At 44.7% G+C, this 60,668-nt stretch overlaps 1 protein-coding gene, 1 non-coding gene and 1 pseudogene across 5 annotated transcripts; all 3 read right to left on the bottom strand.

Moving 5' to 3' along the window:
• Positions 1-10,261: 10,261 nt before the first annotated feature.
• On the bottom strand, positions 10,262-24,111 carry Resf1 (retroelement silencing factor 1). 4 transcript variants are annotated; one of them, XM_090319413.1, is made up of 5 exons: positions 23,889-24,111; positions 20,897-21,042; positions 14,606-19,605; positions 12,120-12,197; positions 10,262-11,216 (listed from the first exon to the last, which is right to left on the bottom strand). In XM_090319413.1, exons 2-5 carry the CDS (start codon positions 20,914-20,916, stop codon positions 11,062-11,064), a joined length of 5,253 nt encoding a protein of 1,750 aa, XP_090175539.1. In that variant the 5' UTR covers positions 20,917-21,042; positions 23,889-24,111; the 3' UTR covers positions 10,262-11,061. The 4 variants fall into 4 exon arrangements, with proteins under 4 accessions (XP_090175539.1, XP_090175560.1, XP_090175549.1 ...); XM_090319434.1 differs by lacking the exon at positions 12,120-12,197; XM_090319423.1 differs by lacking the exon at positions 20,897-21,042.
• A 6,293-nt stretch (positions 24,112-30,404) lies between these two features.
• LOC150066245 (COMM domain-containing protein 6 pseudogene) lies at positions 30,405-37,700 on the bottom strand (annotated as a pseudogene).
• On the bottom strand, positions 32,260-32,366 carry LOC150066246 (U6 spliceosomal RNA). Its single transcript, XR_016534670.1, has one exon. It is a non-coding gene; the product is annotated as a U6 spliceosomal RNA (small nuclear RNA).
• Positions 37,701-60,668: the final 22,968 nt, after the last annotated feature.

The following is a 60,668-nucleotide window of genomic DNA, read 5'->3' as shown; positions in this document are numbered from 1 at the left end:
TAAAAAAAAAAAAGATTGCAGTTTAGGGCCGGGAGTTTGGCCTAGTGGTAGAATGCATGAAAACCTGAGGTCAATTCCTTAGTATCACATACATAATAAAAAGCAGGAAGTGGTGATGTGGCTCAAGTGGTAGAGCTCTAGCCTTGAGAAAGCCCAAGGACAGTGCTCAGGCCCTGAGTTCAAGCCCAGGACTGGCAAGGAAAAAAAAAAGACTGCAGTTCAAAAGTTCAAAGCCAGCCTGGGCAGAAAAATCTTTTGAGACTCTGTCTCCATTAATTAGCCAGGCTAGACGCATGGCTAAATATACAACAGAATTCTGGAAGTGGTACTGTAATGTATTACCCAGATTTGAGGTCCCCAAAGACCAACAAGGAGCCAAATTCGATATAAAAGCACAAGTTTTTTATTGTGAGCTGGAGCCTGGACTCACAACCAACACTGACACAATGGGTCTGAGTTGAGAGTCCTGACCTTCCAGTTGGAGGGGTTTTTATAGGTTACAGAATTAGGTCTAGGGGGTTTCCAGCTAAGTCACTACACAATTGGCTAATATTTTGCAAGCTAATCTTATCACAATGGTATGGGCTGGGGGCACAAATTAACCGGTAAAGAATGTTAACAATGCTATCTTTAGACTACATCTGGAGCTCTGGGGCCTGTCACCTATTGATTGGCCATTGCTGAAGCAATTTGGAGGGAAACATTATTGAGACACTCTAGGTTTTCCAGGAACCTAAATCTATATTTTTGGTAACAGGCCTTCCTGTAAAATAGAGTCTGAGTTCAAAATGGCTGCACCTTGGTTTAGGATTCCACAGACCAAAATGTCACAACTCCTTCCATATAGGATCCCCAACTTTTCTCTCATAATCCACCCTCTATCCTCCACCAGTAAGGGGGTCCCTTGATGATCCCCTCCTGTCCGCAGGATCTCAACTCCTACCCATAGAACTTCAACTCTGTCTGTCCAAGGCTTCTACCCTCTTCCATCCCCGACCTCAACAAACTTGTTTTCTTTCACACAAAGCGCAGGCCTTAGCTATTTTCTGTCAAAGGAGATACCTTTCATCCCTTGGCATACCTATTCAAATCCTCTTGCCTACCTCAACCCCCAAAATTTGGATCTCCAGTTCATTCCTGCTCAAAAACCATACATCTTTCTCTAAATCCGTTCTCCCATACCTCAGACCTACCTGGCCCACGAGCCACTGACTGCACTGGTGATGGCAGTTCTGTTAGATGGCCCCTTCATACAACAGGATATGCCATTATTCAAGGAAATCCAGCAGAGCCAGGAATGAAGGAGTTGGAACTTCCACCTCTCAGAAAGTGATGAGTTCCTCAGGGCAACAGGACACCAGCCCCACAATGGAGAAGAGAGGCCCTGGGAACTCCAGCCCTGCAACTGGATAACCTGATGGGAGACCGACCCTTAAAACAATGCCCCGTGTCAGCAGGAAGTAGCCAGAAAAACAATCACCGACGGACCCCTTTCCTTTGTTTCCCCTCTTGGTCTCCCCTCTCAGCCCAACTTTTTTATGTATCCAAAAGACCCTATATGAAGGATCCGCCTCTTTCCTCTAGGCCCAATCTTTATGTATCCAAAGATGGAATATGAAGGATGGAATCCTGTCCCTGAGCTCTTTAGCTCAAGGCTAACTCACTACCCTGGAGCCAATCCCCACTTCCCATTTTCTGGTGGTTAGATGGAGATAAGAGTCTCAGGTCCTTTTGTTCCCTGAGCTGGCTTTGGACCTTGATCTCAGCCTCCAGAGTAGCTAGGATTACAGGCATGAGCCCCTGGGCCTGGCAACCCATTTTTTTACTTTTGCTTCCTTGTTAAGCCCTAAATAAGCCTACCCCCAAATCCAGTCCCCAGCACAACCTCCAGTCCTGCTGGTTTGTGCCCCTGGCTGTTCCTCAATAAAGTCCGTTGAGGATCCAGTTGGGCCTATTCCTTTTCCATTCTCCTCCATTTTCCTTACATGACCTTAACCTTGTCCATTTGTTCAATAGACGAAGCAAAGCACCACTTCTAGTTTTCTGGTGGTTAATCGGAAATAAGAGTCTCAGGGACTTTCCTGCCTCAGCTGGCTTTGAACCTTGATTCTGAGATCTCTGTCTCCTGAGTAGCTAGGATTACAGGCGTGAGCCACTGGAGTCTGGCTTGCATATTTATTTATTTTTTAGAGAGGGTTTGTTTGTTTAGAGAGGGATTTATTTTCCCCAATCTTTGGGCTTGAACTCGGGGCCTGGGCACTGTCCTTGAGCTCTCTCAAGGCTAGAGCTCCTGGTCAGGGCTTCCCCACCCCTGCCTTTTTTTTTTTTTTAATAAATGCATCCAGTGATTACAGACATGGCTTTACATAGCCTCCTAACCTCAGCATGTTTTTCTAGTGTTGACTATTCTTATACATTGAACAAAAATATCTTTTGTCATTTCATATGGAATAATAAAAGACCCTGTGTAGCAAAAACAATTCTTAGCAGAAAGAACAGCACAGGAGGAATTTCAATACCAAACTTTAGACTCTATTACAGAGCTATAATAATCAAAACAGCTTGGTACTAGCACAAGAACAGGCCTGAAGACCAATGGAATAGAACTGAGGACCCAGATATTAAACCACAGACCTATGGCCACCTAATCTTTGATAAGGGTATAATGTCCAGAAACTTGAAGCCTCCGAATGCATCGCCAGAGACCAAAGATCAATGCAAACTGCAATGAGTCGTTTATTGGCGGGCTCGAGCACGGCTCTCTGCGCACTGATAATCAAGTGCAGATCAGAGGCCCCGAGCACAAGATTACAGCACCTTTTATACATTCTTTGGTAGTGGCAAGGCCCCAGCAAGCATTGGCAACAAATCAATACACCATGCGGGAAATTCATATCACAATTCCATTAAATGATTGGCGCAATACAAAGGGGGAAAAGGGTCGTGACTAAACATTGGTCGGTCTAGCGGGCTGTTGTGCTTTGAACTGATTGGATGGAGCCCCTGTGGTGATTCTAGGAGGATGGTTTTAGGTCAGATGTGGGTCTAGGGGGATCTCCATGGTAACGGGCGTGTGATTGGCTGACATTTGCCCTAGTTCGCTGCTCCCCCCATGCAAGTCTGACCTTGTGGGCGCCAGGTGGCCACTATCTCTAGTTCCAGGCCTAAGTGGAGGGTCTGGAATGTGTACTTTGTCATGTACTCCCTGCCGGAGGGTTGTTAACTCATGCTCCAGATCCGGGAGTGTCTGGGGCCCGTGGGCGAGCGGGTGGTTGTAGATTAGCCACCAGAACAGCTGCTACATTCCTCAAGGTTTTAGCAAGCAAGTATACAGGAGCAGAAAGGCAAGTTAAAGAAAATACAAATACGAAAATACAAATGGCTTTTACCTTTCTCAAGGGAGCCAACAAAATAGAATGGAAGAAAGACAGCCTCTTCAACAAGTTGTGCTGGCAGAACTGGTTAAGCACCTGCAGAAAACTAAAGTTGGATCCTTCATTGTCACCCGGCACTAGAATTAACTCCAAATGGATCAAAGACCTGGAGGTAAAAGCCGACACACTGAAAACTTTACAGGAAGGAATAGGAGATACACTAGGCCTCCTTGGCACAGGTCGAAACTTTCTAAATAAGGACCAAGAAACACAACAAATCAGAGAAAGGCTGGATAAGTGGGACTGCATTAAACTGCAGAGCTTCTGTATGACAAAGGACATAGTTAGTAAATTAATTAGGAAGCCTACAGAGTGGGAGAAGATCTTCACCAACCAAACAACGGACAAAGGCCTCATATCTAAAATATATCAACAACTCAAAAAATTGAATCACTCCAAAACTAACCTCCAAAGTAACAACCATCCCATTAAAAAATGGGCCAAAGATTTAAAGACAGTCTTCTCTGAAGAAGAAATAAAAATGGCCTATAGACACATGAAGAAATGCTCCACATCTCTGGTCATAAAAGAAATGCAAATCAAAACAACTCTAAGATTCCACCTCACTCCAGTTAGAATGGCCAAGATCAGGAAAACGAATGACAACAGATGCTGGAGGGGATGTGGCCAGGAGGGATCACTACTACACTGTTGGTGGGAGTGCAAACTCGTTCAACCACTATGGAAAGCAGTGTGGCAGTGCCTCAAAAGGCTAAACATAGAGCTCCCCTATGACCCAGCAATTCCATTACTTGGCATTTACCCAACTGTCCAGAAACAAGGATATACTAAATCCACTAGCACAATGATGTTCATTGCAGCACTATTTACCATAGCAAAGATATGGAACCAACCTAGATGTCCCTCAGTTGATGAGTGGATCAACAAGATGTGGTATTTATACACAATGGAATTCTATGCTGCTGTCAGAAAGAATGACATCGCCCCATTTGTAAGGAAATGGAAAGACTTAGAAAAAATCATATTAAGTGAAGGGGGGGAGGGAAATGGGTACCAAGACATGTGAAAGGGTATCAATGTATGTGAATTAATGCACCTTCTATCTGGCAAATATCATGTAACCCTTTTATTAATTGCAATAAAAAATATTTAAAAAAATCATATTAAGTGAAGTAAGCCAGACTCAAAGGAACACAGGCCCAATAGTCTCCCCCATTTGTCATAATCAGTAGAAACCTTGGACTCTCCTAGCAGATTTACAATAGAGCAAAATCTAGATACATAAGTCCATATAGTATTATGCTAAATGTAAGGACCTCCAGGACATAGAAACAAAAGCCATATAACGAGTGACTGTTGTTTTTAATGTACTATGTTATCTCTCATCTCTTTTGCCATCCCTTAGTTATCTCATATTGTTACAATATTTCACCTTGTTATCTGATATATTTTATATGTGCTTAATTAGTTATCTGAAATTGGATAGGGAAGGGGGGAAATCAAGATAAGCGGGGGAAGGGTGGGAAGGAAATGGGAACCATGTCATAAGAAAGGGTATCAATGTTTGAAGTTATGCACCTTCTATCTGGTGAATATAATGTAACCCTTCTATTAATCACAATAAAAATTATAAAAATAATTTTTTAAATTTTTTTGCTGGTCCTGGGGCTTGAATTCAGGGCTTTGTCTCTGAGCGTATACTCAAGGCTAGCACTCTACCGCTTGAACCATAGTGCCACTTCTGGCCTTTCCTGTGTTTGTGATACTGAGGAATCAAATCCAGGGCTTCATACATACTAGGCAAGCACTCTGCCATTAAACCACACTCCCAGGACTAGAATGCATATTTTGTTCGAAGGGATTCTCAGACAACCATAACTGACCTCAAAATATGCTCAACTGATAACTGTCACAGCTGAAAGGATGACATGTACCAAGAGTAGGACTTGGTCATTTGTGTGGCTTGAACTCTGGGACTGTGTGCTGTCCCCAGGCTCTTTTGCTCAAGGCTAGCATTCTATCACTTTGAGCCATAGCACCATTTCCAGTTTTCTTATGGTTAATTGGAGATAAGAGTTTCACAGCCTGGGCTGGCTTTGAACTGCGATCCTCAGATCTCAGCTAGGATTTGAGGCGTGAGCCACCGTGCCTGGCTCGGCCCAATCTTCTCAGTATCTGAAGACAGAATATTAAGGATTTAACCCCCCATTCACTCCAGTTTCACAAGGGATGTCCAGTATGTATGGACATCAAGTATGAGACGATGTGCTGGACGCAGGCAGGGCAATCCAGCCCCAGCCTGGACACCAGCATTCCATTGTGGGCCTAACCGAAGTCCCACCTCCCCCAGCCCTGCTTTTCCATAACCTCCATCTCCTTGCTCACACCCCACACAAGCCCAACTCCAGCCCCACAACCTTGCCCAGGCTTCATCCAGAGGAAAGGTTGCTGCCCCTCGCTTTGTTCCTCAACCAACAGTCCTCACCGGTTGAGAATCGAGGGTGACCGGTTTCCTTCTCCTCTAATTTCCTAACCCCAAGGGTCAGATCAACATGGGGGAGCCTGAAGGCAAAATGGATTAGTGAAAAGGAGGCTAGGTGAAGGCAACACAGGAACAAGGTATTTAGAAACCCAGAAGCATAGCCGGGCACGATGGCTCATGCTTGTAATCCTAGCTACTCAGGATGCTGATCTGAGGATCCTGGTTCAAAGCCAGCCCAGGCACTAAAGTCCTTGAGACCCTTATCTCCAATTAACCATCAGAAAATGGCAAGTGGTGCTGTGGTTCCAGGGGTAGGATGGTAGCTTTGAGCTGAAGAGCTCAGGGACAAAGCCCAGGCCCAGAGTTCAAGTCCCACATCCGATAGACAAATAAAAAAATAAAAAAAAAAAAAACAACTCAAACCCGGAGAAGCACTATCTGCTCCTAAGAGATGACAAAATGGCCTTCCTTACCTTAAGAATTAGCATGTTTGGTGGCAGGATGCAGCCATCCCATCCTGAGAGAAATGCCCCCTCCCCCTGCAAATTAAAGGGTAAATCCAAATCCTAAACAACCTGAACTGTAAACAAGACCCAGGAACTTAGGAAGTGGAACAACACCAAGAGAGATCGAGAGCAAAAGTAAATTACCCTGGCACTACCGTGTGTCAGGCCTCAGCCTGATAATATAAATACCTAGTCAGAGTTCTATCTCCAGCTTTGACCCACTCTGTTAGCACATGCTTTCTCCTGATTGTCTCTTTGCTTGCCGACTCAGCAGATCTCTGCCAAGTTCCCTTCCATTTATGACTTATACAGAAATTCTTATTCTGTCATGCAAGTCAAGGAAGAGAGAAGAGTACCTACATTTAGAGGAATCATCACCAACCTCCATCCGCTAACCAGGCGAGTTGGAGCCAAATCTCATCCTACTCTTTCACCATAAACACCCCTATAGTCCTTCATGTCTAAATTTTTTGCCACTCAGGAAGCTGAGATCTGAGGACAGTGGTTCAAAGCCAGGCCAGGCAATGAACCACCAAAAGAAAGCTCAAAAGATAGTACGCATTAGGATATGGAATCATAAGTGTTAGGAAAGATCAAGTGGACAAAAGAAGAGGAATGCAGAGACCTCAGCAGAGCAGAGCAAGCTTTCATTATGGCTACATTAAGCATGGTTGGAGAAACAGGATACAGAATAGGGGGGTTAAGGTTTTTATACCTTTTTTTTTTTTTTTTTTCAGTTGGTTCTGAGGCCTGAACTCTGGGCCTGGGTGCTGTTCCTGGGCTCTTTAGCTCAATGCTGGCACTCCACCACTTTGAGCCACAGGGCCACTTCCAGTTTTCTGGTGGTTCATTGACAAGAGTCTCACAGACTTTCGTGCCAAGGCTGGCATTGAACAGTGGTCAGATTTCAGCCTCCGGAGTAGCTAGGATTACAGGAGTGAGCCACCAGTGGCTGGCAGTTTTTATACATTCTACGGTGAGATTTCTTTGGAATTTCTTTGTCCTGTCCTGTCGGGGATTTATTGATCAGGTTGGGATTTATGGTGTAAACTGTCTTGTTTGGGATTTTATGGTAGGGATATTCAGAGGCCAAAGTCCTGAACCTTCAGATAAGGGCAGGGATGAGGTTTTCCTGAGAACTAAGAACAATCCCCAGGGTAGGTTGGTCAGTGGAGCAGGGGAGCAACACAGAGTTGTAAGAACAAAGCAGATTTCCATCAGCACCCAGGCCCTGGGTTCAAGTCCCAGGACTGGCACCTATGCACGTGTGCGTGTGTGTATACACACACACACACACACGAGCAAGCCTAAGTTGGGACACAGACACTATACCTGTAATTATAGCTACTCAGGAAGATGAAACTAGGATAGAAGTTTAAAGCCAATTAAGTGTCAGAAAAGTCAGATATTTCATCTCCAAAATCACCAGCAAAAAGCTAAGCTGGAGAGCCAGGAGCATGGCCCAGTAGTAGAGTGCCTGCCTAGCATGCATGAAGCCCTGGGCTTGATTCTTTAGTACAACATACACAGGAAAAGTCAGAAGTGGTGCTGTGGCTCAAGTAGTAGAGCACTAGACTTGAGAAATCCTAAGGACAGTGCTCAGGTCTTTGAGTGCTAGCCCCCAGGACTGGGGCGGGGAGGGAAAGGCTGGGCTGGATACATGGCTCATGGTTTCATGGTAGAGCACTAGTCTTAAGCAAAAAAGCTCAGTGACATATACCAAGCCACACATACACATGCTGTTAGAGATCTATGAATGGGTAGAGATTCAGAGATGAGAAACATATTTGGACAAATGCTGGTCTAAATCCAAATATGTAAGACACATCTCCCTGTTTTAGAAAACACACATTTTATTTATTGGCAAGTCCTGGGCTTGAACTCAGGGCCAGAGTGCTGTTCTTGGTCTTTCTCAAGGCTAGAGCTCTATCACTTCAGCCACAGCACTTTTTTTTTTTTTTTTTTTGTGAGGGTCATGGGTCTTGACCTTGGCCTGGGTGATAACCCTGTGCTCTTCAGCTCAAGGCTACCACCCTGCCCTTGAGCCAAACCCCACTTCCTGTTCTCTAGAGATTAACTGGAGATAAAGAGTCTCAAGTGCTTTTGTGCACAGGCTGGCTTTGAACCTTGATCCTCAGATATCAGCCTCCTGAGTAGCTAGGATTACAGGAGTGAACCACTGCACCCGGCCACTAGCTTTTGCTATGTATGTGGTACCAAGGAATTGAACCTGGGTCTTCATGCATGTTAGGCTAGGACTCTACCACTAAGTCAAACTCCCAGCCCCACATTTGATTCTTGAACTCTTATTTCTAACAAGGAGAGCAACATTCTCCTGTTGTACTGAAATAATCCTTGACACAACTTTCACCTTGTTACACACCCTGAAATAAGTGAGGCACTGGTTGTGCCTGGCTACCTAGAAGAGGAGCCTGAGGTGCAACCAGCCTAGATAGAAAACGTCCATAAGGTTTTTCTGTGACACAACACCCCTTCCCCTATCACTCCAGAGTTTCAAGTCTAGAGGCAGAATTGGAGCAGGAGAGGTAGGCATCGTGAAGCTTAGTCATGTGGTTATTATCTCAGTTGTAGTCCAGCAGCTTGGCTTCCTGGGGTCCTTACTGCTTTTGTTTTGGGGTTAAATTCAACTCAGCTTGTAGAGGTACTTATCTGCCCTATCTTTCCCAGAATCCAACATGATAGTAGCAAACAGAAGACTTGACAAAGGAGAATATTAAAATTAAAGCAGGAATGCTAGTTTTTAGTTTTATGTCAGTTCTGGGGCTTGAACTCAGGGAGGCCTGGCTGCTCCGAACTTTTGTGCTCAAGACTAGTACTTTACCACTTGAGCCACAGCTCCGCTTCCTACTTTTTGCAGGTTAAGGACAAAAGTGTCATGGGACTTTCCTGACAGAGCTGGCTTTGACCCTCGATTCTCAGATCTCATTCTTATGAGTAGGTATGAGCCACTCCTACCCATTTGCGTTTTCTAACTGGGTTCTATTCCTTGGTATATTTGAGATCTAAGGATCACAGTTCAAAGCCAGCCTTAGCAGGCAAGTAAGTCCGTGAGACTTTCTTTCGGTGGTGTTATCTGTTGTAGCATTGAACTCACAGCCTGGGAGATGTCCCTGAGCTCTTTTGTCAAGCCTAGTGACCTTCCACTTGAGCCACAGAGCCACTGGTTTTCTGGACATTAATTAGAGATGAGTCCCACAGAAGGCTGGGAGTGTGGCATAGTGGTAGAGTGCTTGCCTAGCATGTATGAAACCCTGAATTCAATTCCTTGGTGCCACATAAATAGAAAAAGCCAGTAGTGGTGCTGTGGCTCAAGGGTAGAGTGCTAGCCTTGAGAATGTTCAAGGACAGTGCCCAGGCATTGAGTTCAAAGTCCAGGGTTGTCCCCCCCCCCACAAAAGTCTCACAGCCTTTCCTGTCTGGGCTGGCTTTGAACCAGGCCCTTAAGATCTCAGCACCCTGAGAAGCTAGGATTACAGCTGTGAGCTATGGGCACTAGGCTTCTCAGAGACTCATCTCCAATTAACAGAAAGCTAGAAGAGGTCAAACACTGGCCTGAACAAGAAAGCTCAGGGCTAATGCCCAGGCTAAGTTAAAGACCCAGGACTGCATATACACACAAAGCAACTCCTCACCCACAAAAGCAACAAAACAAAACAAACCCAACAAAACCTGGAAGTTGTTAATGGGCTCTATCTTGTCTTCTGTGAGTTCTAGTATTTTCCTGCATCTAGTAAATTGCCTCACTTGAATATGAAATGCCTACAACAGCTCAAGTAGAATTTCCATTCTCAGAACTTTTCAAAAGTGTATTCTTTTACAAGAAATCAGAAAGAAATGGTACCACAAAACTCCAAGAATAATTTGTCTAAAAAATAAATGTTTATTTTTCAAGTATGAAAAGTAATGTTAAGGGATCATCCAAAAAATTGGGTTGACCAAATATAAAAACAAGATTTCTGGGACCAAAAATAAACAAAACAATAAACAAAAAACTCCTCTACAAGTTGGCATAAAATACTTTATATACATACTCTGACATTTACAGTGGGTACTGCAGAAAAATAAATTTTGCTAGTGTAGCTTATTAACAAAAATACATTTACAGTCCTAGTTAAATAAACAAGTCTTCAATGTCCCAGGGGTGTTCTTAGGCCTGACAGCATTTGGAAACAACACTGTATGAGCCATCTTCATAAAGAAACAAAGGCTGAGCACAGCTCAGATGTGTGCAAGGTCAAGTACCTTATGGCTTGCCTTGATAAATATCTTCATGTTTGACAGTTGTGCCATTTTACTGCAGCAGTTTGTTGTTGTTTTTTTTTGCCAGTCTTGGGGCTTGAAATCAGGGTCTGAGCACTGTCCTTTGGTTTTCTGAAGGCTAGTGCTCTACCACTTGAGCGGCAGCACCACTTCTGGCTTTTTCTATGTATGTGGTACTGAGGAATTAAACCCTGGTCTTCATGCATGCTAGGCAAGCACTCCACCACTAGGCCAAACTCCTAGCCTACTGCAGCAGTTCTCAATGAAGCACATGTCCTAAGCGTTCACTGAACTCTCTGCTTAGTTTTTTTTCATTGTGAATATCCTAAGAGCTATTGTCCAGCCACAAGATTCCAAAGGGAAAATGTCAGCCAAATCCAGATGTGTCCAGATCATTTCACCGACTGTCCCCCAGGCTCTTGCTTCTCTTTTCCAGGTACATCTGCTTGTAGGTTTGAAACACAGCCTTGGATGAACTTTTCGCTGGGTTTTCCCCTGTCTCACATCCATCTGTACTGCAGCTTCTCTTGCACGTTTTGGGCTTAGCATTGTCTAAGAAGACAGAGGTTCACATTACATGCTATGAAGACATAACCAATCAGAATTAAATGGCAGCACTGGTGGCTTATGCCTGTAATCCAAGCTAGCAACTGGAAGTGGAATTGTGGGTGAAGTGGTAGATTGCTAGCTGAGTGAAAAAGCCAAGAGAGCACCAGGCCTTGAGTTCAAGTACCGGGACACACACATACACACAAAACTCTGTGAGGTCAGAAGACTTGAAAATATCTATGAAGGAGGAAACGTAAGGCAAACCTGCAAGACCTCTAGCTATGATGGGGATCACATTCTTGATTTTGTGTATGCGTTGGTATTGGGGCTTGAACTACAGGTCTAGGGACTGTGGTTAGCATTTTACCACTTGAGCCACAGCTCTACATCTGGCTTTTTGCTGAATAGGGAGTTAAAAGACTCATGGGCTTTCTTGCCAAGGCTGGCTATGAACTACAATTCGCACATCTCAGCCTCCTGAGTAGCCAGGATTACAGGTGTAAATCATAAGCACTGAGCTAATGTTCTCATCTTTAAAGGAAAATAACATGATCCACCATGGTCCATGATACGGCAGAGAAAATAAAATAATCCCTTAACAAGCATACATACAAACACCAAAGGATTGAAAACATGCATAAAATCATACACTACAATATCATATCCAAGTCACCTGAAGACAAACTGGTTAAAAAAATTAGGACTGGGAGAGAGGGAAGGGGTGACATTACCCAAAATGAAATGTACTCATTACCTAACATATAACTGTACCCTTGTAAAACACCTTTATAATAAATTTAAAAAAAAATAGGACTGGAGATATGGTTTCAGTGGTAGGCCCTGAGTGTGAACCTTAGTACTACCATAAAGAAAAAAAAAAAATTAAGCACAAATGGTTAACTTTACCTATCTCTTGATTGCTTTCCTCCACGCTTTTCTTTATTCCTCCACATTGTAACCAGTCTTCTTTTGTACTTTTTATCCCTGAAATTGTTTAAATATTAATTTTTAGATCCCTAGATATTGCCCTTAATTTCTTTTAGCATTACAATGGTTACAAGCCTAAAATATATTTTAGAAGACACTAACATACAATGCATCAGTGTATATAGTGTAATATGTATTTTTTTTTTTTTTTTAGCCAGGCTTGGGGCTTGAACTCAGGGACTGAGCAGTTCTTGGGCTTTCTCCAGGCTAGAACTCTACCACTTGAGCCACAGAAACGGCTTCCAGCTTTTCCTAAGAATGTGGTATGGAGGAATCGAACCTAAGTCCTTGTGTATGCTACGCAAGCACACTACCAACTAGACCAAACTCCTGGCCCAAGAAATGGCATTTTTAAAAAGGGCCTGGAAATAATAAAGTGGATATGTGGCCTAAGAGGTACAGGGTCACCCTTGCTCAGAAAGAAGAGGCTGTACCCACTACCTGATGTAACTGTAATCCCTCTATAGATCACTGACGATAAAACACAATTAAAAAGAGAAAGAGAGGAGGCTGTGGGTTCAAGTCTCAGCACTAGCACAAAAACTAAAAGAGAACTGTTTTACAGGTTTATCTTCTCATTATGTAATACTGCTTCTCTTTAGGGCTGTAACGCTAGACCATCTCAGCAAGTGAGACAAAGCTCCTCCCACTGCTTCTGCAATACAGCCGCACCATGTACAACAGGAGCTCAGACTCTGAGGACCCAATGCAAGTCTACTAAAACCAACCACTTTTAAAACCAATACATCTTCCTGGCTACGATAGTTTCCTGTATCCTAGAAAATACAAGAAAATCACATTTTCCTGTAAACCCTTCCAGTTTCCCAGTTGAGTATTTCACCACAAACATGTGTGCATACAAATATATACAGCACGTATAACTGTGCACACACACACACACACCTACATATGGACACTTGTATATTCAGTATACATTATAGTTATATGCATATTCTTATAGGTAAAATACATATGCATATATTGTTTACCTGGCGGTGCTACTGTATCCTGAACTTTAGGCCTTGAGAACTATTCCTTAGTCTTCTTACTCAGGACTATCACTGCAATTAAGTCACTGCTTCATACATGGGCTTTTGGCCTCAAACCATTATTCTTAGAACTTAGCCTTCTGAGAGGCTCTACAATTATAGGTTTCAGTCATCAGCACCCAGCCACAATATATTCTATATAACACAACCCTCAAGTGTTACCTTAATACTACCATAATGACAACCATGCGGATTCCATGAGAAGTCTATAAATAAGCGATATAGTACTTTGTCATTCTGGCTTGTTCACTTTATTGTCAGTTCTGGGCATGTGTGGTTGTTTCTGGTGCCAGTCAAAGGGCTTAAACTCAGGGAACAGGCACTGTCCCTGAGCTTTTACCGAAGGCTAGTGCTCATTCACTGAAGCCACAGTTCCACGTCCAGCTTTCTGGAAGCTAACTGGAGAGTAGTCTTGTGGACTTTCCTAATGAAACACCTTCTACAAAGGCTGGCGCTCCACACTACTTCTGGTTTTTAGCTGGTGAGCTGGGAGATGAGAAGACTCTAGAATGCCTGGGCTGAGTTCCCGGTCCTGTAATCCTCAGATCTCAGCCTTCTAAGCACCTAGGATTACAGGTATGACTCATGGTGGCTGGCTTGTGGTTCTGGCTTTAAAGATGCATTTACTATTTACAGTGGTCTACAGCCTTCCTGCTGCTATGCCTCTGCCAATATTTGAAACCCAATTTCAAACTTACAGGGCTGCTTTGAATTTACAAGCCTAAAGGAAAATGAATAAAACCAAGAATTTCAGTAAAATGTTTATACTAAATGCTTCTCCGGTTTCTCACAGGAAATGTTTTTTTGAGGTAGCCTTCCAGGTACCAGAGAAGTATTAAGTCTTAGAAGTTTTGATTTTCTTTTGTTTTCCTTTCCTTTGTGTCAGTCCTGAGGTCTCAAGGCCTTTTTTACTTTTGTTTTCCTCTCCTGTGTCAGCACTAGGACTGACCTCAGGGCACGGGCACTACTGCTTAGAATTTTCAATCAAGGGTGGTGTTGAGCCACAGGTCCACTTCTCGATTTTAGCTAATTAATGGGAGATAAAATCCCTTAGATTTACGTTGCTGCCTGGATGATTCGGCACCATGATCCTCAGATCTCAGCCTCCTGATTAGCTAGGATCACAGGTGTGCGCCACCAGCACCCAATTTCAAAACTGAAAATTTCCTCTTCTAATCTATATAAAACAGTACCGGATGTGACCAATGCAGAAGATAACACTGTTCAAGCAAAGTGTGTACTAAGTAACAGATTCAGGATGTTCTAGGCCACCCAGGCAACAGCAGATGCCAGTGCACCTCTCTAATACCACCCAGCACTGGGAACAACACTGCCACAAAGAAAATCATACCGGACCTTGGACCGGGGCCTGCGCATTCCTAGGGCAGGCCTGTAAGTCTCTGAGCTCCTCAGCAGAGGTTGGATTCTTTAACAGCACATCTGGGCCTAATTTAAACTCCAGCATATTAGGCGTTTCATTAAAGGTCTTTGGTTTGGATTCCTGATTCTGTGTGTCTTTATGGTGCTTCGGTGGTACACTGCCCAACTTTGCGAGACAAATACTTTCTCCCTCTGTGCTGAAGGCCAGGCGGTTCAAATAGGTTTTCGTTTCCTTTCCTTGGCTGGGCCCTAAGGCTTTACCTCCATTGCTCGAGGTCTTTTCCAATCTGTTTTTAACCAGGCATACTTTGTCAGGCTCCTTCCCAGGAAGTTTTCCCGTCGCATTTCTTGAGATGTGTGTTTTCAAGTCTTTACGGGGATGATGGACCTTGACGTTTTCATCCTGGCTTGTGGAAACGTTGAGTGGATCACTGGAGAGACTGCCACCATGAGACTTATCTGGTCTCTTGTTGCCCTGTTCTTGCTCAGGGCACTTACTGGGCCTTGAAGAGTGAGGATCAGATGGCACATTTTCCTCACAGGCTTTCTTGGAAGCTTTATCCTCCATCTGTTTCTGCTTCCTCCTTTTCAGATACTCCTGTATCGTGATAACTCTACTTTTCGATGAGGACATGGCATTGGAGTCTGACTTTCCTTTCACCCTGGCTCTTTCATTCTGGTTTGACAAAGCATTATCTAATTTCGGTATATTTTCTACCTTTTGGGGTTGCTGTTGGTGATCCATTTTCCTCTTCTTTATTTCTGAATCCAGTGTGGTTCCCAGGTCTAATTTCCTTTTTTCCAGATAGATTAGTTTAGAGCCACCAGCACGGAACTTCAGTTTTTTCGACGAGGCTTTGGATTGCACCAAAGAACCATTTGTCCTCCCTGGGGGCTCGACAGTTGGAGCTATCTGTGGTGATTGTGGCTGTGAGGCTTGTGACATGGCCTTCTTTAGCTGTTTCTTTTGCAAAGTTGGCTCTTTACACGTCATTGTTTTACTAAGAGCACTCACAGTGGTCTCGTGGAACTTCCACTTTCTCTTTTTATGACTTTGCAAGGGATCTAACTTGTCGCCTTTAGATGAAGACTGATCAGAGCAACCTTGTCTCATCTTTGTCGACTTTCCCTGTCCTCTCTTGGAGGCATGTTTTTTGTTATCACTGTCACACCTGGAGGAAGCCTGATGAGGTAATTCTTTTTCTACCCTCTGTGGGCTCTTCTCTTTTATTTGGGATGTACTCTTTTTCCCACTGTCCAGTATTTTAGGAAGATGATTTTTCTGGGCCATCTGAGTCAGAGGGGTTTTTGACTTGCTTGAGATACTAATACACTCAACAATAGTGACATCGTCATCAGGGGTCCTTTGCCCTTCTTTATAGGTGCTTGTTTTCAAAGGTGAACACTGCCCTTTCCCCTCATTGTTCTGTTCACTGGAATTTTCAGTGGGTTTGCATTGACAATGGGGCACTCCTTCATAAAGTTTGGAGAGCCAGCCCAGGGCACAGCAATGTACTTGGTCACCTTCAAACTCGTCACCCACGGGTGTGGGGGAGGCATGCTGGTTCTCTGCTTGGGCTACAAGCTTTTCCTTCGGTTCTACTAACTTGCCAATGTCACCAGATTGATCCTCTTCTTCAGGAAATATCTCTTTCATCTGTTCTGAGCTTAATATGGTAATTTGTATTTGGTCTGCGGAGTCTTTAGGGTCAAAAGTCACTTCCCTGCCATTTTGATCGTCCGAGACTTGAGCTGTCATTTGTCGGATCACAGAACCTTTGGGTGTGCTCATGGCTTCAATGCCATAGGGAAACTCTCTTAAAAGTTCAGATAATTGGTCTTGCAGGTATAAGACGGAGGTATTATCTGTACTCTCATGCATGGTGAGATCTTCATCAGCAGAGGCTTCCTGAGGGCAAGGATTTGGCTGAATAGCAGATGAATGACACATACTCTGAGCTGGGCCTACTCTTTCAGTGTTACAGTCATTTTTCCCTTTAACGTTGTCTGTTTCACCACACTTAGAGGATAGCTCCTGAGACTGTGGTGGCTTTGATTGGCTGGTTATTTCATGAGGCTTATCTGCACTATGAATAAACTGTTCTTTCTTTTCACAGGCATGATGCACTTTTTGCTGCTCACCGCTGAATATTTGTGGATTGGGTAGAGAAGGTTCATGAGTCTCAATCTTTTTCACAGGGGAGGACTTGAACATGTTTGCTATTTGAGAATCATAAGCTATATCACCTTCAACAAGAGAACAAATACTTCCAATCTGTAATGTATCACTAGTCACAGAAGTACTATCCTTTGATTTACACAAAGTTTCCTGATCACCCACTGGAGATTGCTTTCTTGGATCAGCCTTAGGTGAATCTTCTGAATTCCCAATACATGGTTCATTCTCCTTTTCCTCCTGAACTAGTGAGAGTAGTTTTCGCAGATAAGCACCAGGTGGGTCTTCTGAATGTCCATTACCTGGTTCATTCTGCTTTTCCTTTGGAACTAGTGAAGGAAGCTTGCTCCGATCAGCATTGAGTGGGTCTTCTGAATTCCCATTACCTGGATCATACCCCATTTCCTTCTGAACTAGTGAGGGACGTCTGCTCATTGCACTTGCTCCTGAGCCACTCTCATCAACATGCAAAGCAGGAGGTACTCTTGTATTTTGCACTAGTTCTTCTTGTAAGCTACAGATACTACCTTCTTTAATAATCGGATACAGTGGCTCTGTATTTGATTCCAGTGCCACTACTTTGACAGACAAGGCTTTGTCCTGTGAAAGAATTAAGGGGGACACCACTGCAACCTGTGGTTCTGTTCCCTTTGTGGTGTTTATAGTTAGGGACTCAAAGCTCTGGGTTGTGACCAATGACGAAACGGTCTCTGAAGAAGGACCACTAATATTGCTCTGAGATTTTCCATCAGCTGAACAAAGGCTCTTCCCAGGACCTTCCTTCAGTGGCTCTGAGACTCTAGTTGTTTTGTTTGTTGTGGGCACAACATTCTGATTTTCCATAGAAAGCTTTGAAATGCTTTCTTCTGTCACTTGTGCTGGGGACTTCTGCCAAAGAGAAAGACATGTAGCTAGTACTTCCATGGAACAGTGGCTGTCACTTTTAGCAGGCACAGCTTGGGCAGACAATTCAGAAGGCTGAGCTGGTCCAGTGTACATGGTATTTGCAGTTTTGCTACAACCTGCTGTCTTCAAAATATTATGATTAATTTTAATTTTCCTTGCAAGTTCTGAAAACTTCTTTTTCATTTCTACGAGTGATTTAATATCCCGCACAAGTTTTTCCTTTGTGACAACAGTGGATTCCAGTACTGGACCTGACGTTAGGATGGAAGAATTCATTTGCTCTGAAGTTGGGATGGAAGAATTCATTTGCTCTTGATTCCTTGCAGCAAGAGTCTGCAAACTAACCACTGATTCAACTGGCTTATTTTGAAAAGGCTTGACATTGGTATTTACTGGCCAGGTATTCAGTTTCTCATGCATTGATCTATTTTCATCAATGTTTTGCCACTGCTGAGAAAAGCCTTTCCCTATTTCATAGAAACCCACATCTGGTTTCGGGGGAACATCCACTGGGGACAGCTGTTTAACAGGCTGACCACTTGGAAAAGGCTGGATTCTGTAATGACAATTGTAGGAAGGAGGTGGGCCTGGGGATCTTTTCTCCACAGCATACTGACAGGTGGCTACAGCAACAGTCTGCACTGGCTGTAGAGTCTGTGTAGGAGTGGGAAGCAGGCTGTTTTGAACTTGTAATGATGTAGATGGCATAAGGATTGGTTTCTGAATTCCAGGCTCTTGTGCCAGGCTGTGTGGTGTTGAATAGGAGTACTGCTTTGGAAGTGGCCTGTTGTCTGGGTACATCAACTCAGGAGATAGGTACTGCTGTGAGGAATTCAGTTTCTCGTTCCCTTGGACAAGTATAGAACCTAAGAGTGAATTCAGTCTCCCATTCCCTTGCATAGATACAGAACCCAACAGTGAGGAGTTCAGTCTCTCATTCCCTTGAGCAGATACAGAACCCAACAGTGAGGAGTTCAGTCTCTCATTCCCTTGAGCAGATACAGAACCCAACAGTGAGGAGTTCAGTCTCTCATTCCCTTGAACAGATACAGAACCCAACAGTGAGGAGTTCAGTCTCTCATTCCCTTGAGCAGATACAGAACCCAACAGTGAGGAGTTCAGTCTCTCATTCTCTTGAGCAGATACAGAACCCAACAGTGAGGAGTTCAGTCTCTCATTCCCTTGAGCAGATACAGAACCCAACAGTGAGGAGTTCAGTCTCTCATTCCCTTGAGCAGATACAGAACCCAACAGTGAGGAGTTCAGTCTCTCATTCTCTTGAGCAGATACAGAACCCAACAGTGAGGAGTTCAGTCTCTCATTCCCTTGAGCAGATACAGAATTTCTTACAGAACTTGAAGGAGCCATTTGCAGGTGTGCTGGATAGCTTTCTATGGGGACAAGGTGACCCTGAAGGGTGTGGACATTGGGCATATTTGTCCCCCTGTCAGTTTGATGAGCCACAGCTACCTCCGTGTAAGGCAGAGGATTTGTTATGGGTGAGTTCAACCACACACTGTTCATAATGCCCGAAGACATTTGCAAATTAAGATTTGGGGGCTGGGGGCCTGAAACATTGGTATATGTTCTTTGATCAACTGAAGTTTGTGGGGGCACAGTGGTCCTGTTCTTCAGATTAGCTGGGAGGAGTTGACGATTTCTATACTTCTGAGTGTTTGGCAGCAGTTGTGAGGCTGCATGTGAGTTACTGGAATACATGCATGAATCCTGTGTGCTTCTTGGAGAGTTCAAAGAACTGGGAGACTCTGGGACTTGGCTCTTTAGCCACTGATGCAACAAAGATGACTGGGTTTTTGAGTATGATGGAGGTTTCGTATTCCAATTCATAGCTGGTAGGATAGAGGAGCACTGTGGTGCTCTGAATGTCATAAATCTGCAAGAAATAGTAAAATTAAATATTAAATCTATTTAAAATGTTTTGGCCAGATGCTACTGGGTCATGCCTACAATCTTGCTACTCAGGAGGCTGTGATCTAAGGATTTCAATGTGAAGCCAGCTGAGGCAGGTAATTCTGTGAGGGTCTTTCTCCAAGAAACTCCTCAGAAAAAGCTGCAAGTAGGGGTTGAGTGTGGCCTATTGGTAGAGTACTGGCCAAACATACACAAAGCCCTGGGTTCAACTCCTTAGTACCACATACACAGAGAAAGCCAGAAGTGGTGTTGTGGCTCAAGTGGTAGAGCACTAGCCTTGAGAATGCTCAATAATAGTGCCCAGGCCCCGAGTTCAAGCCCCAGAACTAGTTAAAAAAAAAAAAAGGAAAGCTGGAAGTGGCACTATGGCTCAAGTGGTAGAGTAATAGTCATGAGCAAAAAAAAAAAACCTTAAGAACAGCGCCCAAGCCCTGAGTTCAACACAAAATAAAAATTAAACAAATGCTGCCTTCTCTAAAAAAAAAATTATAGCTGGCTGGGAGTTTGGTCTCTTGGTAGAATGTACTCTAACATGCATGAAGACCTGGGTTCAATTCCTCGGTACCATGTACATAGAAAAAAGCTGGAAGAGATGCTGAGGCTCAAGTTGGTAGAGCTCTAGCCTTGAGAAAGTCCAAGGACAGTGCTCAAGTCTAGGACTGGCAAAAAAAAAAAAAAATTATAGCTAACCGCTTCCGAAGAGATAAACTATGTTGTCAATCACAGATGAATAGGAATGAGATGTGTTAATAATGAATCAGTCACATTCCTGGATGCTGTAAGAGAGACCCTACGTGGTTATCACTGATGTATTTAAATAGCAATCACTTTCAGGTTTCACTTAGAAATTCTTGCTGGGCACAGTGGCTCAGGCCTGTAATCCTAGCTACCCAGGAGGCTGAGATCTGAGGATTGCGGTTCAATTAATTGGAGACACATCTTCAATTAATCACTAGAGAATAGGAAGTGGAGCTGTGGCTCAAGGGGTAGGGTGGTAGCCTTGAGCTTAAGCACCCAAGGACAATACTCAGCCCTAGAGTTCAAGGGCCATGACCCACCAAAAAAGAAAAAATTCTTTAAGCAATCCATTCTAGCTGTAAGCAAACAATGAAACTTTGCAAATATAGTAAAAATAAGATTCTTGCTGGGCACTGGTGGCTCACATCTGTAATCCTAGCTACTCATGAGGCTAAGATCGGAGGCTCAAATCCAGCCAAAAATTAACCACTCAAAAGCCAGAAGTGTGACAGTACCTGAAGTGGTAGAGTTCCATCCCAGAGCATAAAAAGAAAAGTTCTTGTTGTCCATCTTTAATGTCCTATTCGCCTAGGTATATCCAATGTTACTTTGTCACCTTGTCTTCTCACAAATTTCTTGGTAAGAATAAACCAACACAGACCTGTAATCATAGTAGCAGACTTGGAGGACTGGAAAAGTTAAGGCCTATTTGGACCACGAGGCATTTCCATCTCAAAAAAATAAAATACCAAAATACCCATAAAAAAAAAAAATCCTACCCAAACTCCCACTCAGACGGGCTTTGACTCATTCTAGCAAACTATCAAATCCAGAGCTACAAAATTCAGGAGATTTATTTATTTATTTGCCAGTCTTGGGGCTTCAGGGCCTGGACACTGTCCTTAAGCTTTCTCAAGGATTGCACTCTACCACTTGAGACACAGCACCATTTTTGGCTTTTTTCTGTCTGTGTATGTGGTACCCAGGGATCCAACCTTGGACTCTGTGCATGCTAGGCAAGCACTCTACTACTAGGCCACACTCCCAGCTAGAGCACAAAAACTTAATAAGAATTATCCTTCCTTCATTTCTGCATCAACCAGGTCATTCGGACATGGACACACACACACACACACCTCCAGAACAATAAGTAGTGAGTATTTCATAACACTGAACCCCAGGCTTCCCTTTTTCCATGCTCTACTACAAAAGCATGGATAGACTTGTCTCTTCGGTGGTACTTCTATGTGCTTTTTTGTTTTTCTATTATCTTCAAATGGTTATACAAGTAGGTTTCAATTTGGTTTGTGTATGTGTGCAAGGGATCTTGCTGCTCTACTCCTATCTCACCCCCAGCTGCCTGTTTCCCAGCTCTATTTTCATGAATGTACACTGTTATGACTGCATTAGCGCACCATTCCTCTAAATTTGTCCCCCTCTCTTCAGCCCACCACGTATTGTTCAGCTTCCTGAAATTCATGTAACTGTTTAAAAGGTGTTGTCATGAAATCTCACTCCTTCAGTTAGTGTGTGTGTGTATGGATTCTGTATGGGTTTTCATATTTTCTGTTTGTTTCTGTATCAGTCCTGGCGCTTGGGCTTCGTCCCAATGTTTTGTGCTCATGGCTGGCATTCTACCATTTGAGCCATAGCTCCCATTCTAGCCTTTTGATGGTTAATTGGCAATAAGAGTCTTACAGACTTTGTTGTTCCTACTGGCATTGAACTGTGATCCTTAGATCTCAGATCCCTGAGTAGTTAGGATTATAGGTGTATGCCACTAAACCAAGATTATCTATACATTTTATGTTTTAGGCTTAAAACTGTCCTAAGGGGGGGGGGGCAACTGTCATTAAGAAGCCAGGCACTGGTGGCTCACACCTTTAATCCTAGTTAACCAAGAAGCCCAAATCTGAGAATCACAATTCAAAGCTAGCTGGGTAAGAAAGTCTGTGAGTCTGTCATCTACAGTTAATTATCTGAAAACTGGGAGTGGCACTATGGATCAGTGTTTGCCTTGAGCAAAAGATCTCAAGAACAGTGCCAAGGCATTTCAAGCCCCAAGACTGTCAAAAAAAATTTTGACATGATAGAAAACATTCAATATTTTTCCATGTCCATCCATTTTCCTGTAAAATGAAATAATTGCATTTGCTGATGAACAAATTTCACTGCATAGTGTTATACATTTACTATTTGTTAGGCTTGAACTCGGGTCTTCTTGGCTTTTTCACTCAAGGCTAGGTCTCTGAAAAAACTGGCTTTGAACCAAGATCCTCAGATCTCAGTCTCCTGTGTGGTTGATGGGGGAGGGCGGGGTTGGTCATGGGACTTGAACTCTGGGCCTGGGTGCTAACCCTGAGATCTTCAGCTCAAGGCTACCACCCTACCCCTTGGAGCCACAGAGACACTTTCATGTTTTCTGGTGATTAATTGGAACTAAGAATCTCACAGACTTTAGTGCCCACACTGGCTTTGAACTGAGATCCTCAGATTTCAGTCTCCTGAATAGCTAGGATTACAGGTGTGAGCCATGCATTGTTTTGACCCATCTGTCATCTGGGGTGTTTCCATAACTTGTCTATTGAGAAAAGGACTGCAATAAACACAAGGTGCACAGGTGCCTTTGTTATAGGCTAAATGCCCAAATGTTTCTCTGGATCACAAATCTCTTCAGAGGGGCTCTAATGGCTGCTTGAATTGCTCCTCACTCCAGTCATAAATATTTAAATAAGACAGAATTGCTGGGTCCATGGCAGCTCATGCCTGTCATCCTACCTACTCAGAAGTTTGAGGCCTGAAGATGGATATTCAAAGCCAGCCCATTGAAAGAAAGTCCTTGAGAATCTCATCTCCAATTAACCACCAGAAAACCAGATGGCTCAAAGTTCCTTGAGCAAAAGCGCTCAGGGACAACACCCAGGCCAAGTTCGAGTTCTAGGGCCAACAAAAAAGAACCAAAAGGCCTCAGCAAGGACGATAACATTGTCATGTTTACTTTGTCAATTTTTCCCTGAATCAAAGTGACAAAATATCCCATAAAAATCAAACCCTAAGTCTCTCCATTCTTTCTTACTACTTTGACAATAAATCCATTTTTTCAATATAAATTACACTGTTACATGTAAAGTATATTAGTAATGCGCTTCTCCTTTACTGCAGTACAGTCTTACTAAAACCAGCAAATGTTTGACAGATAAATACTACAACTTTCTCTTTCCATTTATTTAATTTTGTGCTGCCTTTCTTGACTACAGCAATTAATAGGACTGGGTGGCAACTCACATGCTTGCCTAGCAAGTATGAGGCTCTGAGTTTTAAAAAAAATATTATAGAGGAATGTATACCAAAGTTAGGCAATTCAATGAGATAGAAGGCTTTCACTTCTCTGCTTTCAATGAAGGACAGAATAGACAAGATATGCATCGAGGAAATAAAAATTCCTGAACATACCGTATACTGTTTACATTCCTCTAGAGGCAGGGCTATGAAAGAAAACTAGAGTACCTTAACTTGCAGAAGGATGACTAATTATCCATTCGGTATCCTGTGTGCACAATGCTATCTCTTTTGTCAGTCACTGCGGATGAGACTGCATAGTTCAAGCACCCTTGTCAAGTGGTCTGTCAGGAGTCCTGCAATGAGATCAAGCAGTGTGAGAGTGAGAGCATTACTTATTTATCTGTCTGTGTACAGGATCAAATAGCATGGTAATTGGATATGTGCAGAATAAGATGAGCTATGGTGGCTATGCCTCTCACTGAAATCTGATACTCATGTTTTGAAGTCAGGAGGGGCAGAAACTCCTTGAGACTCTTATTTCCCATGAACCAGCAAAAAGTAGGTGTGGTTCAAGTAGGAGAGTGCCAGTCTTAAGAGAAAAAAGCCAAATGACAGCACAAAGCTCTGACTTCAAGCTCCAGAATTAGAAGATTAGGAGGAAGGAGAATTTATAGTTTCTCAAATATTTATCATTTTTATTTTTATAACTTCCCTATTCTTTACTATTTTGACATACATCATGGAAAAATGTAACAAAACCATAAAATACAAAATGGTTGTGACCTGGTTATTCTGCTGTTACAGAAAATTCACACTAAGCTGGGCATAATGGTTAACTTCTATAATTCCAGCACCTGGGAGGCCAAATCCCAGAATTCTTTTTTTTTTTTGGTGGGTCATGGGGCTGTCCCTGAGCTCTTCAGCTCAAGGGCACTGTCCCTCCCCTTGAGCTATAGCCCCACTTCCTATTTTCTAGAGGTTAATTGGAGGTAAGAATCTCAGGACCTTTGTGCCCTGGCAGGCTTTGAACAGTGATCCTCAGATCTCAGCCTCCTGAGTAGCTAAGATTACAGGTATGAGCCACCACACCCAGCCAGAATTCTTATGCAGTTATGTCATGGCGTGCCTTGTGTCCATGCCCTTACGAGTCTGTGAGGTCCATTCTTTCTTGCTTTCTGATGCTGACTCCACTAAATCATCTCTGCTTCTATTTGTGTTGCTGCAAATGACATTGTCATAGCTCAAGAGTATTCTGGGGTTTGAACTGGGGCCTGGGTTTTGTCCCTGAGCTTTTATCGTTCACAGCTAGTGCACTACTATGTGAGCCACAGCTCTGCTCCCAGCTTTTTGATGAATTAGAGGCAAGAACTTAGAGGACTCTGCTGCCCACGCTGGCTTCCAATCACAGTGTTTACATCTCAGCCTCCCAAGATGGTAGGCTTGCAGGTGTGTACCATCCATGCCCTTACTCCTTCTAGCTTAGGGGTAATTAAATGGGGACAAAGAAAGAGTCTCATGTACTTTCCTGCCTCATCTGCTTTTAAACCATGCTCCTCAGATCTCAGCCTCCTTTAGGATTGTAGATAGGTATGAAGCTCCAGCTCCCAGGACCAATTACTTAATTCCTCCCTTGTCTCCCTTCCCCACTTCCATCCTCACATCAGGGAATTGCACTTGCAGCAAATACTCTACCACAGACCTTAATATATTCAACAATGCCCCTTCCACCTCCCAGAATAAGACTGGGCATGCTGACAATTCCTCCTGTCAAAGGAATGCTGTGAAGTGCTGCAATGAACAGCTTGGGAAACAAAAACAGGGATGAGAAAGTCACAAGTCCAAAGCTAGTCCAGGTAAAAGCATGAGACCCTACAAGCAAAAGGGATGGAGACATGGCTCAAGTGGTAAAGTGCTTGTCTAGCAAGCACAAGGTCAATCTCCAGTACAAGAACAAAAAGAGAAGACACAATGCCAACTTCTTTGCTTTGAACTCTTTAAAGCCTACAAGCACATATACAATGCTACTTAAACCTATGTTTTCCCAGATCAAAACTGACCAAACCACATAAACTGTCTCAATTTATGACTCAGCTTATTTGAAGCAGTCCTCACTGATGTATTAAGGAAAGTCATTTTCTCTAAACCAGAGAAAAACTGATTTGCAACAAAAGTATCAGGAAACACAGGATTACAAATACAACAACTCAAAGGAAAGATTACATTTAAATTCTAGTAGCTCCTGCTTTTTTGGGGGGAGGGGGAGGGCAGTCCTGGGGCTTTTTCAAGGCTAGCACTCTATACTACGTGAGCCACAACATCACTTCTGGCTATTTTTATGTATGTGGTACCAAGGAATCGAACCCAGGCTTTGTGCATGCTAGGCAAGCACTCTAACACTAGGCCAAACTCCCAGCCCGTAGCTCTTACTTTCTGTATCATGTTAATAGTGCCGGGGCCAGCCGGCAGCAAACCAGGGTTCGTAGATTGGGATTCCTGAAATAGGGGCAAGGACTAGGAAAAATTAAAAGAGAGACAAACAGATGGAGTTTGGGAGGACTACAGCCCAAGTCAGCAGGCCAAGAAGTCTGTGGGCTCCAGACTGTCCTGTTTATTTCAAGTTCCGACCTTAAATACTCTTCTTAAAACTAGGGAACTGCCAGAGGCTACATTCCTACAAAATAGCAAACAAGTCACATATACGATAAATGAGAAAGGATTAACATTGCTTAAAGTCATCATGATAAGAACTGATTGACATTGCTTAAAGTCATCCTGATAAGAACTGCTTGACATTGCTTAAAGTTATCCTGATAAGAGTTACTTCCTTGTGTATATAGTTGTAGGTCCAAGGTCAGGTCCAAGGTCATTGACCCCACAGTCGGTCCCCAACATCTCCCCCGTCTTTCTTTTAAAAGATGCGGACTTGCTTGTTTTAGGTTGGGTGGATCGCTGACTCTGCCTTACCCGTCATGGGGAACTTCTTCAGATCAAGCTGAAGGCCCTGTCTTAGGGTGGTCAGAGAGCATCCCCTCTTATCCCGTCCTTGTTGAAGATGTGACCATTGGACGGGTACTGGCCATAGGTGTTAATTTCTCCAGTAAAATCCTGGTCAATTTTGCCAGGTGTAATCTGTATCCCTTTAAGGGCTGAGCTACTTCGCCCTAACAGCAATCCAGCCACTCCCGGGGGAAGGGGACCGAAGACCCCCGTGGGGAGAGCTTGTGTCCCCATCTCTGGGGTCAATACTGAGCAGGTGGAGGAACAGAGGTCCAATCCTGCGCTGCCTGGGGTGGCACGGAAGAGGCTGGAGACTGATTTCGGGGGGTTGTTAGAAGATGTACTTGTGGCCGAGAAGAGGGAGGGACTGCCCCATGGTTTTGCGGGGCCAGGGGCTGGCCCCTTCTCCAGTTTCCCGAAAACGGGCGGCCATTGCGATTTGTTGCTGACTTGCAATCTTTAGCCCAGTGCTTCCCTTTACCACAGCGTGGACATGTGCCAGGTGATTTTTCTCTCTTTAACCTGGCCTGGCGTGGGCATTGCGTCATCCAATGTCCTATTTGTCCACAAGAGAAGCAACTCCCGGGGGGACTAGAATGCCGCTGACCTCTATATTTTAGAAATTCAGTAAAAGTAAGGCCTTGTATATGGGAGGGTCCAATATCAGCACACAGTGAAATAAAGTCCGTGATTCCTCCCTTATTCCTATGGGGTCTGATAGCCGCCTGACAGGCGGCGGTGGCATTTTCATAGGCTATGTGTCTAACTATAATCTTCCTTGCATTCTCATCTTGTACTAGGCAGTCTGCAGTCTCCATTAATCGAGACAAAAATTCTAGATAAGGTTCATTCGGTCCCTGTTTAACTTCTACTAGATTTTTTGTACAATTGGAATTACGTAACCTTTTCCAAGCCTCTTTTGCCGCAGCATTTATTTGTAAATAGGCCTCCTTTGCATAACCCAATTGATCTTCGGTGTTTTTATAGGTTCCCTCCCCTAACAACTGATCAAAAGTGTAAGGCAGGTTCTTAGACCTATTTGTTTCAATTTTAGCCCGACACTGTGCAGTGAACTCTGTCTCCCATAATAAGTACTCTCCCGCACTAAGGCATGCTCTGGCAAGCCGCTTCCAGTCATTTGGGCATGCAATGCCAGCACACGCGGCCTCCAATATTACTTGAGTAAAAGGGGCAGTTGGCCCATAATCAGACACCATAGTGGCCTGAGGGTCATATTTCTTTCCTACTTCTGGGGGGGCTCTCTGCTCTATCCCCATTTTAGATAGATGTAGGATTTCTTCTAACCTCCCTCTACTGGGGTCTTTTTGGGGCCATATACATTATAATAATCTTGAATTCCTTTTCCTATCCGCTGCCAGGTTTTTAGGAATTCCTCCTCTATAGACCTCGGGCATGCCTCCTCGACAAACTGTAGGAAGCTCTGAAGCACCCCTTTTTCCACGCACGTTCCGTGGGCCTCAAGTAGGCCTGTTAAGATCGGTATATATGACGTATGGCTATTAACTTGACCCATAGTTTTTACTCCTGACTATACACTCTCTTAAGATCCTCTCTTAATAGTCCTAAGATGTGTTACTCACCATAGGGGGGGTCCTTCACCTTCGTCCCAGATTTTCAGGTCCCTGTTCGGGCGCCAGTTGCCGGGGCCAGCCAGCAGCAAACCAGGGTTCGCAGATTGGGATTCCTGCAATAGGGGCAAGGACTAGGAAAAATTAAAAGAGACAAACAGATGGAGTTCGGGAGGGCTACAGCCCAAGTCCAAGAAGGCTGTGAGCTCCAGACTGCCGCCTAAGACCCCTCTTTATTTTTTGTTCCGACCTTAAATACTCTTCTTAAAACTAGGGAACTGCCAGAGGCTACATTCCTACAAAATAGTAAACAAGTCACATATAGGATAAATGAGAAAGGATTAACATTGCTTAAAGTCATCCTGATAAGAACTGATTGACATTGCTTAAAGTTATCCTGATAAGAACTGCTTGACATTGCTTAAAGTTATCCTGATAAGAACTGATTGACATTGCTTGAAGTTATCCTGAGAAGAGTTACTTCCTTGTGTATACAGCTGTGTAGGTCCAAGGTCAGGTCCAAGGTCATTGACCCCACAGTCGATCCCCAACATTATAGAAGTTCTAGACTTTCAGTCCTGGCAGTCTAAATATATTTCCTAAATCAATAGGCTTCCTAGAGTGTTCTGTATTTTACATTATTAACAATACAACTCTAGTACTGTTACACTTGGGGATTTTTGTTAGTCTTAGGGCTTAAACTTAGGGCCTGGGGGCACTGTCCATGAGCCATTCAGTTCAAGGCTAGTGCTCTACCACTTTGAGCCACAGCACCACTTTGGTTTTCTGGTGGTTAATTAGAGGTAAGAGTCTCATGAACTTTTGTGCCTGGGCTAGCTTTGAATCATGATCCTCAGATCTCAAACTCCTGAGCAACAACAATTACAAGTGTGAGCCACCAGTGCCCTGCTACTCCTGAACTTCTTTTGCTCAAGGCTAGCATTCCATCACTTCAGCCACAGCTCCACTTCTGGCTTTTTCCATTTAAGTAGTACTGAGGACTCGAATCCAAGGCTTCATGCATGCATGTGCTTTCTTACCACAAAGCCATACTCCCAGCCCCAGCTAGGAAACTTTCTACATCATCTACTGCTAAGCTCCCTGGGGAAGAAGCAGCAGCTCTTCTGCTCAACAGAAACAAAGGAGCACAAAGACTGCTTTTCCCAGCCCCTGTGTTCTGATCAGGATCTCCAGCGTGTCCTCAGAAACATGGGTCACACTGCGTAATTCCTGAATTCAAAGATGAATACATGATACAAGCAAGCCAGGAAGACTTATTCTGGAGGCTCTAACACTTCACCTCTGGCCAAGCTTCCACTGGTTATCTGAGATGGGAGTCAAAAGCCTCACAGACTCTCTTCTGCCTCTGCTGGTTTTGAACTACAAATCTCAGGAACCGGCTTCCTAAGGGAAGGATAGACACAGCCAAGCATCAAAACCACAACTGTCCTGCATTTCTAAATACTTCAGTTCTATTTTGCCTGGTACTCCCTAACTGGAAGGATGATATGAGCCAAGAACTCTGGCTTATCAACCAGCAGAGCTACACGGGCAACAGACAGCAAGGGAGATCTGAGCACGGGAGCAGGCAGGGAACTGCTTATCCTACCACTGACACTACCTGCCGCTAGCCACCTGTTTGCAGTAACAGTCAATACATTACTATGGTTTTCTGATTTATATGCATGCTTTATCTGTCAGATGATCACCACGATGTCACCAGGGCACTATGCCAAACTATTTGTCAACTCTGCCTTCAACTTTTTCATGGACCCAGCTAAGAATTTCATCCAGTGCCAGGAGCCGAGTAATGCCATGTCTAACTTTGAGCTATATCGGGTATTGTGAATTACTTTCTGCTGAGAGGCAAGACAACATGCAAGAGGCAAGGGGTAAAAGACAAGGCAAGAGGCAAGGCGCAAGACTTGATTACCATTGGGTACAAATGTGTTATTGCTTTATCACTCTCTGCTGAGACCTATAATGAGGGTAAACACGCGGACCTCCCTGTCCTGCCCACCTTTGTTCTGATAGGCTCCGGCACCCGATACTAGCTGGAGGGACTTCCTCAAGAGAGGGCTTGGAGTTCCTGCCTTGATGGAGCTCCCTGACGCATCTGATTGTCCTCCGGCGAGGGAGGACTGGGTGGGGGCGGTCAGTGGGCCTTCTCCTGTCTCAGTTCGTCCTTGTCGGGGCTGTTCTCCCTATCCCTCCTGCAGGTAGGGAGGGACCGAGGACTAAAAACCCCGACAATCCAGATAGCCAGATTGTATTATCTTCAGGTATATGAACAAAGGAAACTGTTCAACATGTCTATTTAGGTGCACAGTGTATGCCACCAGAGTCACCCCTCTTTCACCATTCTCCCTACCTACCCCATATCCCCATTTGTCTCCGAAAGTGTGCCATTTCCATTTTCACACATAGACATCGAACATTACAACTGCACGTACCTACTCTTCTCATCCTCACTTGTCCCCCCTCCCATCCAACGTCGCAATGTCAGTACCTACTATAGCCAACACATCTCAGCATCCCGATAGTCATCTTGGTAACTGTTATGTGTATATATATATATATATACACACACACATTATATATATATATATATACACACACACATATACACACATATATATGAATATACATATATATACACACATATATATAATGCAACACACACATACCCCATATGTGTTTTCATGCTTATATTTTAAGTGTAAAAGCCACATAAAAGAAAACATATATCCTTTTGCCTTTCTGAGCCTGGCTTACTTCACTTAAGTTTTTCCAGGTCCATCTATTTCCCTGCAAATGACAATTTAATTTTTTCCTGATCAAAAAGTGTGTACGTTAGCCGAGTGCAGTGGATCACTCGTGTAATCCTAGCTACTCAGAAGGCTGAGATCTGAGGATCGTGGTTCAAAACCAGCCTGGGTACTACAGACTGAGACTCCTATCTGCAAATAACCACTAGAAAACTGGAAGGGTGCTGTGGCTCAAGGGGTAGGGGAGTAGCCTTTAGCTGAAGAGCTCAGGGACAGTGCCCAGGCCCAGGGTTCAAGCCCCAGAATCGACAAAAAAAAAAGTTTGGCCTAGTGATAGTGTACTTGCCTAGCATGCACAAAGACCAGGGTTCGATTCCTCAGTACTACATACATAGAAAAGCCAGAAGTAGTGCTGTGGTTCAAGTGGCAGAGCACTAGCCTTAAGGATAAAGAAAGCCCAAGGACAGTGCTTAGCCCCCGAGTTCAAGCCCCAGGACTGGCAAAAAAAAAAAAAGAATAAAATCATGTTTGAGGTAAGCCAAGCTCAGAGATATAAACAACATTTTTTTCTCTCGTGTGCAAAAGCGATACCTAGTATGAATTTGAGCATAGAGCATCATACAGAACCCTAGGCATGCAAAACACAGTGAGACGAAGGAAGAGGAAGACACGCTTAGGGGAGAGGCTCTCAAGGTGCAATGTCTGTGCCTGTCATCATGTCATCATATATAAAATAATTTATCAAAATAAACGCTAGGAAATGGAAACAAGGTGGGTATTTCTGTTGCTGTTTTTGTTTCTTATCTGTCTTTGGGAGGGTAATGGGGTCACAGAAAGAGGGACAAAGGTTGAACAAATACAACCATGGCACTCACTAGACACTGGGGAAAATGAACCATACAACTTGTGGTTAGGGACAGGAGGGAAAAACTGGGAATGAGGCAAAGGGAGACATTGTCACCGACTTGTGTAACTGTAACCCCTCTACACATGACCTTTATTTAAAAAGAATGTGGAATACAACACTCACACACACTTTCTTGCTCCATTCCCCACTGTGGACTGTGCTTCAGTGAACACAGGCGTGATGAAAAATGACTGCATCACCACACACACAGCCAGTGGCCCTGAGACCTATCACCAGTGCCACTGTGACTGCCATGGCTGTATTACTCGCCCCCCCCCCCTTGTTTTAGAACAATAAACACCTTTATTACATGAGCTAAGGATGGTAGATGACTTAAAAATATGGAACGCTTCACGAATTTGCGTGTCATCCTTGCGCAGGGGCCACGCTAATCTTCTCTGTATCGTTCCAATTTTAGTATATGTGCTGCCGAAGTGAGCACTGTATTACTCCCTTTAAGGGAAAGGTATTAACCACAAAGAACATGCAACGGTCAAGTCAGTTCATGAGCCCTGGACTTTGGCCTCAAAAGTCATTTTGAAGCCCTCTAGGCAGTTACCTGGAGGAAATGTAATCTCCTGGAAAGCGGTGGTCTTCTCTAGACCCTGTGGAAAGTCCTGGCAATATGCCCAGCAGCAGATGGCCACATGTGCTACAGCCTTTCTACAAAGCAAAGGCAGAACTGTCAGTTCCAGGCCAGCATCAACTACACAGCAAAAACAAACTAGAATACAGAATTGGAAGAAGGGTGAGCAAATGCTAACAGTGGGTACTCACTAGCTACTATACGGAAGATGCACTATACAGCATGTCGGTGGGGATGGGAGGGGAAAACTGGGAGTGAGTGAAGGGTGACATTGTCCAGAACAGAAATATACTCTTTGCCTGATTTATGGAACTGTAATCCTTCTGTTTATCACCTTTATAACAACAATTTTTTTTAATTGGACTTTTTACCTTTCAGATTCAATTTAGGTTTTTTTTTGTTTGTTTGTTTGTTTGTTTTGCCAGTTCTGGGGCTTGAACTCAGCTGGGGCAATGAACCTAGGCTTCTTTTGCTCAAGATTTACACTCTATCAATTGAGTCCATGAAACTCATCTCCAATTAATTAGCAAAAAGCTAGAAGAGGAGGTGTAGAGTAGCTCAAATGGCATAGCTCAAGTGGTAGAGTGCATGCCTTGAGGGCTCTGAACTCAAGCCTCAGACACAGCACAAAAGGGAAAGGAGAGGGGAAAACGGAACAACTCTCAGCTAATATGATAATTCCCCAAAGATTCCACCAAATCTGATCTGACGGGAAATATAAATTTAGAATTCCACCACAGTATTCGTTTTTTGTCACCATGATAAGTCGTTACATTACCTTCCTAAGGAGGGAAGCTAGGTGATAGTGGTTCATGCCAATAATCCTAGCCACTCAGTAGGCTGAGATCTGAGGAGCCTGGTTTGAAATTGGCCCAGACAGGAAACTCTAAGAGACTTTTGATCTCTAATAAACTACCCAAACGTCAGAGGTGGAGCTGTGGCTCTACTGATACAGTGATAACTAGCCTTGAGGGGTGAAAAAAAAAGCTCATGAGGGCCAGGAGTTTGGCCTAGTGGTTAAAGTGCTTGCCTAGCATGCATGAAGACCCGGGTTCGATTCCTTGGTACCACATACATAGAAAAAAGCCAGAAGTGGTGTTGAGGCTCAAGTGGTAGAGCTCTAGCCTTGAGAAAACCCAAGGACAGTGCTCAGGCCCTGAGCTCAAGCCCAGGACTGGCAAAGACAAAAAAAAAGAAACAAACAAAAAGCTCATGAACAGCACCAGATCTGGACTTCAACCTATAGCAGCACCAAAAGAAAATTACGTACATATTTTGGTTCATGGTTTCAGAGGATCTGGCCAGCTTGTTTCTGAGTCATAGTGAGCAGAAGATCATTAACCAAATAGTGAAGAAGCTAAGAGGTTTCTCATTGCAGGCAGAGAGGAAAAAAAAAAAAAGAGATCAGGGCACGATGGCTAACTACCTCAACACAGCTCAGTGATCCATTTCCTCCAAGATGTCCTACCTCTTAAGTAGGCACAACAGCTGGGGACACATCTTTAAGATGCAATTGGTTGACCTTACGGAGGACATTTCATATTCAAATTATAACAACTAGTAACCAACCAATCACCCACAAAGAAATGATTGGGTCCAGAGGATATCTCTATAATAGCATAGTAAGATTAAAGAATTAAAACCAAGCCAGGCATGGTGGCTCACGGCTGTAATCCGAGCTACTCAGGAGGCTGAGATCTGAGAATCAGTTCAAAACCAGCCTGGGCACTAAAAAGTCTATGAGACTCTTATCTCCAATTAACCACCAGAAAATTGGAAGTAGCACTGTGGCTCAAGAGGTAGGGCGGTAGCCTTGAGCTGAAGAGAAGAGCTCAGGGACAGCACCAAGGCAGAGTTAAAGCCCCACAACTAACAACAAAAAAGAAAACCAATTCCATAGGCCAGGTGTGGTATTCCACACCAGTAAATTCATCAGCTTTGGAAGGCTGAGGCAGGAAGATCAGGAGCTTAAGAACAACTTGGACTGCAGAGTAAAATGCTAACTGTACACAAGCTGTTCCAGAAACAAAAGACTGGGAAACTATCCTACTGAATTCTATGTGATCAGTACTACCCTAATCCCAAAGCAGAAATAAAAATACACTGCAGGTCAATCTCTTATGACATAAAATGTTTATTTTTATAGGTATTTAACCTCAAATGCATGCATACACAACAGGGTTAATAACTTAAAATATCCGTTTATGTGGCCAGTGGTTCTTGATGTCACCTCCCCCATCTTTCTCTCTCCTTTAATCCCCACTCATTTAACATTTTCCACTTCCGTTACCATACATACATTGTTCTGGTTGCATTTGGCTTGCTCCTCTTTCCATTCATCCACTTCCTCTCAGAAATATAAATCTTGGGTCTGGGAGTTTGGCCTAGTGGTTAAAGTGCTTGCCTAGCATGCATGAAGACCCGGGTTCGATTCCAAGGTACCACATACATAGAAAAAAGCCAGAAGTGGTGCTGAGGCTCAAGTGGTAGAGCTCTAGCCTTGAGAAAATCCAAGGACAGTGCTCAAGCCCTGAGTTCAAGCCCAGGACTAGCAAAAATAAAGTAAAATAAAAATAAATCTTTCAACGATGAGTAATTAAAAAAGAAATATAAATCTTTAAAGAAAATACTAGCAAGCAAAATCTAATAGCAAGTTCAAGTCACATGGATGTAATTAAACACTACAAATTAAAGAATGCAAGGTTGGCTCAGTACCAAAAAATTAATGTAATAGTAACAGAAGATTTCATAGAAAGGACAAAAATCACATGATTTCAAGAAAGCATGAAAAAAAAAAAAAACCAACACTTTTCTAATAAAACAATCTAAACATAACTTTTACTTGGTAACAACTGAGACTTAAGATTGAAGGGATTAGGAAGGAAAGAATGTCCCTCCCTGCATCATAAGATGTAAGATTCACACATCTTTATAGCAGAAATATAAAACTAGCTGGCTCACATCCATTAATACTAGCAACTCAGAGGAGGGTGAGCTCTTAAGAGTCATGGTTCAAAGCCAGCCCAGGCAGCAAAGTCTGAGATTCATTTCTCCACTAAACTATCAAAAAAGCCAGAACTGGAGCTGTGGCTCAAGAGGTAAAGTGCCTACCTTGAACAAGAGAAGCTCAGGGATAGTGCCCAGACCCTGAATTCAAGCCCTAGGATTGCCCTCCCCCCTCAAAAGGGACAATATTTACCTTAAAAAAAAATAAGTTTGAGAGCATAGCCTAGTGGCAGAGTGCTCACCTCGTATGCATGAGGCTCTGGGTTCAATTCCTCAATACCACACACACAGAAAAAGCCAGAAGTGATGCTGTGGCTAAAGTGAGAGAGCTAGCCTTAAGCAAAATGTATCCAAACAGTGCTCAGGCCCGAGTTCAAGCCCCCGGACTGGCCAAAAATAAAAAAATAAAAAATTAGCTGGGCATGGTGACTCTTATCCCCAATTAACCATCAGAAAACCGGAAGTGGTATTGTGGCTCAAGGGGTAGGGTGGTAGCCTTGACCTGAAGAGCTCAGAGACAGCGCCCAGGCCCAGAGTTCAAGCCCTAGGACTGACAAGAAAATAAAGAGGCCTAGTGGTAGAGTACTTGCCTAGCATGCATGAAGCCCTGGGTTCGATTCCTTAGTACCACATACACAAAAAGGCCAGAAGTGGTGCTGTGGGTCAAATGGTAGAGCCTTGAGAAAACCCAAGGACAGTGCCCAAGCCCTGAGTCAAAACCCAAACAATTCCAGAGTGGTACTGGTACTACTGTGTGTGTGTGTGTGCAGAGGATTTCATGTTCTTGCTTGTTCTACCACTTCAGTTGCATCTCCAATTCCAGGATTTATTAATTTATGAAACCACAATCACAATGTAGCATGTCACACAATGGGTTAAAGAAGGGAATAAAGCACATGTGATACAAACTAAATGAACACTGGAAACATCGTGTTATCACAGAGAATAGCATGTATTATAGAATTTCAAATCACACATGTTCAGATTGTGCAAACCCAAAGACAGAAACTTAACAGCTGCCCAAGAGATGAATTGAGGAAGTGTAGCTACAGCTCAAGTGGTAAGCAAGTCTTGAGTGTAAAAATGCCAACTTAGTAAGTTTAAGCACTAGCACTTGCACTCAAAAGCAGAAAAGAAAACAGTTGCTTGAGGGAAGATCAGATTTACAACTGAGTATAGCAACTTCTGTTGGGATTAAGAAAGTGTCCTTAAATTGGTAATAGTGGAGGTTGGTGAACTGTCAATATACCAAGACTGAATTGTACACAGGAATAAATAATGGGAGTACAAGTGGTATGTATTTGTATTTGTAGGTGTCCTCTCTCCACTGCAATTACATTTTTCTGCTGTTAGCACAGGAGGAAGGGAGCATGCTCTGCGCAGCCTACAGCTGATTGTCAGAAATCTGGAGATGCCAAGGAAACCCAATGGAGAATGTATTTGTGCCACTAGAAATGAAGACGGCTGACACATTCTTTGGGAGTATCAGATAACATTTCATAAGCCCCACTTCACCTCAGGAACACAAAACAATCAGTCTTAACTTCATAAAAAGAACGTTGTCTGGAGAATGGTGGTTGAATCCCAAGTGACAGTGCTAACATTGAGAAGAAAAATACTTGGAGGCACAGCTCTATTTCTGGTTTTCTGATGATTAATTAGATATGAGTCTAATGGACTCTCCTGCCTAGGCTGGCCTTGAACTGCAATCCTCAGATCCCAGCCTCCTGAATAGCTAGGATTACAGGGAGGAGCCACTAGTGCCTGGCTTGAAGGAATCCTTTTTTTTTTTTCTAATTCCTGTTTATCTTATTGAAAAATAGAAAGTGATATTTATCAAGAAAATAGCATCTGATCCATATGTATTTCTTTTGCAGAAAGTTGGATCCATAACTTTCAAATGATTTATCAACCAAACAGTTTCACACAGCTCAATAACAGCAGCAATTTCCTTGAACTGTCTAAAAATTCTGAAACCGTGGAATTGTCACTTCAAAGGACCTGTTCTTTACTTGGCCAAAATGATCAGCCACTTTCAGCATTATGCAACATGAGGATACTTTAAGTGCAGCTGTTGCTCAGGCTGAGCTCATGGCCATACGGAATTTCCACTCAATCTGTAAGCTGGCTGGTGACTTCAGATTTAGCGTCTAAGATGGGCACACTGGCTCCAGACACCTCCATGGAGCCAGCACAGAAGCCTTAAAAGAATACTTTCTTTTTGCCAGTCCTGGGCTTGAGCTCAGGGCCTGAGTGCACCGTCCCTGGACTTTCTCAAGGATAGAGCTCTAGCACTTGAGCCTGAGAACCACTTCCGGCTTTTTTTTCCTATGTATGTAGTACTAAGGAATTGAACCCAGGTCTTGGTGGATGCTAGGCAAGTACTCACTACGCCAAACTCCTGGCCCTGAAAGAAAGAATACTTTCTAACTGATCTTGTGCTCCCCATTTGCAAATCTACTGTGCCAAAATAAAAATTGTCTATTATCATTAGCTCACTTATGACTTATTGTTTGCAGAAGTCATCCAAAAAGTTAACAGCCAGCTCCTGAACAGGTGTCTTATGCCAGTAATCTTGAGATCGAATAGAAGACTCCAGTTAATCAGCAAAAAGCCAGAGGTAGAGGTATGGCTCAAGTAAAATTCCACATAGAAAACAATAGATCCTTAAAACTTTCCCATTCAGATCCTGGATCCACTCACATCAAAAGGCATGAACTTTTTGTTATGTCATCTGTGAATTCTGCACTGAAGCTTTAAAAATCTCACGTATTTTAAAAATCATCCTTAAAATGGCCACGAGTTTAGCCTAGTGGTAGAGTGCTTGCCTAGTCTGAACAAATAGCTGGGTCTGATTCTTTGGTACCACATACATAGAAAAAGCTGGAAGTGGTACTATTATTCAAGTGGTAGGGTTCTAGCCTTGAGAAAAACCAAGGACAGTGCTCAAGCGTCAGGACCGGCCAAAAAAAATTTTCTCTAAAATTGCTTGTTGGGTGCCAGTGGCTTACACCTGTAATCCTAACTATTCAGGAGGCTGAGATCCGAGGATCAAGGTTCAAAGTCAACCCAGGCAAGAAAGTCCCTGAGACTTATCTACAATAAACTCAGGAAAAGCCAGAAGTGGTGCTATGGCTCAAGTGGTAACCTTGAGCACAAAGAGGCTCAGGGATAGCATCCAGGCCATGAGTTCAAAGCCCAGAATTGGCACCAAAAAAAAATGAGAAAAAATTTGCTTATAGTTTTTTGTTCTCAATCAGGATTTGAACGCAGTACCTGGCACTTCTGCTCTTTAACTGGCAGTCCACTTACCACCTGAGCCATGCCTCCAATTTGTCAGTTTCTTTTCTTAAAATAAGTTTTACTGTCCAGGTTGGGAGTTCAGCCTAGTGGTAGAGTGCTTGCCTTAGGATGGGTTTCAGTCCTCAGTACCATATACATAGAAAAAGCCAGGAGAGGTGCAGTGGCTTACGTGTTAAGAATGCTACCCTTGATAAAGCCCAAGGACAGTGCTCAGGCCCTGAGTTCAAGCTCAGGATTGACCAAAAAAAAAAAAAAGGTGAAACAAATTTTACTGTCCAAGGCTTGTCTTCTCCTTTCTCCCTTGAGTCAGGATCTCATTCTGTGGCCAAGCTGGCCTGAACTCTGGATCCTCCATTATCTGCCTCCTGAGTGCTCAGATTATTAAAGTATGTGCTACTACACCTGGCTTCCAATTAAGTTTTCACAGTGCTGTGATTTTACTCATAAGACATTATTTTCAAAATAAGTCTTGTAACTTGATATATCTCAAGAGAATCTCAAGTGACTGTCATTAAATCTTTGTACTTTTATAACCACGAAGAGAAAACAATAGTTCTAATCAGACTTGAGACATTTACCAACAAGTCAGCTCCAGTTCCACTTTCATTCCCAAGTAGAGCAGTAAGCATTTGGTATAGCTGCCTCCCAACAAAACACTTAAAATTCTTCAGGGCCCACAGGTTTGCTTCTTTCTTTACAAGGCTTCTTCCAAAGCACGTTTTTTTGTTTTTGTTTTTTGGTCAGTCCTGGGGCTTGAACTCTGGGCCTAAGCACTGTCCCTGAGCTCTTCAGCTCAAGGCTAGCACTCTACCACTTGAGCCACAGCTCCACTTCCAGTTTTCTGGTGGTTGGTTGGAGATAATAGTCTCACCGACTTTCATGCCCAAGCTGGCTTCGAACTTTGACCCTCAGATCCCAGCCTCCTGTGTATCAAGGATTACAGGTGTGGAACACCGGCACTCAACTTAAAGATGTTTTTATTTTTTGTTGCCAGTTCTGGGGCTTGAACTCAGGGCCTGAGCACTGTCCTTGGACTTTCTCAAGGCTAGAGCTCTACCACTTGAGCCACTGCACCACTTCTGGCTTTTTCCATGTATGTGGTACTGAGGACTCAAACCCAGGTCTTTGCTCATCCTAAGGCAAGCACTCTACCACTAGGCTGAACTCCCAACCCAGGTCTTTGCACTTGCTAGGAAAGCACTCTACCAGAAGGCCAAACTCCCGGCCAAGCAAACTTTTTTTTTTTTTTTTGCCAGTCCTGGGCTTGAGCTCAGGGCCTGAGCACTGTCCTTGGACTTTCTCTAGGCTAGAGCTCTACCACTTGAGCCTCAGTACCACTTCCGGCTTTTTTTTCTATGTATGTGGTACCGAGGAATTGAACCCGGGTCTTCATGCATGCTAGGCAAACACTTTAACCACTAAGCCAAACTCCCGACCCCCCAAGCAAACTTTTAACTTGTATTCATGCAGGGTTGATGAACTTCTTGCTTTTCCCAATGGCATGCCTTCTGTGTCTGCTGTACAGTGCAATATGGCCTCCATGGAGGGGGAGGAGGGTCTCCTCAGGCAAAAGAGATTCCAATCAATTTGCTACACATTTGAGAGCCAGGTAATATCACCTAGATGGAAGATTGTGTACAACCCCACAACCTAATACTGAAGAGCAAAACTCAAGGAATAGCTGGCCCAGCCATGGAATTTAATGGAGGAATTTTGGGGTTCAAACAAGATAATATTAGGAAAAACCGCAATGAGGAGTTCAAGACCAGCCTGGGCTACAGAGCTGTTAGGAACTACTGTATGTTTTGTAGGGTTTGAAATCTGGGCTTGGGCACTATCCCTTTTTTTGCTCAAGGTGTTCTACCATACAGCCACAGTGCCACTTGGTAAGAGTCCAGTGGACTTTCCTGCCTAGGCTGGCTTTGATCGGCAATCCTCAGATCTCAGCTTCCTGAGAAACTACGATTGTAGGTGTGAGCCCAGTAATGACATCTGAATCTTATAGAAGAAAATAACTGTAATACAGGTTAATTTCTCCCTGTAATGTAAATCAAGTAACAAAGAGATGATTACAGAATGGAAATACCAGGGAAACAATCACTTTTTACATTAATGATTCTCAGAGAATGATCTCAGAGAAAGATAGTTCTGGCTGGGTTAATGTCCACTAGTCATTCCGCTAGTTTCTCTTTTGTTGGTTGTGGGGCTTGAACTCTGGGCCTGGGCGTTATCCCTGAACTCTTCAACTCACAATAATGATCTCTTTCAAGTGGCTCTGTTTAAGGATCAAGGTTTGACCCCAGCGAGGGCAGAAAAGTCATTAACCAGTCAAAAGCTGGGAATGGAGCTATGGCTCACATGGTAGAATAAAAGCCCTGAGCAGAAAAGGCCAAGTAAGAACTCAAAGTCCTGAATTCAAGGCCTTTTACTGCTTTCCCCTAACCCCTAATTTTAAAAATCACTTGGTAGCTTAAGGGAACATCATCCCTTCTGCAAACCAAACTACCGCAAAGGACTGTAGTGACGAATTAAGTTCAAAGTGCTGGTTCTGCGTGTGTGGGTGCCTGAGGTTCATGAGACTCCAACTGAATTAGGAAAAGTTGGTGTGATACTGTGCCATCAGTCATCCAGGCCACTCTAAGCAAAAAGAAAAAGGCTCAAGTGGTAGTGGTATCCGCATAACAAGTGTAAGGCCCGGAGCCCAAGCTCCAGTGACACCAAAGAAGGAAAAAAAAATAAACAAAAACTAAGTCCAATGGTAGAGTGTGCCCGCTATGCGTGAGTTTGATCTCCCTCAAAAGTCAAAAAATATATGGTGGATGCTAGTGGCTCACACTTGTAATCCCAGCTACTCATGAGGCTGAGATCTTAGCATCAGGTTAGAAGCCAGCCCAGGCAGGAATTCCAAAGACTTATCTCCAATAAACTTCTCAGAAAAACCTCGAAGTGGTACTATGGTTAAAGTGGTAAAGTGCTTGCCTAGCATGGGTAAAACTGGGCTCTATTCTTCACTACCACATAAACATTTAAGTGGGGCTGTGTAGGTACAAGTCTTGAGCACAAGAAGCTCAGCAAACAGTGCCCAAGCCCTGAGGTCAAGGCCTAGGACTGGCCAAAACTATAATAATAAAAAATGAAAGAACAAACAAAAAAACTCCACCCTTGTTTTAACACAATGCAATTCTCAGGACTATGCCAATAATCTTCTTTGCAAGCTTTGTCACCAAATCTATTGGGTCCATTAGGCTCTTTTTAGCCAATGCTGATTTGTCCAATAATTTGATTCCATATTACTCCAAAAGAGCGTTAATAATCACGTGCCAAGCCAGGGAGACTTGCCTGTGAGATCTAAGGACCCGGGTTCAAAGCCATCCGGGCAATAAATTCCATGAGACTTCCCTTCCAATTAACCACCAAGAGATGGGAAGTAGCACCAGGGCTCAAGTGTTAAGAGAGCTAGCCTTGAGCTGAAGAGCTCAGGAACAGCGCCTCCGGTCCCCGGGTTTGAACCCCATCGGCCCAAAGTTCCAGATGGATCAAACTAAAAGAGAATCACGTGATTAAATCAGGGTACAGAGGGCTCTTAAGTATCATACCTGTAAATCTGCTTCGCTTTCTATCTACTGTGTATGTGCTCGTTTTTTCCTCCAAACACTTCCAGAAAAAAGGAGTGTGTAGGGGGTGCTTACTTCTTTGGTCCTGGAGACAGCAAAAAAAAAAAAAAAAAAAAACACATTGTATGATGAACAAGAAACACATGGCTGCGCAAATGTTCTCCTCAAGGCTGCACTGGAAGCATCAAGAAGTTTACCACGTTCTTATTCACTGTGCTTGCTTGCAACAGCAATGAGCAACCAAGACTTCCCCAGGCTCAGTCCGGTCCCCGCCTTCCAAAATAAAACACGCTGTAGCAATTGTTAGCAGGTGGGCCAAAGAGCAATTCGCTGGGGGCAGGGGTGGGGGTAAAAAGCTTCTAAATCCCCCGACTGTTAACGCGGAGTCAACCTTCGAACTCGACTCACCACCATTTAGCGCGCAAAAGGCTCAACACAAGCTCTGGGACTGGCCAAATGCGCCCCGAGCCTTTGCATCAACGCGCGGCGGGGAGGTGAGCACGGAAGTTACCCCCGATTGCGGCTGGACTCCGGACCCCAAGGACCGTCGGTGGGGACGTGGCCCCCACGGCCGCCCCGGGAGAACGCGCCCTCCGCACGCTGCCCGCACCCAAGGGTGCACGATGCCCGCGAGGAGGCGCGTCTCGGGAGGGCACACGCGCCTCCCCCTCGGTGTGCGGGGTGCCGGGGCGCTCCCAGGGCGAGCCGAGCGCTTCGGCTGCGCTCCGAACGCGGGGCTGGCGGGGTGGAAGCCGGGGCACCCCCACCCCCAAAATGCGCGCCGCGTTCCAACGTAACGCAGAAGCCGAGCGACGCGGGGCGCAGCGCGGGGTGCGCCCCCCAGCCCCGACGCCCTCCCGCCCGCGGAGGCCCCGCTCGGCTCCCCAACGCACCGGCCCGCGCAGCCCCGCCGTGGCGGGACCTCAGCGGCTCGGCACCACCCTCCCGGCACAGCGGAAGTGCGGCGGCCACGGGCGGGGCGGGCCCGGGCGCCCGCGGGAGCCGGGGCTGGACGACACGCGCGCCCGCGCGGGTGGGGGGGAACCTCGGCGGGGCGCGCGCCCGGGGAGGGGCGCGGGGGTAGGGAAACCACCGGCAGAGGACCGCCCGAGACTCCCGTGCTCCGCGTCCGGAACAAAAGCGCTCGGCCTCCGCGCCGGCAGCCCCGCCCGCGGGCGCCGCGCAGCCCCGGGGCCGCCCAGGACACCCCGCAGCCCCGAGGGGATCGCGGACACCCGCTACTCACCCACTCACCGCAGGACGCGACTCTGACGAGCGCGAGGCGGACCCCCCTCCCCCAGCCCCTTGGTGCCTCCCGACTCCGGAGTTTAAGTCCCGTCAAGTCCGCCCTCGGGGCGGGGCTCCGGGCCAGGCCCGCCCGCCCCACGCAGTGGCGCAGCGCCTCCGGGGCGGGGTCCTAGTGCCGCCCCGCGGGGCCGCGCAGCGTCGGCTCCCCAACGCACGGATTTTGCCCAGAGCTTTCAGGCTCCTTTGGCGCAGCTGGTTGGAGCAGGGCTCTCGCATCTTTCATTTGCATTACAACATAAACCTGCAGAGCTTCCGGGACCTGGAATGCAAGCAACAACAACTAAATTGCTCACTCCTGAGGGCTGAGGTAGGGCTTCTTTGTCTTTCTGATCCTTCAAAATTAGCAGTTTTTGGTAGTCTCAAAACAGGGTAATCAGCCAAACAAAACAAATGTAAATTATCCAGGGCCCGGAGAGTACTCCGTGGTAGATTGCCTAGCCTGCGGGAAGCCCTGAGTTCCATTCCTTGTTACCATACACGCAGAAAAAGCCACCGAGTGGTGCTGTGGCTCAAGTGGTAGGGCATTAGTCTTGAAAAAGTTGAAGACTGTGTGCCTAGGCTCTGAGTTCCAGCCTTAGGGCCTGCAAAACAAAAGCAAAACTAGGTAATGTAAAAATCAGAGGCAAGACAGAATATTGATTATCAAAAACAAGGCCAGATGCTAGAGGCAAACTGACTCTGTGGGAAGCTCCAGGGAAATTGGAACTCGGGTAAATAACAGTAAAACCCAGGAAGAGCCTGAAGTCTGGTTTGGCCCCAAGTTATTTAAGGGAGATGCTTGGAATGTCCGGATTAGGGAACTAGACAAGGGAGGGATTGAAATGTAAATTTTGCTTTAATGAGTTTTTTTTTTAAATTTTGATTGCTGGAATTAGGATCCCTATCTGTAATCACTAATAGCTCCGTTTCTGTAAATCTGTTGCTTTAAGGTACCATCACCTGGGTGTGGGTGGTTTTTTTCCCCTTTAAAACCCTTCTGTAAGAGAACTGAGCTGGACGGGTACCTAGTGGTAGTGTGCTTGCCTAGCATGTAGGAAGACCCGGGTTCATTTCCTCGGGACTTAGAAGCCTGAATTAACTTTGAAATTTGAATTAACTTAAGTAAAAAGTTAGTTTAAATCGGGCCCCATTAGAGGATTCCGCTAACCTAATTCTAAACCAGCAGAGCTAGCAGTTTCAGGAAAACAGTAAATTCCCGACAACTCTCTGTGCGGAAACCAGCCCCAGCAACTGGAAAGTATCTAAAGCTCCAGGTGAAGATGGCCAATACAATACCCTGACCAGCTGCCCTGCAGTTTGAAATGTATCACCTAGCACGAACCCCATGCTTTGGAATGTATCCCCTAGCATGAACCGTACGGTTAACCAATCAATTTAAAACACATTAACCTTTTGGGCTAGTCAATCACTTTTACCCAGATACCTTCCTGCCACTAGCTGCACAAATCAACTTTTCAGAAGCCTAAATTAATTTTGAAGTTCGATCAACTTCAGTAAAAAGTTATTTTTAAGCAGGCCTTGCCAGAGACACTCTGACCCAATTCTAAGCCAGCAGAGCTAGCAGCTTCAATGAAAACAGTAAATTCCAGACAACTCCCTATGTAAAGACCACCCCCAGTGATTCAAGGCTCCAGGACAAGATAAGCGATCCTTGCAGTTTGGCACATACCCTCTAACACGAACCCTTTAGCACGAAGAACGCTTTACCACGAGCCGTATCCCTTGGCACAAGCCAGTCAATTCCATAATACGTCAACCCTTTGAGCTAACCAATCACTTCCAGCCATTTGTGCACAGTGTGCTATGATTTGCTCAAACTTGACAATGCTGGGAAAGTTCCCAGAACCATATAAAAATCCTGTACAATAGGAAGTCGGGGCTCTCAACTCAGATCTGCCGCATTGGTGACAGTTGATAGTCCAGGCTTGAGCTTGCAATAAAACTCATGTGTGTTTGACATTGGTCGGCTCCCTGGTAGTCTCTGGGGACCCTGGATTCTGGGCACTTCAGTACCACCTACATAGAAAAAAAAGTTAGAAGTGGTGCTGTGGCTCAAGTGGTAGAGCTCTAGCCTTGAGAAAGCACAAGGACAGTGCTCAGGCCCTGAGTTCAAGGCCCAGGACTGGCCAAAACAAAACTGAGTACTGCACTCTACTACCCAATAAGTGGGGCATAGTCACCACATGGCTAATAAAGACGCCTTGCCCTATTTTTGTGAGTTGGTGGTCACCAGTGCTTTCTATACATTTAAAAGTACACCCAAGTGGCGCACAGTAGCTCATGCCTATAATCCTAGATACTCAAGAGGCTGAGATCTGAGGATCACAGTTCAGAGTCATCCCGGCACTACACTCTGTGAGACTCTCATCTCTGACCACTAAAAAACCCGAAGTAGGGCTCAAGGGGTAGGGCGGTAGCCTAGAGCTGAAGAGCTCAGGGACAGCGCCCAGGCCCAGGGTTCAAGCCCCATGACTGACCAAAAAAAAAATGCTCAGCCCCACTGAAGGTCCGGGCTGCTTTCTATCAGCCTGAAGGTGGAGAGGAGCTGCTGCGCTATTAAACTGATTCCAAGCTCAGTTTATTGAGTGCTGGTAACTCTTGCTGAGGGTTCAGGGCCCCCCAAAATGACTGGGATTTACAGTTACCTAGGATCCAGTTGCCAGAAAGTATCCAGGTGGAACTGTTCCTGCAAGATGGGCTGGGGTAGAGGAGGTTGGGCTATCTAAATTGAGACTTTTGACTCTTGGTTGTTGTTGATACTACTGATGCCCAAAAACATTTTCTTATAGCACACACTCACACACAAATTGAGTCTAAGCATCCAACAAGGCAAATGATAGGAATCTGCTTTGTTCTCCTGTCACTGTGGTTTCCTGGGCTTGGCCCACTGACTATACCCACCCCCCACCTTCCCCAAATTCTCTTACAGAACCTTCATCTACATGTGAAAGCCCACTCCCTCACCCCACCCAGCTAGTGACCTGCACCTGGCTTCCTCCATTGAGACCACACTTGGCTGAACCATTCACGTGCACAACAGGTTCCCAGATCCAGGGCAATTCAGGCCATCTCCCAAAACTTTCAAGGCACATCCCAAAACTCCATACAAGCTACCAATAACCTTATCCCCACCCAGGGCTCTGTTTAAAGGCCCTCTACCTCTTTCTCCAGTACACCTCTTGTCTCCTGACTCTCCTCAGATCACCATGTGCTGTTCCACCTCAACTTTCATTAAAGTTGATCTGACTTGTTGAGGTTGGTGACTTTGTCTGCCTTCCTTCTTGCCTTTTGAATCCATCCTTTTTCCTGAGTTTTTGTCTTCTTTGTGTCCTTTATTGGGGCGTGAATTCAAAACTTGGACACTTAGTGTAATAACCTGGCAGGCTTAGGTGCCAGATTATTTTTGTTTTTGTAAAAATGCTTAACCTGGGGCAGAGAGTGGTAGAATGCTTGCCTAGCTACACGACGACCTGGGTTCAATTCCTTGGTACCACAAACATAGAAAAGCTGGACGTGGTGCTGTGGCTTACGTGGTAGAGTTTTAGCCTTGAGAAAGCCCAAGGACAGTGCCCAAGTCCTGAGCTCAAGCCCCATGGCTTGAAAAAAAAAAAAAAAGCTTAACCTGCACAATCACCTGTGAGTTGTAAGGAGCACCTGTGTGTGGTTTCATCCTTGTGGTTATTGACTATGCACTTCGTAAGGAACTACCACCTGCGTTTTGTTTTTCCCTTTAAAAGCTCAGCCCCACGCACTATCAGGGCTGTTCTCTATCAGCCTGAAGGTAGAAAGTAGCCCCTACGCTGCTATTAAACTGATTCCTAGCTCGGTTTGCTAAGTGCTATTGCTGGGGATTCAGGGCCCCCCAAAATGGCTGGCATGTTACACTTCACTTTTTGTGGTCAAGACTTGGTGGTCTACCACTTGAGTCACAGCTTCACTCTGACTTTTTGCTGGTAAATTGGAGATAAAATTCTGGTGGACTTTTTAGCTTGAGTTGACTTTGAGATGTGATCCTTTGATTTTTGTTTCCTGAGTAGATAGTGAAGGGACCCCTCTCTAGATTTCCCCTTAGACCCCTTGGAGACCTCTCTTTAATCCCTTATAGGCATTTCCTGTTCTCAAGACAAATGAGTACTTGGCTGAACTTGACCAATGACTTGCCAAATATCAAGCTAGGGACTATAAATTTCCTGATAACAGAGCTCAGATTACAGGAGCAGCCTGACCAGGTGGAGCTACCAGAGCTCCTCCCCCACCCCACCCCTTTGCCTAAAAGGGTAAGGAAAATCCCTTCCCCTTTCCTTTGTTGTCAGAGCAGTGCTCCAGATGCCTGCCGAGATGGGCAGGTCGGCTCAAACAGCAAAGGTGTCAGTGGTCGCCTCAGCAGTCACTCAAGTATGTTGAGATTCTATTGGCCACCTGTGTATGGCCAAGCCCGACCACATTGCTGGTGGCCTATAAAAGTAGCCCGTGAGATTAAGCGTGGTCGCTCTCTCACTCACATCTCAGGGATGGCCCTGACCAGTCAGTATGATTCTCAATGCTAGGCGCTGAATAAAACTGTTTAACCTCCGTTTTTGTGTCAGACTCATTCCTTTGATCATGGACCCTAATATTGGGGGGCTTGCACCCTAATAGATGAGATTATCAACCTGAGTCACCAATACCCAGGATTATCAACCTAAGCTACCAATGCCCACAAGATTTCAAGGCCAGTTGGGATGAGTCATTTTTGTCCTCATTAAATAGCAAAAAAATGTTTCCGAGAGAGGTAATGGGTAGAAGGAAGGAGAAAGAAGAAGAGGAAGAAGGAAGAAAGAAGAGCCAGATGCTGATGCTCACACCCGTAATCCTAGCCACTCAGATCTGAGGATCTCAGTTTGAAGCCAGCCTGGGCAGAAAAAGCCCTGGTAGACTTGTTTCTCTAACCCTTCAAAAACTAAGTGCTGTGACTCAAGTGGTAGAAGGCTAGATTTGAACACAAACAGGCTAAGAGACAGTGCCCTGAGTTCAAGCCCGGACACTGACCCTCCCAAAAGAGGAGAAAGAGGAGGAAGAAAGAAGAAAAAAAATGCCTGAATGCCAGTGACCTATTCCTGTAGGTCTAGATACACAAAAGACTGATATCTGAGGATCATGGTTCAATGCCACCTTGGGCAGAAAAATCTGTCAGTCTCTACCTCCAATAAATGACAAAAAAAGCTGGAAGCAAAGCTGTGGTTCAAGTGATAATGCACTGGCCTAGAGTAGAAAGCCAGCAGCTGGGAATGTGATCTAATGGTTGTGTGCTTATCTAGCATGCGTGAAGCCCTGGATTTGATTCCTCAGTACCATATACCCAGAAAAAGCCAGAAGTGGTACTGTGGTTCAAGTGGTACAGTGGTATCTTTGAGCAAAAAAGTTCTGGGTTCAAGCCCCTGAACTGTCGAAAAGAAAGAAATTCAGGCACAGAGCCCTTGCCCCAAGACTAACAGAGAGCAAATGAACAAAAGAAAGGGAGGGAAGGGAGTAATAAGGAAAATCTGCCACTAGCAGAACCAATTCAACTCTGCCATTATAAAGTGGAGCTCAACCTTACATTGCCAGAACTAGCTTGCAAGAAACTTTCGAAAAACTGTGTTGAGATAAATAGAACCTCAAAGTACCTGTACTATATCCATGACAGGATTGGACTTATGTCATTCTGAGCTCAGAGTTTGGAAAAGGAACTTCTCTGGGCCCACAAACAAAATAATCCTGAGTTCTCCAACTTGCCAAGTGTCCCTTCATTTGCTTTTTGGCCAGTGCTTTGGCTTGAATTTAGGGCCTGGGCACTGTCCCTGAGCTTCTTTTGCTCAAGGCTAGCATTCTATTACTTGAAGCACAGCACCACTTCTGGCCTTTTCTGTGTATATGGTACTGAGAAATCAACCCAGGGCTTCATTCATGCTAGGCAAGCACTCTACCCCTCAACCATATTCCCAGTCCTACTTGCTTCTTCCTGAAGTTTTTTCACAACATTTTGGTGCCTGGGCCGGGAAGAGACAGCCATGCTGGCATTTTTGCCACCAGGTGCTCTCCTTGGAGTGTTTGTATGCTTAGGTTTTGTTTTTTGCTTTTGTTTTGTTTGTTTTTTTGTTTTTTGACAGTCCTGGTACTTGAACTCAGGACGTGAGCACTGTCCTTGGACTTTCTCAAGGCTAGGGCTCTACCACTTGAGCTATAGCACCACTTCCAGCTTTTTCTATGTATGTGGTACCTAGGAATAGAACCCGGGTCTTCATGCCTGCTAGGCAAGCACTCTACCACGAGGCCACGCTCCTGGCCCTGGCGCTCCTAGGCTTGAACAAGGCACCCCTAGTATGGAAGGGTGCATAATCTAGTGCCCAGTGTACCAGCGTTTTGTGTTCTGTGCACTGGCTGAAACAGGCCAGTGTGTGCCAGCCTTGGATAAGTTCATGGGTGAGCTGGATGCTACTCTATACCCCAACCTCAGGTGATGGGGAAATGTTGCCCACTGTTGGACCAATTGAACCTAGTTGATACCCGTTGAAACACTGGTAAGGTGTCTTCAGTTCCAACTGAAACGGGTTGGCACCAGTTGATACTGGTGAGTGTTATATGTTCTGTGTACAAATTGAATCCGGATTAAAATGGAACTGAATCAAAACTGGACCAGGACAGGTTAAGTGCTGATTTTAGGTAGGTTTGATTCCTACCTGAGGCTTGTCTATGTGGTCACTTGTTTGTTTGTTCCCTGTCTCTGTGCACAGTTGTTTCAATTTACCAACAGGATGACATGGGCCAATCGACATTAGTCTCTACCCCTGATGGAATTAATGCTTGAATGTTTTGTTTTGGTTTTGGGTTTTTTGGTTTTTTGTTTTTGTTTGCCAGTCCTGGGCTTAGGCTCAGGGTCTGAGCACTGTCCTTGGATTTTCTCAAGGGTAGAGCTCTACCACTGGAGCCACAGCACCACTTCTGGGTTTTGGGTTTTTTTTTTCTATGTATGTGGTACCAAGGAATCGAACCTAGGTCTTCACACATGTTAGGCAAGCACTCTACCACTAAGCCAAACTTCTGCCCTTGAATGTTTTTCTGATTTCAATAATAGAGCCAGTGCTCATGGGCCATCTCTGAGCTCTCTGCGAGCTTGAATGGCAAGAGTACAATGTAAACTAGCCATCCAAGGGTTCCTTTAATCTGCTCCTTCTTTTCACAGTTCATTGGATCATCTTCGGGAACCCTAGTCACCCAAACCAAATCCCCCAGTTCTTCAGGAGTACAGGAACCTCAAGGATGACTAACCCCCTCCTTTTTCTGAAAACTCCAGGCTTTAAATACTTGATTTTCTTTACTCATTAACCCATTTGGAATGATTGACCATAGGTTTTACAGATCTTCTTTACCTGCAAGGAGTGGGATCAGAGCCATCAGGTAGCTTCAAAGCTACATGTCACAATCACCTTCCAGGAGACTGAAACCAGCATAATATCTGCCCTTGGCAAAAGCCAGTCAGCTCATGTTAACTTCGAATGGACAAACCCAGAAGGTGGCTAACCTGGACAAGGTGCTTCTTCAAGGTTTTAAGAACTCTCCAGCTCTCTTTGAAGCCCCAAGTCCAGACCAGTCAAGACCTGGCAGCCTTTTGTACCAGAACATCCAGAAATAACTCTTACAATATGTTGATGACCTTCTACTTACAGCCTCAAGCAAGGAGGTTTGTGAGGAGGCTACCTGAGACTTGCTCAAAAAGCTTGAGCACTTGAGCTATAAAGTATCAGCTAAGAAAGCACTTGCATACCAGGCTAATTCTCTGGACTATGAGTTGAAGGAGGGACAGCAATCCCTGTCCAAAAGTGTTGGGGGATGATTGTGGGGTCAGTGACCTGGGACCCACACAATTGTGTACACAAGGAAGTAAGCTCTTATCAGGATAACTTTAGGCAATGTCAATCACTTCTTATCAGGATAACTTTAGGCATGCATAAAGGTTGAGAAGGGGGTTGGGGCTGTAAGGCTGGAGGCCGGGGGAGTGGGGTGTAGGGATCAAAATCGGCCAAGACAGTAGCGGGAGGGTAGTATTTATTTCCTACTTCTGGAGGGGCTCTCTGCTCTAACCCCATCTTAGATAGTATATGTAAAATTTCTTTAAACATCTCCTCCACCGTAGCCGGCCAGTCCTCCGACGGCTCATCATAACTTAGCTCCTTGTTACCCAAATCTGAATTCTTATGCTCAATATCTACTGGCTATTGTTCCCTTTTGAAAACCTCATTTAAACTCTCTCGGGCTGCGGCATATGGTCCAGCCATGGGTTTTTTCTCCGAAGGGTTCTTTAATTCAAGATCAAGTTTGGCATTCTCATGATGAAGATCTAAACATTTATTTATTAAATTCCACAGTGTAATAGCCTCTGCAGGGGTCTTTTCAGGGCCATTTACACCATAATAATCCTGAATTCCATTCCCTACCTTCAGCCAGATTTCTAAATTTAAGGTTCCCTCCTCTAGAAACCATGGGCATGCCTCCTCGACAAACTGTAGGAAGCGCTCAAGCTGCCCCTGTTCCACCCGCGTTTGAGGCTTGAAGTATGCCTCTAAGGGCCTGCACATAGAGCCTGTGGCTATTAACTTGACCCATAATATTTTACTGCCGACTATACACTCTCCCGCTCTCTCACTCTAAGATTCTCTCTCTTAAGACTCTTATGATGCGTCATTCACCACAGCCGGATCCTCCACCGTCGTCCCAGATTTTCAGGGTCCCTGTTCAGGTGCCACTTGCCAGAGCCAGCCAGCAGCAAATGGGGATTCCTGGAATAGGGGGTAGGGACTAAGAAAATAGAAAAGAGACAAACAGATGGGGTTCGGGAGGACTCCAGCCTAAGACTGTATGCTATGGTCGTGAGCGTAAGACTGTAGCTCAGTTTATTTCAAGTTCTGACCTTAATGCTCTTCTTAAAACTAGGGAACTGCCAGGGGCTACATTTGTACAAAACAGCAATCAATGGGGGGGGTGTGGGGGGGAGGGAAATGGGTACCAAGACATGTGAAAGGGTATCAATGTATGTGAATTAATGCACCTTCTATCTGGCAAATATCATGTAACCCTTTTACTAATTACAATAAAAAAAATAAAAAAATAAAAATTATGCCAGTTTTCAGGGAAAAAAAAAAAAACAGCAATCAAGTCACAATTAGGTTAAGTGAGAAGTGATTGACATTGCCCACAGTGATCCTGATAAGAAGCATTGACATTGCCCAAAGTCATCCTGATAAGAAGCCATGGACATGGCCCAACTTCATCTTGATAAGAAGTGATTGACATTGCCTAAAGTTATCCTGATAAGAGCTTACTTCCCTGTGTACACAATTGTGGGGGTCCAAGGTCAGAGACCCCACAGTCAGCCCCCAACACAAAAGGAGAATTTTGAAGCCATTGTAAAGATAACTCCCCTTCAACCAGTATTTGCTGAGGGAGCTAAGCCTTTGTGTTCAACTGCAGCTGGAGGAGATACTCTCCTAAATTGGGGAGGAGCAACAACAGGCCTCTGATTCATCGAAGCAAGCCCTGATACTGGCACCAGCCTTGGCCCTTCCCAACTTGCAAAAGCCTTTCCAGTTCTGAGCAAGGGGAAGAGCTAAAGGAGTGCTGGCCAAGGACTTGGGTCCCTGGAGAACTGATCCCCTAGCCAAAAAGGAAGGCAAAAGGAAAGACTGTAAACTTGTTCACGGATAGCACATATGCTTATGCCATAGCTCATGTCCATGAGGCTGATTAACCACAGCAGGAAAGCAATGTGGAAGAGATCTTAGCACTGTTGGACAGTCTGGCTCCCCTGGTGGTCATTATCCACTGCCCAGGTCACCAACAGAATGATTCCCTGGAGGAAAGGGGAAACAAGGATAATGACAAAACAGCCAGGCTGGCAGCAAAAGGAGAGATGAAGCCTGTCCATGTTTTAGTCATGACCCCTCTTCCAGACCTCCCCCAAAACCTGCTTACTTAGATGAGGAACATACAAGTGGATGAACAAATGCCTCTAAATACTTTGCTTTCAGGTTGAAGACAGTCAAAGACCAAAGAATTTTAATTGTTCGTGCATTAGGAAAATAACTTGTGCAACAAGCACATCAAAACACACACATCGGGGAAAATGAAGCTTTACCAATCATTGCCATGAACCTACTTTATTCCCCACATGAAAAGTCTTGTGCATAGTATAGTTTCTAGGTGTTAGCTGTCATCCAGTAAATAACAAAACAACCTCTGTTCCAGAAGGAGTAAGAGCTATGACTCTTTTGTCTGGAGTGTTTTGGGAAGTAGATTTCACTGAGGTAGAGCTAGGGAAATAGGGATATAGATATTTACCTGACTTTGTAGATTCTTTCTCAGGTTTATTTGAGGTTGACCCAACTAAGAGACCACCCAGTTAAGAAGTTGCTGCAGGAGACAGAGTCACGGTTCAAGCTACTACAGGTAATTGGACCTGACAGTGGGGCAGCATTTATTTCTCATGTCACTAAATTTCTCAGAAAAAAAAAAAAAAAAACAATGGGTTTGACTGGTGGCTCATGCCTGTAATCCTAGCTACTCAGGAGGCTGAGATCAGAGGATGGAGGTTCATTGATAGTCCAGGCACTAAAGCCCATGAGACTTATCTCCAATTAACCACTAGAAAACTGGAAGTGGTGCCATAGCTCCAGGGGTAGGGTGGTAGCCTTAAGATGAATAGCTCAGGGATAGCGCCCAGGCCCAAAGTTTAAGTGCAGGACTGACAAAAAAGAAAAAAGAGTCATGGCACAAAATGGTGGTTGGAGTCTAAATAAGGGCAGGGGCAGGATCACAGGGAGTAGAAAAGTTCAGTCTCCTGAGTTCATGATACAGGTCTGGCAGATCTGAGAACCTATTGTCGAAGTCCAGCCCCTTCCTCTAAGAATTCAGACATGTCCATCACCTTGGAGTGGGGGTGGGATTAGAGTTTTGGGGGAGTCCCTTTCATCCACCAAGATGGTGCCACATCAATCCAATACACCTTATCCATATCTCAATTCACAACAAACAAGAGGGAGAAGGAGTAGAGACAGCACCTCTCTTACAGGTTGAGAGCATTTTAAGAGCTGTATAGGGGGAAATGATTCCAAGTCTTTGCAATTTGGCCCCAGGAAACACAGATTAAGAAACAAAAGTAAGTGGAACCAAAAGCTAATGGCCCAATTCAATTCTGTTTCACAAAATGTCATTATACAGGCCCTGGTTACATCACTCAGACTTACCCACCACATAGCTTTTGCCTAGAGGTTTTCCTGTACTGTGTTTGCATGTTTTGAGGGCTTTCCTAAACAACCCTCCTATTGAACAACAACAATTACTCAATTAAAATATGGATACTGGGCCTAAGTAACTTCATTTTATCATCACCACAATCTTGGAGTCTTAATAAATGATGAGGACTTTTCACCCAGTTCCCAAAAAAATGCTAGAGGTAAAATGGGCCGTTCTTGAAATTGCAGATGTGTTTTGCTGTTTAGCTCCAGGGAATTCTTGCCCTAAGCTCCAAATTATTCCCCGAGTTTGCCCAAGGAAAGTGCCCAGGCCTTGAGTTCAAATCCCAGGACTGGGACGGGGGAGTGTGTGTGTGTGTGTGTGTGTGTGTGTGTGTGTGTGTGTGTAAAGACCAGGTCCTGGTGGCCTACACCTGTAATCCTAGCTACTCAAGAGGCTGAGATTGGAGGATGGAGGTTTGTTGTACCCAAAGTTCAAGATCCCCCCAAAAGACCACCAAAGACCACGACCAATGCAAGCCGCAAAGAGCCGTTTATTAGCAAGCTCGAGCTTGGTCCTTCACGTCCATGAAAGCCGGTGACGCTTGGAGGCCTCGAACACAGAATCAGCACAGTTTTTATAGTACAGAACAAACAAATCCGGGGAATTTCCATTCTCACAATATTATAGTTAGCTACCCTTTACATTGATGCGCTCCTTCACCCCTTATCTGCTTTATTATTATAGTTTAATTGTAAACAGTTGTGAAGCACACCTGCTGACTCGGGGGACAAATTCCAGGTGTCTCCACTAAGTCTCTGAGCAAATAGCTCACGGCACTTTGTAATCCTTCCAAGAAGGGGTTAGGGGAAATCATCTCCCAGCTGTCTGCAAGATGGAGGTTGTTTTAACAAGATGGATTCTGACTAGCTATAGCTTCTCAGCTTCAACTCTTTATTTTTAGCTACAGCTCTTCACCAGCCACTTTGCCCTGCAGAGCAACTTTCTTAAATGGAAAGGTCTGCTTGCACTGGAGCATTCCCATAGAAGATATGCTTTTGTTAAAAATTGGTCTCCACTCCAAGCATGTGGTTTTTGTTTTTTGTTTTTTATTTTTGAACTTAGGACTCAGGTGGTGTCCGTGAGATTTCTCAAGGCTAATGTTCTACCACTGGAGCCAAAGCACCACTTGTGGCTTTTTCTATGCGTGTGGTACCCAAGGAAGCCAACCCAGAGCTTTGTGCATGTAGGCAAGCACTCTACCACCAGGCTAAACTCCTGGCCCCAGGGCTGGTGGTGTTTGGAATCAGAGTCCACCTGCCGCCCTGGCTTTCCAATAAAGACTCCCAATTTGACCTCTTAAAATATAGCTTCTGTTTTCTCTCCAAGTTCCAGCAGAACTTTTTTCTTTCCCTACAGAGTCACATGCCAAAGACTCAGTACTGCTCCCCCTCGCTTCCTCATTCCTTTGTCATTATTCAGTATGACTTTTGCTTTTCCCAAGGCTTTCTGAGTTTGTGCAACTTGACTTTCCGCTTCCTCGTTGGCTCTCAGCGATCACTTACCGTTTCATTGCTTTTTGCTTTTTGCTTTATTAGTTTACCTTGTCCCCAGCAAGTTGTCTCAATCCTCATTTCCATGACTGCTTACTTCCCCATTAATTACTACCACGCGCCGCCACCCCCACACTCAAAGGCTATTTTAGATACTATCTCAATCCTTCAAGATCATTAAACTTAATGTTTGTTACCCTTCAGTTTATAAATCATGTTTTACCAAGATGGTTGATATCATTAGCGGTTTAACCCAAGGAATTTTGTTTACAGATCATTGTGTTTCCCTCTCACCCTTCCCAGGCTCTCTGTTCCGTACTTCTTCTTGCTGTTAGTAGCATTTACCAAATGGTAGGTACTGGTGACCACTTAAAGTGTAATGAGAGCCGAGTGCTGGTGACTTAACACCTGTAATCCTAGCTATGCAAGAGACTAAGATCTGAGGATCTAAGGGAACTCAGGGCCTGGGCGCTGTCCTTGGATACTTTTTGCGAAAGTTTAGTACCCTGCCACTTGTGCCACAGTGCTACTTCTGGCTTTTTCTGTGTATGTGGTACTGAAGAATGAAACCTAGGCATCTTAGCCCAAACTCCTGGCTTGTGAGACTCTTAATCTTCAATTAATCATTAAAAAATAAAAAGCCAGATGTAGAGTTGTGGCTCAAGTGGTAGAGCACTAAGCCTTGAGCAGAAAAGGCTTAAGGATGGTGCTGAGTTCAAGCCCTAGGACTCAGACACACAGAGTATAATTAAAAATGCTATCCTCCAAGCCTCCCTTCCAGCTAGCAATACAGTGTAAAACTTCAATTTTACCATTGACACATGAAAAAGGAATTCAGATGACAGGAAGACTGTGGTTACCTTCTGTGATTCTCCATTTTTTGCAATGTAGACATGACAGTAACCTAATTAGAACTATTGCTTAAGTGGTTAGCACCAGCCTGGGAAGTGCAAAGTCTTCAGTTAAAAACACAGAACAAAACAAAACTTGAGGGGCTAACAAGCACCCCCCATTCTGAGGCAGTAGACATCGTCTTGTTTATATAAACTATGAATGACTCCAAAGCCCACATAAATTAAAGAAACAGAATTGTGGTGCCCATAAGTTCCAGGAACTGACTTGTCTGTGTTAAAATTAACCAAAACTCGCTTAAATTCTGGGGACAGCATTTGTTTTCTAAGCCATAAAACTACCCTCAGATAGCTAATTAGGACTCAGCCATAAAACTACCCTCAAGACAGCTAATTAGGACTTAACTGGCTGCCCTGGAATGTCTCTAACCCCACCTTATCTTACTCAAAAACCTGGTTGCTGTAAATCTGTGGTCGTTGCCTTTATAAGCCTTGTAAAATTTCATCTCAGGGGCTTCCTTCTAAGCTCAGTTGTGTTGGTATGAGGACAAAGCCCGAGCTGCAGCCCGCTAGAATAAAGCCTTGCTTTTGCATTTCGGAGCATCTGACTCTCGGTGGTCTTCTTGGTGGTCATCTCGCGACTTGGGCATTACAAACTGAACATAGGTGGCTCATGACTGTCACCCTAACTACTCAACAGGCTGAGATCTGAGGATAAAGGTTCAAAGGCAACCTAGGCAGGAAAGTCCATAAAACTCTATTTCCTATCAATTACCAGAAGTCAGAAGTGGAGCTATGTCTCAAGTGGTAGATAACCTTGAGCAAAAATGTTCAGGAACAGTACAGAGTCCTTGAGTTTAAGCCCCATGACCAGCAAAAAAGAAAGGAAGGAGAACACATTGTAGAAATAGATATATAGATATATATATATCCCCCAAGCCAGTGCTCTGGTACTTGAGCCACACAGCACCACTTACATTGAGGCCTGCTTGCCTTTCCTGACCAGAGGCCATTAGAGGGCTTTGGCTAGGCATACCTCACATACTCCGCCTACCTCGCATACCTTGCATACCTCTCTCGAGGTATTTCCATGTAGTGACTCAGCTCCCTTAGCGCACGTCCTCAGCCCACTGGCGCTTTCCTGCACTGGTCCCGCCCAGTATTTCAAAACCTGAAAGTTTGCCCTGACCCTTGGTGATAGCACCATGGCCTTTTTCTATTGGTTCCTTTTCCCTTTCCTACTTCCTCTTTCTCCCACAGTATATAACTATGTGCCCAGCGCAGTAAACTTGAGGTCTGCTGTGCTTTCACGGCTGACACAGCTCCTGGCTCAGTGTTAGTTTTTCCTGGTTCTTAGGGCGAGCTGGATTATCGATACTTGCCATCTCACTCTGCTCCTTGGGACTACAGGATGGCTCTCGGTGTCCCTCTCATGCCAGTGTTGCTGGAGAGTTACACACTTATGGCATCTTTCTGTGTATGTGTTACTGAGAAATCAAAGCCAGGGCTTTGTGCATGCTAGGCCACACTCCCGGCCTCCATGATTAACACTTTTAACAACATATCAGAATACACAAACACACACACATCCACATATTAAAAGCCAGTGGTTTTTTTCTATACCAATAATGAACAAAAGTAGGAACAAACCAGGAAAATGTCCCGAGAATATGCTTTAGAAAAACACCACAGATGCCAGGTGCTCATACCTACAATCCCAGGTACTCAAAATCGGAGGATGGGGGTTTGAAGCCAGCCTGCGAAGAAAAGTCCCCCAAAGACTCTTATCTTGAATAAACTACTCAAAAAAGCTGGAAGTGGTGCTGTGCCTCCAGTGATAGAACACTGGCCTTGAGCACAAGAAGCTCAGGGACAGCCTCCAGGCTTTAAGTTTCTCAAGGCTGGCCTTCTACAAGGTGAGCCATTCACCCTTTTCTGAATATTTTCGTTGTATTGAGAGTCTCAGACTTTCCTGCCTACGCTGTCTTTAAACCAGAATTCTCAGATGTCAGACTCCTGAGTAGCTAGGATTACAGGTATGAGACACTAGCACTTGGCTAAGAATGTGAAACTTCTAGGCACTGGTAGGCTCATGCCTATAATCTTAGCTACTCAGGAGGCTAAGAGCTGAGGATCGTGGTTCAAAGCCATCCCCAGGGCCAGGAGTTTGGCCTAGTGGTTAAAGTGCTTGCCTAGTATGCATGAAGACCCGGGTTCGATTCCTCGGTACCACATACATAGAAAAAAGCCAGAAGTGGTGCTGAGGCTCAAGTGGTAGAGCTCTAGCCTTGAGAAAGTCCAAGGACAGTGCTCAGGCCCTGAGCTCAAGCCCAGGACTGGCAAAAAAAAAAAAAAGCCATCCCCAGCACTGAAGTCCGTAAGACTTTTAGTTCCAACTAAGAACCAGAAAATCAGAACTGGCGCTGTGGCTCAAGGGATAGGACAATAACCTGGAGCTGAAGAGGTCAGGGACAGCGCCCAGATCCAGAGATCAAGCTCCATGACTGACCAAAAAAAAATGTGAAAACTACAAAATTTTGTTCATTTTTGGATGGTATGTGCTGGTCTTAGAGCTTGAACCCTGGGCCTGGCCCTGAGTTCAAGCCCCAGAAGCCCCTTCCAAGCCAAACAACAACAACAACCAAGTTAGTGAGACCCTCAACTAATAATCTGGCTTGGTGACATCTATCATCTTTATGATTCAAAAATGAAGTGAATGTGGTGGTCTGGTCAGTTGGGGCCCCAAAACATGACACCCCTACCCTCCTGAAAGACTGTAAGAACCAGAGGAATTGGAAAATTTTGTCCCACAATGATGTCACCACTGGTGGTGGTGCCGAGCCTAGTAGCACATGATGGAAAACTCCAGAAAAATGGGGCGCAGTGGAGGAAAAGCTGTACGAGGCAAAGGAGGGCTGGAAAGCTGAGCAAATGCGTAGCTCTGCAGAGGCCTGCAGAGGCCTGCGAATCCTTGGAAGAAGCTGCCAAAGGAAGGAAGACACTAGTACACCATGTCCAGCTGGTGATGAGAGAACAGGCCTGAAGACAGGACTTGAGAAAAATTCACCCCCTTAGAAGTTGCAGCTACCCTTCAGGCAGAAATAAAATATTATTTGTTGTGTGTGTGTTGAAAGACCCGCGGAGACCCGCACCCAAGGACGCACACACGGACCACTGGATGCAACAGGCAAGAGGATTTTATTCGGGCATGCTCGGGCTCCCAAGTCCACTTGACCACGAGATCCGCAAGGTTCGGGTCAGTGTTTGGGCTCGGGC

This window comes from Megascapheus bottae, chromosome 2 (genome assembly GCF_031878675.1).
Source record: "Megascapheus bottae isolate mThoBot1 chromosome 2, mThoBot2.hap1, whole genome shotgun sequence".
NCBI classification, from domain to species: Eukaryota; Metazoa; Chordata; class Mammalia; order Rodentia; family Geomyidae; genus Megascapheus; species Megascapheus bottae.
Note: the sequence above shows the minus strand (reverse complement) of the source record. Positions and strands in the feature narration are given on the sequence as shown.

Coding starts and splice junctions, on each gene's coding strand:
- Resf1 (XM_090319413.1), bottom strand. CDS start 20,916: ATGGAACTCTACCACTTCAG. Junction 19,606..20,896: donor ATGGAACTCTACCACTTCAG/GTACTGTCACAC, acceptor TATTTCTTGCAG/ATTTATGACATTCAGAGCAC. Junction 11,217..12,119: donor GGAAAGCAATCAAGAGATAG/GTAAAGTTAACC, acceptor CTGTCTTCTTAG/ACAATGCTAAGCCCAAAACG.